Genomic DNA, 72089 nt, shown 5'->3' on the forward strand with positions numbered 1-72089 from the left:
TTCGGCAGGCCGTCCAATCAGACTGCACCTCTGGCTGTGCTGTGGTGAGCCCCTTGACAGTGGGAGGATGAAGCAGGCATGAGGCAACATTCCTGGGTTGCTCTGTAAATGATCTCAGCCATCTTTAAGCACAGTGAAACCCACATGCAGATCTTAGGCTTTTTACATCACAAACTGCCAGTTATGCCTGATTTAATATGTATAATTAACCATATGTGTGGTGATGCAGTAGTGATAAGAAACTAAAGCAAGTGTTAAAGTAAAGTGACTGGTGTTTAGCAGACACCTTAATCCAAAGCGACAGACTTGCAATGGCAGGTTTGGGGTTCAAACCCAGGTCGACCAATCGTTAGGTGTCGACACTACAGCTGCTCTGCCATGCTTGTCAAATACCTATGCCCATACGTATGCATAGACAATGTTTGTATGAAGTATGACATTACTCATAACAAGGGATTGTTTTCCAATTAGTAGCATTCCATTTATGTGACCTTTCTCTGCATCAAGTGAACTTTCTACACCATCAGTGAGTACTGTGTGCTAGAGGGTGACAATTTTCCGGGACTCCCGCGGGTCACGGTATTCCTGCGGGTTTCCCGCAGTACGGGAGTAAATTTCACTGTTGGTAACGTGATTGGGACGGGACAGGAAATAATAAACGGGAGCTGGCGGGAAGCCAGAGATTAACTTTAAAAAAAATGACGCTGCAATGCAGTGAGTGCGCCCAAAGACGTGAGACATTTCGATTTAGAAAAGAGAACCAATTACAACCCACAATACGTTTGTTGTTGATTGGTAGCCTATCAGAGCAAGACAAAGCAGCTGCTCTGTTCAAAATCAATCAGCTTCAGCCACTAGGCCCTAAAGCAAAATGGATGCAAAGAAACAGTTACAGGCGAAAGTGTCAGCAAAGGACAGCTCTATTCAATTGCACGGCGGAACACAAAAAATAGTTTTGTTTACCCATGCTTCGCTGGTTTAACGTGATGAGAACGGTGGAAACAGAGACGGTTGATAAAACTATAGAATCTTTGGTGCAAACTTAACTGATGGGATGAGATCTACAATTCTGACTATGAAATGATTTAAGCATAGCCTACAGCAAAGTCCTGTAAAATATGTAATTTTAATGTAGCCCAAAATGATCGGCTATTAAAGAAAAGTTAGACAAGGCTTTCTGCCCTACCAAAATGTATGGTCACCGCACGCACGCTACTGGGTAGCCTAACAGTCGGATAACTTTAGACATCAACATAGGGAGCGGGACCGGATTCGGGAGTCTTTTGCGGGACAACATTTTTTGGGGGGGGCTTTCACGCGATCGGGATATGACGGGAGTATTTGTGCGGCCTCGGGATGGGACGGGAGTGAAAATTGATTCCCGTGTCAACCTCTACTGTGTGCAGAAGGTGGGGGCAGGAGGGCAGCAGGGGGTGGCAGTCTTTGTGGGATGCAGCCTTGTTACTGTGGCTCTGTTACTTTTAATCACCTTGACATGTTTAATCAGTGTAATATATGTATTGACCGCCTTTCCTCAGGTCCCTGTCTTCAGCTAATTGAACTGATTCATAATAGGAATTACGCTCATGATTAAGCATAGCAGCCAGGGTACCACTTTCTATGTCCTCGCTTAACCCACCCCTTTCAAATTAGCCTACTTATAGCAAAAGAAAAACGTTGCATGGGCATCTGTACTAGTTTAGCGTGTATGAGTCCTGTGAGGGAGTCCCTTTAAGCCCCTAATATGGTCTTAATCAGAAGGGCTATTGGTGCAATGCCAATGCTACAATATTAGAATGTAATTTCCAGTGCACTTTATTTATCACGTATCTGCCATTAATTGTTAATGAATATCTCATTAAATGCTCTACTTATTGATTGGAAGAGTGGTGGGAGTGCATAACCGTGATTGAATTCCCATAAAAAGAACATTTAGAAATGTTGCAGCATACAGGGGGAATTTAATTTCAAAGATTTTTTTTTTTCTTCAAGTATGAGTACAAGTACAAACCACTGCCATGGAGGACAAGACATAATCATCTCAGAACAGACCAGAGCAGAGCAGATAGAGACTGAGAGCGGAGCAGACAAAAGAACAAGAGCAAAGCAGACAAAGGCAGGGCCACTACACCCCAGTGTAATTGGTGCTACTGTGACTTGGCGACCGTCATGAAAGCTAACTTGACACCACCACTCCGGCGCGCATTCACCGCATTCATAGATATTGGCTGACAAACAAAATCTCCATCAGCGGCTGAACCGAGGGGAGGAGAAGAGAGCAAGATGAAAGGGATACGAAGGCCACTTACATAGTCGACAGGGTTTAATTGCCTGTGTCAGCCATTTCAGAGGGAACCTAGTGCTCCTTGCCACAGTCGCACAGAGATCGACTAGACAACCAACGGCCCTCTACAGCAACAGAAAGCCACTTGCTCTACCACACGGATAAGGAGGGCACTGAGTGAGTGATGAGAAAAACAGAGATGTGGAAAGAGTGGTATTTGTTTCAGTAATTACAAATCCCTGACATGCACATCACACACACACACACATACACCCCTCCCACGACCTCAATATGTACCTAGTTGTGGAAACGGACAGATCATGCTACATCATCATTAAGCAGGGAGTTAGGCAGAAATAGGAGGAAGGTAGTGTGCTTTAGGGGCCAAACCACTACCCTCTTCATGGGCACTTGGGGAGGAAAGCAAAGTCTGGAGTGTTTTGTCTTTTGCACTTAATAATGGCTTTTCGTCTTGCCAGTCCAATTCTTCACACGCTTCCTCTCTTATTGCCCACTCTCAAAGGTTCTCATTATTCGGTTAGACTTGAGTGTTACTAAAAGTCCAGCTCTCCAATACCATGAGTGTGGCAGCCAATCCTTTCTTCAAATTAGCTGTTTGGGCCTTAGTGGAGTCTTGCTGGAATGCACTGCGCTTTAGAGTTATTGTCACTTGAACAGCAGCACACCATGGGGAACAGTTACACTACACAATTCATTAAGTAAGCTGCTCATAAAATGGCAACTTTGCATTAACCTGTGTGAGCACCCCTGTTGTTTAGCACAACCTAATAAACCCAATGCATTCAAAGTTTCACCTGAAGTTAAATAGTGGGCTTAATGCAGACATTCTCTGTTTTAATCCACAGGGTGACTTGCCAAGGCTACTTCCTAGGAGTGCCAGAGGACATGGTTGATAATGTCCCTCTTGAAACGACTGAGCTCTTGCTGAACCATTGTGACTCTCGCCCTTAATGCTTGTTCTGGCGAAAAACGGATCTCCCCTATCCTGATGTCCGTGTCTCTATGCCTAGAAAGGGAAGAAGGGAGCCAGAGACACTTAGTCTGGTAATGGAGCCATATAGGATGCAGCTCCACAGAGAGAAGAATCTACATGAGTACACATTAGGATGAATTGACAGTTCAATTAGCCAGGGTCCTCCTCGGGCTAGTCTCTGAGTCATGCTTTGGGACCTGGGTGAAGTAGTTGGTCTGCCAGTAATCAGAAAGAATTTTGATATTCTTAATGGGATTTTTGACATTTTGGGGAATATCATTTTAATGTAACTAGCTACACAACTTTGATAGACAGAATATCCAGGATAACCTACTCGTCTGTTGGTGGTAAATGGTGTCCATTTACAAATATGAGTCAGGTTTCTCTTATGGAGATTTGATGTTTTTACGGCATGTATAGTTCTTACAGAGGGTTATGTGAGTTTTCAGGGTAATTATAAGGATGATAGCCTGACCCACATGAAGATGTAGGGTCTGGGAACTCACCATTGGCAGTGCTCAATCCGAGGGGCGGGATAAACGGTTGTCTTTCAAATTCCCTCTGCACGCAATAGGACAGCGCTACAACTCATGAGCTAGTTGGCTAGTTGATCAAACGTTTGCCAACTTAAAAAAAGCTTAACTCGAGTCGCAATTCAGAGACCGCTGTTCAACAGCAGCAGCATCCATCTTCTTTGTTTTCAAGTAGCAGGGAATTCACGCGGAACCTTCGCAACTCTGCCGTCATTATGTTAAGCCCGCACACCGACTCTATACACGATGTGATTGGCCTGATCGAAGTTTGATTTTTCCAGCTCGCAAGCCAACGGAGTTTCTAGACTACCCTGGCTGCAAATTGCATTTGCTGCCGCTAGAGTGCGTCTAGATTTCTACGCTATAAGGATGCAGTATTATTGGTATAAAGCCAGGCATTTCCCCTCCCCAAGACACGAATATGCCTCAGGCATAGACATAAACTTAGACTAGCGCTAACTTCAAAGTGGCGCAGCAGGACAAGGATCAGGTCAGATCCATTCCAACTTCACGCTTTACTTTTTAAAATAGGTTCTTGTGTCGTTTCTTGGTCTGGCATGCTCTGGGATGTACCCTTCCTTACTAAAAATCCTCATACTGAATAATTCATAACTAACAGAAAACACTGGGGTGCAAGAAACATTTTGAGAACAAAGAGTCCTTCAAAGAGAGCTTGAGCATTGATGCTAGAGATATACCTGTTAGCACGTGATGGTCATTACTCGAAGAGCTGGTAAAGACAAGGGCTTTCAAAAGTGTTGTGGTGTTTTAATGAAAATGTGTTCCAAGTGTAACAAGATGTATGTTGTCTCCTTCTAAGATCTCCCTGCCACAGAGCTTACTAAGGATAGACTGAGGCTGATTTTATCAAAAATACAAAATTCAGTTTATTATACAAAAAGAATGCAAGTTTAAAATATTGAGGACCAGTCAATTACAACATACAACCAGAGACATGACCCAAGGAGGCCATAGCCAGTACAACACTGTAGAACAATACACCGCACCCTTTATAAGAAAGGCAAGACACAGCAACTGGTAATTGCACACTCTATAAGAAAGGTATATACAGCAACCAATAGCCACCACATACTTCTATAAGAAAGGCAAACACAGCAACTAGTGAAAATATGGAGCTCAGTCAGGGCTTGGCCTATCCTGAGTTCTGTAAGGAGTGCTGAATAAGGCTAGTCTCCCAATGCACAATTAAACAAAAGAAAATAATAAAAGAAAAGAAAACCATCAAATTTTCCTTGGAGGTGTGACCTTACTATGCTAAGTAACACTGGGGGAAAAGCGGCAATTATTTGCCCACTGGTTGTCTGTAGCAGCAATGCATAGCTGCCAACTCTCACGCATTGGCCGTGAGACACACGCATTTGATTAGTTTCACACACTCACACGCCACACCCACGATTTCTCACGCTGAAGTGTCAAGCCGGTCGGTCAGATGCCTGAAAAATGAGTTTAGCCTATAGATCTACCTGTTGAGCCACGGTTATGCTTTCAGAGACGGTGAGAGGGTTCAAGAGCACCCCCTGTCTGTGGAATTTTCTAAATTTTCTCTCATTTGCGATGCTACTTCAAAAGCCATCCCAGGCGCATTCCCCCGGCTTCAGGTAGGCCTATGCTTTGAGTATTTTTCACGCTGAAGTGTCAACGTGGTAGGTCAAATACCTGGCAGATGAGGTTCAACTAAACTAAACCTATACATGATATCACACATCATGTGAACGAGCGGAATCTAAGCTTTCCAATGATATTAGCGCCAAGTTGCTGTGATAAATGGTTCGCGAGAAAATTATCATTGAACCGACGTGCAATTTAGGCTAATCATATTTGCATTTTGCACACAGTGCACACCCATTACTCTCGGTTGTAATATCTCACTAACCCTTCACACAACATGTGGCAAACCTAATATCACAATAAACAGCAAACCGTACCGAATACGAGGATATAAAGCATGCCTCTGTTTTTGAAATTGCAACACATTTCTACATAGCCTCATTGGGGCGAAATTATAATGTATTCTAATGTAAACTATTGTCAGTAGGCCTACATACATTTTTGTAAATTGCTCAGTAGATTATCCCACTATCATGGTTCTTATATTGTCAGGTTCCAGCCAATCCCACTTACACAGATAAATTAATATATTTATATTGCCATGCTTTCTAGTGACATTAATGCAAAAATATAAAGAAAATCAAATAAGGAGACACAAATATTGATATAAAGCCTGACATAAGCCATATGCAAACATTCACATCATGCAGATATGGGTACATCCTGAAAAAGGAATAGCCTGTAGGCTATGGCCATTACAATGACCAATATATTATCTTAAATGAACTAGCTGAAAAACACAGGTGACCACTTCTGCATAATTTCATGGAGTGCTGAACATTTCTGAACTGTGAAATGGACCATATGTTTTTGTGGTTGTGAACTTATTGCAATATCACCATAACTATTCCACCTGTGTATGCATGGTTATAATTCTGAAGTGCAAAATAGCTTAGGCTACAGCACAAATATTTCCATAAAAATAAGCAAGTCTGACCTCTGAATTTATTTTTAAAAGTGCACCAGATTGATGCATTTAAAAGTTAAAATATACAAACATTTCTTAAATTCTTACAAAACACCCACCCACTTTTTAAAATTGTTAGTTTGGACCCCCCCCCCCCCCCACCCCACCCCACCCCACCCCACTATTGCCGTGCGAAATAACAGTGCTGTTTGTACGCCAAATAAATAATAACCTATAGGTTTATGTAAAACTCCCCATTAACAGCATCACGTCACTAACCACAGCTAGACTGCACAATGGTAGGCCTTCAAAAGCATGACATTTTCGCTTTAGTTTGATATTTAATTTACTTTATCCGCTTTCATGCGTTCATTGAACGTCCGCAGTGCTGTAATGGAAACCTTATGGCGTAGCCAAGTAGCCTATATATTCAGTTATTTTTAAATTATGCATGATTTACTTTTTATTAATTTCGTAGGCTGGCTTTATTTTGTTATATAGAAGTATCTAAATAACCTGGTAAAATGTACCAGAATTCAGGAAATTGCATCTAGTCCAACCCCCCCCCCCCCCCCCCTGAAATGTCCCACCCAATTTCAGAATGCCTCCATTGCCCATGGTCCTAGCATTAGGCTAGATCCCTTTGATACCAATGTTAATTTAACTCTGGGACCCTGGTCCCTACACCTGAGAACCAATGTACTTTTTTTTTACTGTACGGTATAATGCTGAACGAGCCAAACAAAAATTTCCGCAGCAAAATGTTGGTTGGCCCCACCAAATCTCACTCCAAGGTTTTTTGAAAAGTTGGCAGCCCTGCAATGTAACGCCGAGCTGATCACGGCCCCCTCATAAGACCCAAGGCGAGAGTAGACAAGTGTTGTAACACGGTTTTACCCGCTTGCCGCAGCCGATAATGTTACACGGTTTAACCCGCTTGCAGCAGCCGTCCCTTTAGGCTATTTAGTTTATTCGCTTCTGAGGTATCAAGACCTCCGCGGTTAGTTAAACAAACTTTCCTGCGAACTCAGCTCGACACAGTAATTGTACACGCTGTTTGGACAAAAGACTGGCGACTCACATACAGGTGGTTCCACTTGCTACCTTGCACTACTCTGATTAACAGAATCAATCAGCTTCCTCCCTTACCTACTCCAGTCCCTGAAGGGCTAAAGTCTATATCGGCTCCCTCTATAGGGATGGAGTAAATAACGCGTTCCCCCCTGCTACACCGTTACACAAGGATTCATCATAGCCTCCTAGCATCAGATAAAAGTGCATTTTACACAACACAATTTCTGCAGCTACACAGAGAATCCCAGTTCTCTGTTTGACCTTTAATGATGTTGTGGAGGGATTCTCAAGGTCTCTCTTCTGTAAATCTGGTATTTGTTATTTTGTCAAAAGGACAGAGTGTGAAAGTGAGTCCAATTAAGAGTGAAAGTGTTAAGGGGGAGGCAAGTATGCTCCATTGAAATCCAACAGCCTATTATCTCCACAGACACAACAAGAACAGCAAGTTGCCTCTTTAAAATAAACCTAAAACATTACTCTTCCAAGCTTGATATCTTTAGATCTTTCCTGGCAGGACCCAGAGCTTGAAGCAAGGAATAATTCTGTGCCTGAAGTCATTTTCAAATATCAAAACAGCCTGGCCCAAGCCTGAATTCAGGCACTGTGCCTGAAAACTTCAAGCCCTGTAGTACCTCATGTGGAATCTTATCAGGCCTTTTTAAGTAGCAGCCTCAGCCTTTTCCATGTCTATCTATATGCGTGTCTGTGTGTGCATAGTCTGCGTACGACTCACGAAATCCTACACACCACCTGATGATCCACCTGTAACACACTTACAGAGACTCAACATGCATTCATCTCAACCTCACATGGGTCATTTTCCCATACAGTTCCTCAAAACACTTAACTTGTGCTCATCAGAAATGTGTGTAGCTATTTCCTTTTCTACGGTTGTTGTAAAACTCATGTTCTCTTCTTCCCTCCCCTCATCTCTCCGTCTGGCTCGTATTCTTCTGTCCTCCTGTGAGCTGTTTTTATCTCCAGCTGCAGAAGAGCATCTATCATCCGTTTCAGAGAGCCGACTGGCTGAGAGGCCCTGCATGCTACCAAGAGGCTCCGAACCCCTATTGGCTCCCCAGATCAATTAGGGATGCATCTGGGTTTATCAGCGTGCTGGGGAATGTACTCTCTGCTATACATACACACCGATATCGAGTGATATGTGTTTATCTTACTCAGACGCATTTCAAACTCCGGTGTGAACATATGCAAACAACAGATATGCACACATTTATACTCCAAGCACATACACTTACAACACAATATTACTATCCATCAGCCCAACTTAAAAGTCTCATAAGACAACTTATAACAACAGAAGCTCTGAGCTTTATGCCAAGAAGCCAACAAAAGATAAACATGATCTTGATGTTATCTGCAATCAAATTTTTTTTTTAATGTGCAGATTTATGGGGGCGCCCATAAATCTGCGCTGTGGCGCAACTGGGTACAGTGCCCAATGCATACTACATTCAAGTCCCGGGTCATTTCCCGATCCCAGTCCAGCTTTTGTCAAACTATACCAGCCTCTCTCTATACTGTATTTTACCTCATGAGCAATGCAATACCCGTCTGCAATATCACTTAAATGTCAAATGATGCAAAATGGTATTTGGCTCTGATTTAAAAAGAAAAACTACTTCTGTAAGAATTATAATTCAGTCCCTAAGCCAGAGTGGGTCAAAGGGGTCTACTTACTTAGAGAAGTGGTGAGTTCTGCACAATACTGTATTTGACTGTGAGACCAAATTGCTGGGCTATTCACTGAGCTTGTGTATGCAAAGTGTTGCACAACTGAACAAAAATACTCAGACATGAATACATTTGGCAAACCTTTAACTTGTTCTTTGAGTCAGTAATGGTACAGCAACTTCAGTCGATGCGCTCTAGTTCTTTCTGTATCTTTGATTTTTAAACTTTCTTTGCAGTCCACTTGCACACATCATTGTTAGTCTAACAGTCAACATAAAGAAAATAATAGTCTAAAAGATTACTTTTGTTGCCAAGTGCATTTTTTCAGTGCAGAGAATGTCATGTTTTAAAGCTGTCTGGTACTAATTGGATATCTATTAATGGGCAAAGGTTATTGCTGCCACATGCCACACAATACAAAGGTCATTGTGTTAATGTGTTAATGGACTGATGCCTGTACTGGGCTATGATTGGTCGAAAACATAGATCCTAAGCAGAATTCCTCAGCCATGATATTGACTGCTTATTTCGCTCATTATACTGAATGTTTTGTTAATATTTTTTTAAAATATTCCTTTTGTTGATTAGATTGTAACCACTTCCTTTCAAAATCCTGTGTGAACCCACCATGCATTAGAGTGTTGTTGTGGTCTCAAAATTAAACACTCGGTCAGGGTTTTGTCCATATCCATCATAATTGTAAAACCAAATGGCTTTCCAGTATCTGCCTACAACAATGCCAGTGAAAGCACATCTGCTGACCATTGTGATGCTCGAAGATTCATAAAATGTCTTACAAAAATGTGTCTGTCTGTTTATAATTACTGCCTGTAGCCATATTTCCTAACCATACGTCTCCATTCTGTTAACACATTACACTAAACTAAGGAGAGTGGCCTACAAGAGAGAACACTTTTGTAGACTGGAGGCTGAATCTATTCTAGGAGCAGCAAATGATTCACTAGTGCTCGCGTCATTCTGAGGTACCCGCCTTTTCAGGAGGATTAGGAGTGAGCACAGTTTCATCATTATACCAGGTGTTACTGCCACCCTCACGGGCCGCTCACAGACTGAAACCGAGTTCAAATCCAGCCAGATGTTCAGATTCAATCAAATTTCACAGTTAGCCTGGGAGATGAAAGCGGCCTGTATATTGTTATTGTGTCCCACTTTGTCATACCAGATGGAAAGATCATCTCCGCGACCCTTGACCAGCTACCCTCCTGTTGTATTTGTAGGAAATATTGCCAGGCACACAGAGATCTTGAGGACATCAAGGAAGCAGAAAAACACTATTTTCTTGTGTCATTTCTTTCAGCACTTGAGCTGACAAATCAAACATATCTTTGTGGATACATCACTGTAGTCTGTGCTCTGAGGTTAACTGAAGTAGCACAATAATTTCATGGCAGAGCCTGTCCTGTGCTTCCTGTCCAAGAAAAATGAGTGAAAAAGATGCCAAGCAAGGCGCAATACATCATCTGTGCACAGTTATGCTTACACAGCCAAACTAATTAAATGGCAAATAAAGTCGCTCCTATTATATTAAATTAGGGTTTATTTTACACAAGCAATTAAGAGATAATTTAATCAGTTTCTTCTGGGGAAACCAGATTGCTTCACTCATGGCAAGCATGTTAACACAAGTGGCTGATTTTAAGATGAGGATAGCGTAGAATGTTGCTTTTACAGCATTAGAACAATGGGGTGGGACCAAATGAATAGCAAAAAGGTGGTAATTGCACACTTTTTATCAGCTTGGGATCATATTTTACATGTTTAAGTTACTTTTCAGTTACAATTTCCCTGATAACCTGAAAAATAGACAGATCTTTCTCTCCCAAATCACATACTTGTTACTTCAGGATGAGTTAGAGTACTTTGCATGTGTAACTAATTACTCCATTTGGTTGAATAAAACACATTTATTAGCATAATCTGTGTTTTGGGGAACTATGAAAGAACATGAACATGAACATGAGCAAATCTCATCTTTTACATATTCAATTACTGGCCTCTTATCACTGGGCCAACTGACCCCAAAACAACACTTATCATAAACTATTTCTTAAGATACTGCCAGGTCAACCAGTTTCCCTATCAATATGTTCTGACCTCACTCTTCCCTATACCACGCTCCCTAATAGACAGCTTGTGTAATTGCACACATTCTGACATCAAAAAAAACTATTTTTTCCAGCCATGTGTGGCATAGACTAGTAATTGTAAAGAGCTAGTGAACAGCTTGGGCTTCTGTTCTGCAGGGAGTGTGAAACATCTCTTTTAAGTGCGTTGGGAGTTTTCCCATGGGCCAGTGGGAATAACTTTAGAAAGCACTGATGCAGTATATGAGCTGTAGACAAGACACCCCTTGGTGAATCTTACTCAGAGAGCAGGAATGGCTCCCAGGCTGGGCAGCCCACTGGGCAGGGCATAGAGTGAGGTGGTGTTGGGTTTGGGGAGGGGGGGGGGGGGTAGTTGATAGATGCATTCAGGAAGAATGTGTTATGGGAACCTAGCCCAACTGGTATATGACACTGCACTGGGTGACAGTTGCCAACTGTAAAATAATAGCTGGTGCATGGCTTCAATTTCTGTATTTCTCTCATGTTAAGCAGCTATTAGTTATTCATAGCCAGCAGCCAGACCAATGGATACCTTGTCTTAGCTGAATTACTGAAGCTAAGCAGGTGTGGGCCTGGTTAGTACTTGGATGGGAGACCTCCTTGGAAAACTAGGTTGCTGCTGGAATTGGTGTTGGTGGGTGGCCAGTGGGTGGCACTCTTCCCTCTGGCCAAAAAAGATCGATCCCAATGCCCCAGTGCCGTGACGGGGACACTGCACTGTAGGAGATGCCGTCCTTCGGATGAGACGTTAAACCGAGGTCCTGACTCACTGTGGTCATTAAAGATCCCATGGCACTTATCGCAAAAAGTGGGGGGTTCCCTGGTGTCCTGGCTAAATTCCCAATCTGGCCCCCTAATCATCCTCCGCTGTAATTGGCTCGTTCACTCCCTCACTCTCCACCTCAAGCTGGTGTGTGGTGAGCGTTCTGGCGCATAATGGCTGCTGTGCATCACCCAGGTGGGTGTTACACATTGGTGGTGGTTACTAGTGAGGTCCCCCCATCCATGTGATGCGCTTTGAGCATCGAGAAAAGCGCTATATAAATGTAATGTGTTGTTGTTGTTGTTCATCTTAGAAAAAAAAGGATAGGCTACTGATAAAAATAAATGTTGTCTTCTTTGGCTTGCAAAGAGAATGTGTGTGTTTCTTGCCACAATGTTTTCTTGTCATACTGTATATTACGTATTTATATACATGCAGTAGGCAGTAGAATATATGTGTTGGCCTCATGGACCAATATTAACAAATAAAGTGATAAACCAATAAAGGCATTCATTTTCATTTAGATTATTCTGTCAATTAGGCTCTGGATTCTTGGGCAAATAAGAGAGATACTGTTCTTATTTTATTTATATATTTCTTGGGGGCTTTTTATGCCTTTAATTTGATAAGACAGTGGAGAATGACAGGAAGCGAGTGGGAGAGAGAGTCGGGGTGGGATCCGGAAAGGACCACGGGGCGGGAATCGAAACCCGAGTCACCGGCGTATGGTGCAGGTGCCCCAGCCAGCTGCCCCATGGCTGGGGCCAAGAGAGATACTGTTCTTAATCCAATACTCTGCCCCACGGACAGTGAACACTTTAGTTGCATCATTGATACATTTCCCTCACAGAGACAAGCAATATATTACAGAAATATCCCATTCTTTGTCCACAGGGACATAAAAATTAGCTCAAATGACATGGAAAAAAATATTTTTTGCTTTGTGAGCTCCCTTCAAAGAGTGATGGCCTGTCTCTGTGTATATAAATTAGTGAAAATGTGTTTGTGTATGTGTGTGTGTGTGTGTCTGTCCCTGTGCATGTCTGTGTATTCACATGTGCATTGTTGTGCAACATGTGCTTCTCTACATTAACATTCTTGCCCTCTCAACCCACCGGCACCACAGAGCCAGTGAGAGAAGAACATTATAATTCAGTGGGTGAGGTATCAACTGTGAGTTCCTCAGCTTCATCCCATGATCTATGAGTATGTCACTGTGCAGCATTCCACCGTCAAGCTTAATAAATAACAATCAACGTTCATCACATCCAACATCCTCTACATTTACTCAGCAGCATGCTGTAATTTATCAGCATAGCAACGTTTAATGAGTAGGGCTGTTTGTGTTTTGGATCTTGGCAAGACCAGCTGTTACAGAGGAGGCAAGTTAACAGGTTCTCTGGTTAAGCTCTCTGATGCTTCACTGTTTTCTTAAAAGAAAAGTCATTGAGTTTCCTCTTTCGAGGAATTGCCAAATCGTCACTGGGGGGCGGACTGTGGTGTGTCTGCTGCGAGGCGCTGAGATGAGCCCATAAGAAGTTATCATGAGCTGTGTTGGGAGAGTGAATTATTCATCCCGAGTTGATTGCTGTAAGGGAGGGATTTGTTTAAAAGCTGCAGTTGCGAGGCGGGAAAGGGAAGTCATAGCTCCTCCGGCATGAAAAATCGAAGAGATTTGGCTCCTTCATGAGCCAGGATTATATTTCAGTATGCATTTTGTAATTTGGAAGTCAACCAATAATTGTCAATTAATTAGGTTTGTAAAATTGGATTAATTCAGGATTCCAATATCACATGATCATATGTCATGTTACCCTCTGTCAAACTCTCCACTTTCTCCACTGTCTTTCTCACTGCCTCTCACACACATACTGACAAATACACTCAGTGACAAACAGACATACAATATTTACACACACACACACACACGCACACACACACACACACACACACCTTACAGACACTGCTCTTAAGACGCTGCCAGCAGTCTTCACTTATTTCACCAGCTCCTCATCTGTAGACCATGACTCTTGTATCCTAGCAACATGATGTGAGCACGGGAAAGACATCTTTGCAAAGAAAAACAAAGCAAGCAAGCAGTCTGGACATGCTAATCAACCACATGGTCGGAAAGATAGGGATGGGCAAATAAACACATAGATATATACATACATATATACAAATACATATATTTTTAGGGTAGAGAACCAACATATTAGAATCGAATAGAATCAAGAATAAGAAAGAACCAGAACCGATAAGCAAAACCGGAACCGATAAGCAAAACCGAAAACCAAAATTAAAAAATATCTGTTTGATAAATTCTATTTTTAAAAAATAATTTAAAAATTTGAATGAGACCCACTCCTATTTACAGTATTAGCCTTTGTTGCTTTCTGCAGTGGTCTCTGCCATTTCTTTTCACACCACCTGTAGATTTATGTTCTCTTTAGACCTTTTTAAAGATCTCTCCAAATAGAAATCTGCTATGCCGTGTTTGATATCTCATTCCTGTTAAATCAGTACTGAATCACAATCAAATCCAATTGAATCAAATTGTTAGCTTGTAGATCATAATTGAATCAAATCAGGGCATTTGTGTACCAAGCCCTTGTGAATGAGGTACTTGTCTTGTAATCCATCTGTTAACTTAACCCTCTCAATGATTGTTCCATTTTTTCCCATGGTAGCACTGTACAGAGTAACCCAAAGATCAGCTGTTGTTTTGCCCCAACGACTCACAGAACAGGGGGATGTAGATTGTGTTCTTCTAATCCATGGATTGTTATCACTTAGCCTTATCCACTTGAGAAACGGAATATTATTATTCAATCATTTTCACTGGCTTCACAAAAGCTATTTGGAAAAGCATGTGCAAACACTCAGGATGTTCATGTTGTTACTTCACACACAAATCTACACTCATCACAATTAGCTCCCGACTCCAATGGTGCAAACAACACATTTAATTGTTCGCACACAGCTAACAAGGTGGAAACACAAGGTGCGATAAGCAGCAGGAATGGCCAAGAAATGAATACACGAGAATTTGTACTCTGGCATTCTGTGGTGCAACGGATATACGTATAGGTGGAAAAAATGCAGAAATGAAGTGACAATGCAGAGAGTATGAACAAGTGAGAGGATGCATAATTTGCTAGAAATACTGAAATTATGTTTTTACTTTAAATGAAAAGACATAAAAGATGGACCGGAAATAAAAAGAGTACTCTATGTGAACATTTCACACTTCATATTCAGCTCGCAATTTTCATTGTCAGAAAACAAATTCATGTGAGGGAAAGTGTGTTTTTACTTGTCGATTTTACGATTTGACATGCCTCCTGTGAGATGCAGGGTTCAAGCTCACCTGAGCCCTTCGTGTAGACCCAGTGACAAGATGAGAAATGATTCACGGCAAGTACAAACAATGAAGATCACCAAGTGCTTGTTGGGATTGCCACTTTTATATGACTCATGATGGCAAGGCATGTCTACAGTAGTATTCAACTGAAAATATCTCTCTGAACATTTTTTGTCCCAAAACATCCTTTTGCCATGGCATGTGGTAGAAACAGGTGTGCCACAGTAGCTATAACATTAGATGAAACTGACACACTTGTGTTCATAATTTGTAAGAATGACTCACAGCAGCCATATGGTTGTTTTGGCAGAGGTAAAAGCACACCAGCTGCTGGTGCCAGACCACATTTTCAGAAGAACAACAGACCACCACAGTGCATATTTATCATGTTAACAATGTTTTTCAGAGGCCAATGATAACATAACGTTAAGGGTGAAGGTAACTTTTCAACAAGCTAACCCTGATGAGCATTTCATCTACTTTGAGATACAAGTCATCTGAAAGACCTCCATCTTCATGCCAGGTGGCTCCATATGACAGAATCTATTTATATATGTTGTGCCTCTAGGAATGTGTAACACAGAGGCATGATGTCTGTTTGTTTTCTTTTCCTGACATGCGATACGTTTGACGATTGGAGTGAATTCTCCAGTCCGTTTATTCCATCCCCACTGCAGCTCAGGAGAAGTTTTATTGTTTCACCCGCGCAGAGTAGAGACAAGTCAAACCAGCCCAGTTGAAGGGAGAACCCTCTTGAGGCTCCAGAAGAGGCCAGAGGGGGTAAAGCTTTGGAGACCTGCCAGAAGTGGATGTGGCAGAGAAGAGGGCATTTCCACAACTGTCTGACCAATCGTAAGGGAAAGCCTGCATACAGTATATGATAAGTGAGCTAAATGCTTTCTGATGGTGAATACTTGTTTTTTCCCCATTAATTATAATTTATTTATGCATAATGAACAGCTTTGGAAATGCTTCATGCCATGCACCACCTAAGCTTTTGCATAATTGAAATGGATTACTGTTGATGTTGCAGAGTGTCTGATACATGCACATTTTACACAAGACATATGAATGATTCATCAATACATTTTATTTTTTCATTGTTTGTGCCAGCACACCTCACAGCAGCAATGTTGCATGTACAGGTGACATCAGTTTCAGATTTTCACTCCTAACCCCTCACTGCTCCCCGAGCGCGAGTTCACGGATTGGGATAAATGCAGAGACCAAATTTCCCTCACGGGATCAAAAGAGTATATATACTTATACTTAGATAAAAGAAACTACAGGACAAAACGCTGAAACGGATGAAAGAGACTACAACAGAAAAACCAAAAAAAAAAACGAAAAAGAGCAAAGAGATCATCCCAACACCAAACATGCTTTCATTCGGCCCTGACTGCCTACATGAATGTTGGCACAGTGCTGGGTTTTGAAAATCAGTAAGAAACTTGGCCCTGTTCGTCATGGGCCTCGCCAGAGTTGGAAGATGAGGAAGACTCCGCACCTTTAATCGGCTCAGGAGCCAGGAGAGGCTGGCAATTAAGCCCGAAGCGGGGGCCCATTATCTTTATATCAGCACACCTGCTGCTGCAGCTCCCCCAGATCCATTAGAGAGGCCCTCAGCCCCACGCCTTGGTCCCTGCCTTTCAGTCTTCTCCATCACCAAGCCACTGGGGGGGTAATATACATAAGCTCTGATAATCGAGCTGGGAGGTCCTGTCTGTGTCTTTGTGTGTGTGTGTGTGTGTGTGTGTGTGTGGTTAGGGGCCAAGAGGCATTCAGGCTCTGGTCGTACTGATTAATGATGGCAGATAAGGGACAAAAGAGCTGCAGTGGGCTGCGTTTGGATAAGGATCAGCAGAGCCCTGCTCCATAATGACTGGGAAATGGGCAAACATCAGCATAGTTTAATGTGTCTGTGCACACAGTATAGGTGCACTGAGAGATGTCAGCAGTGGACGAGAGGTGTGTTGCGTGAGTGCTCTTTCTCTCTCTCTATGTATGAGTGTGTATATGTGTGTACTTTCCTTCACTGTTGTCTGCATGCAAACAAAGGGCAAAGTAAGCGTACATCACACTTCATAAATGTTTGCCGCTATTGCTATTCAATGATGCAAATGCATGAATAAGGCACAACAATATTCAAGGGCACCTAGTCAACACACACACATTGAATGTATGTGATATGAATTTTGCATTCATATGTGCTCTCTACACTGCACTGTAAATATGCCGTTGGCACGTGGTTGTTAACATTCACACCCACTCAGACCCATACAACCATCCATCAACAAAGGCAAACAAAAATGGTCCTTGTCAACGTCCCTGTTGCTCAATATTACTGAAATATTTTCCATGGCTGTACTGAGCCCAGACCCCACTTGAAGACTCCTCCCGCTGTGAGATAGTAATATCCGTCATATTCACAGAGACCCATTAGGAGCCGCTTGAAGTCAGCAAACCTCCTTCCCCGCAGGCTGCCTGAAGGAATTTCAGTTCTTCTTGGCAGCGGATATGGAAATGTGTCCTCTCGATTTCCCAGAGGCTCTCAAACCTCCCTCTCCCCACCTCCCCCCCAACTCTTCACACAAGGATCAAAAATCCATCCCGCGTTTCAGGTGAAGCCGTACGGGACTGAGACAGTCGCTAGATGAAGGCTGGGCATTAAATATATGGAAATTGCTCTCGCCCTTATATGAGTTAGGTGGTTCATATTTAAAGGTTTTCAGGGAGGGATCTGTGGGCCCCTCCCTGTGGACCGTGTCCAATTCCCAGTACCCCCTCCCCAGCCACACACAAACACGCCCCCATGCAACTCACCTGCGTCTCCATGGGAGACCATAATGCACGGATGTTTGGGGGGTGCGTGAGCTCACCTCTTCGCTCCACACTGTTAGCCCAGTGGGGTTAAAGGAAGGGAGAGGGGAGGAGGGGAGGCAGGGGGTTGGAGGACCCCGAGGGGGCCAGGAGGGTGGGGGTGGGGGGGGCTACGGAGCAGCAGCTATAGCACCCAGCCGAGTGCACTGGTAGTGGCTGGCAGGAGGGGAGCAACGGACATAAATATAGACTGAGTACAGAGCTATTTAAGCGCAACCAGTCGACAGGCGGAGGCCTGCCTTCGCGCTCCCCACTGTGAGTTACAGCGTGCTTGACTGACAGGTTCGTCCTAACCGTACAGCATGTTTGACTAACAGGTGTGTCAAAACTGTGGAGTTTCCACCCATTACGAGGTGAGCGAGCTCTCAATGGTGGCAAGGCAGAAAGGAAAGAGAACAAAGTGTTGTACCATGATGGTGGGAGAGGAAGAGGTTGAGAGAGACATAGAGCACAAGAGGAGGGCAAGGAGGAGGAGAGTGGCAGGGCAACAGTGAGAGAAATGCAGTGAGAATGTAGGGGGACAATGTGTTCCATCTAAAAGCAAACTCCGCGCGCGCATACACACACACACGCACGCCCACACACACACGCACGCACACACACACACACACACACACAGTGACATTCATCTGCAGCATGGGGCCCGGGGGCTGGAGAGCTGACTCAGCAGGGCGGTCTCAGCCCAGCGGGTGGTCAGACGAGGTTGCCCTCTGACTCCGAATCTACTCTCACTGCTTGCCCATGGCGGTGGGAAAGGAGAACACTGTGTGTGCACATATGACAAGGGGAGGTATATGAGCTCCCAGGAGCGAAATGCTCTGGCAGTAGGGTAAATACACAGATCTGTGATGTACCACGAAGAACACAGAAAGAGAGAGAGAGAGAGAAAGTCATTGTGTATGCATGTGAGGTTAGGAGGAGACCGAAAGTGTAAAAAGGAAGCCCTACTGTGAAGTCATTTCAGTTATAGACCTACAGTAAATCCCTGTCCTCATGCCATGGTCCAGGTCTTAGAAGGACATGCAGATATGGGATAAACTGATTGACTCCATGGCAGCGATTGCATTATCTACAGGAAGCACGAGGAAACTCTCGGCATACATAACCGGATCAGGTGAGGTCTGCTGCATACGTTTAATTAGATTGAGGCTCTGTAAACAAGGGGGTGTTAATAAGCAGCAAACGAAGCAGGACAGGGGAATACAACTATCACACAGCATCCTCCTCCGTTGTCACAAAGGAGTATACGTGCGCACCACAATTGCAAGACGCCGGGAACAATAACAATTATCTGGGATTTTTTTTTTAAACCTTGTCTGTGCCGAGGTGATGAAAGTAAAATAAAATGACCTCATCGAGTGCTGGGAGAGGCAGAGGGGACAAGGCATGGACAGAGCCAGACTTCAGTAAATTCCACCCAGACCTGTTCCAATAAGTATGCCGTTTGAATTATGCATCACCAGACGGTCTTCGTGAATCTCTCCAGAAACCCTGTGTATGACAAGTGAGGGTAATAGGACTGTTTGAAAGTGAGACAGCCCAAGGATTCAATCTCTGATGGAATACTCCAGGAGAAATATTGGATCTGCATAAACAGTATTTTTTTTGTGCAATTTTTATCTCTCTTTTCCCGCACACTAGAGCCTGTATTTTTTATGCTTTGCTCATGACCACACCCCCCACCCATGCAGTAAAAAGGCACATGGTCCCCTCGCATCTGGTAGTTAACTTTACACTCGCTGAGCTAGCAGATGATTTTTTATTGAAAGATCAGAGTGATTATGTGCCTGATGATAACAGTGATTATATTTAAGTATATGGGAGGAATAACCGTGGACATGGGTTAGTTGTTTCGTCATTAAAATTGACATTTCAAACTTTTTTCCCCTAGTTGGCATCAGAAACTTTTCCCGTTTTCCAAAGTCAATGACGCAAATTGCTACCACAGCCATATCAATGTCATGGACATGACACTTGATTCATTTTATGCATCACTGATCATGTTTTAATGGTGCTTTTACCTGCATCGCACCACACAATAGACAATAGGCGATTTCGATACGCATATCGTTACATCCCTAATGAGAACTCATGTGCAAGTTATACAAAACATTTTTTTTTCCAGAATATTGTCATCTAACCCAAAAGCGTTTGAAAAATAAAACTGCAAAGCAGAATCATTTAGACTATAGGCATGACTCCATATAGGCTCTATACATGACTCCATTTTGGATTCGCTTATACTGGCCGATCAACTTCCTGTTTATGTTGTACACAGTAGGCTATGACAGAAAATGACAGATTGCTGGCCTGTCAGTTTTAATATAGTAGGCTATTGCAAGTTGAACAAAATAGCTAAAGTTATCTAACCAGGTCAGTGGCATGCTTGATTAAGGTTAAGAACATGTTAAACCCTTTTCCTGTTTGCTGGAGGGAGTGGCACACAACATTTTCACAAAGTCGGTCTACATTACCATGAGACGAGGTCTTGAACACAATGATTATAGAAAAGAGCCATACCTGCTAATGTGTTAATTCAAACAGGAAGTTAATATGCCAGTATAAGTGAATCCAAGATGGAGTCGTGCATAGAGTGCATTCTTTATTTCAAATAAAGACATTACATGCCAGATTGACGTTGATGCTCTATTCAGCCCTATGACATTCAATTCAATTTCAATTCAATTCAATTTATTGTGCTTATAGAGCGCCAAAACATTACACATGTATCATGGCGCTTTACAGAATGTAGGCAATCAGAGAAAAAGGAAAGAAAGGAAGAAAAGAAAAGAAAGAGAGAGGCCCATGGGTAACAGGGGCGAGGAAAAACTCCCTAGAATTGGAGATACATATAGGAAGAAACCTCGAGCAGATCCACGACTCAAGGGCCTGACCCTTGATCTGCCTAGGGTCAATACAGGACAGTAAGGTCTGTATACATGACAAATGCATATGATAGTCAGATGTAGAGAATAAGACATGGTGTTAAAAGCACTTGAGCTGAAAGTTACAAGAGGTGGGGTGATTACGTATCTGGTTTGATAATTCATTATTCCTGATTTAGTGACAGAAAGTTCAAGTAGTCCAGCGTTGGATTTGTCCAGGGGAAGGAAGTTGTCATGGGGCATGTGGTGGGTCGGCAGACGGGCCAGGAATCTGGGCAGAATTGTCATAGGCAGGTGATGGGTCGCAAGGCTGTACGGGCCAGGAATCCAGATAGGGGGACAGTAATAGGGCAGTCGAGGATGGGACTTCAGGTGAGATAGGTGAGAAGAGGGCCAACACATGGATGGTTGATGACTGGTGACGATATACCTCACAAGTGAGGTACAGTAAGGGGAAAGAAAGAGAGATGTAGAGTGGGTTAGTATTACTGAAAATCAAAATGGTTAATGTCAATAAGTATAATCAGTGGTACTACATATTGTTACAGTATATCATAGTGAGAATAGGCAAGAGAGGGAGAGTTGAGAGAGAGAGAGAAGGGGAGAGAGGAGAGGGGGGTGGTTGTACGGCGTGACACATGAAAAGTCCATGACAGCACTATATAGCAGCATAACTAAGGCATGGTGAGGGGTAGTCGGCACCAGCGCAGGTATGGTCAGTGACCACCATCGCACGCGCGACTGGGGTGCCAGTCACATGAGGACTCAGCAGGGTGGTCCATTCCAAAAATCCCTGAGGTGGGTGAAGTTCCACACCGCACCATACCTAACTATGGGAGGCAGTAAAGAGCTATGTTTTAAGTCTAGACTTAAAAATAGGGAGGGTGTCTGCTTGACTTCTCTTTCTGCCTTTGGTGCCCTCATCTCTTTAAGGATCTTGGGCTGCATGATCATATACAAGATGCTTTATACTGACATGAGCTGTCAATGAACGCTCAAGCACCGTCTTTCCAACATAAATCAATGCGTCTATAAATGTTATGAATTCCCTCATGTCAAAACAGCATTGGCCAATATTCAATTTAATTTGTCATCTCGCAAACACTGACATAAATAAAATCTTCATAAATCCCCAAGCACTGATTTATAAATATGTTATTCCGTATTAATGAATGTATCATGACGTCCCGTTAGATACACTTAATGTAAAATGCTAACAATAAAAGGTGGACGAAGGACAGAGCCAGCAGCCTCAGATCCTCACTGTGCTCTAGCTCACCTTGCAGTGAGTAGGGCATCCATACCCACAGGACCAGTCAGGCTGAAGCACAGCAAATGAGCCAGGGGCCAGGGAGAGTGCACTGTGTACAGTGCACTTTATAATCCCCCACCACACGCCTCACCTCCACGTGGAACCACTGAGTGATACATCACATGCAAACAAGGGAATCGACCACTGATGTGTATGGCTGGCCATGCACACAAATGTATCAGACTCTCGGAAAAAATAAAACAAAAGCACACACACATACACACACATCCTTACACACACACACACACACACATCCATACACACACACACACACACACCTCACATCAGCACAGGTGAGTGCAAAAAAGGTCACTCTTAACCATATGCACTGACAGCCCTAAACAGTGAGTAAACACATTTAGGGCACGCCTAAGCTGCACATACCTGTTCTCGTCTTTTCTACTGTAATTAAATACACTAGAAAGTCGATGTCTGATAATAACCAATGGCAACTGCAGTGAATTCCCTATAAGGCAAACACCCTGACATGCACCACTGAACACTACAGGTTCAATATGACCACAGATCTACAGGTCTGGCTTGTTGCACTGTGAGTGTGAGTGACGGTGTTAAATTCCCCGTGGCCTGATACATGCTGCTCTATTGGTCAGTGCCTAAGGCAAGGTGTTCCTGTGAACCAAAAACTAGAGGACTGACTGTCACCTCTCACTGGACCACTGTCTGTGAGCACTCTCTTTTTTGCTTTAAAGGCCACGCGAAAAAGAAAATGTCGAACAAACCAGGACACAGACAATTAGAGCTTTTTTCTTTTGCATTACCTGCAGAGGACCAGCCGCCACTGATGACCTGATATGTGATTTTATTCCAATGGGTCTCGTAACTGCTGTGATCACTGCTGTGATGAAGTGCACTTAAGTGAACATAGAACCACAGAAGAGAATAAAACACAAGGACTGCAAATCAGAACTGCCATGGGCTCTGTCTACGCCACCAAAAACTTCACAAACTAACTATACAAATTGCACTTGAAAAACAGCAGCCAAACTTTCACAGTTCAAAGAAGCAGGAGAGAAACTTTATTTCCTCCCAGACAGGAGAGTGATTACACAGAAAACGTGCGTGTGGCTTCAAAAGCAGCTCCACACGGGCACCTCTCTTATAGCCACATCTGAAGTGGACTTTTAATTCATCCCACTGTTGTTTCAATTCGATTCTGGATATCTCGTTTGCGCTCCCAGTCCCTTTAATGAGGTTTTGAATCATTATTTTTTTTTCCCTTTCAATCTTGCTAATGAAAAGAGAGCAAGAAACACAAAAAATATTTTACTTCCAGTTGAATCTATGACAAAATAAAGAAACAATAAAGAGGGTAGCTGAACGTCTATTAACCCTTAAAGGTGTAGGTTTTTGAACATTCTAAGTTCCGCAACAATTGAAGGTTCTAAAATTCTATGTTGAATTCAATGAACCCAGATATTCTTTAGAATGTTAATTTCCCAACATTCCCGTCACACCGGTGTGACGGTACTCCTTTAAGGGCTAAAGATGATATTCATCTTATTTTCCAACTATGGGTGGTAGTAGCCTGGGTGTTCCCATGCTGCCTTGCACGCGATTTGATTCACGCTGCTAAGGCAGCCTGGAGACCATGGAGCAAATTTTCGCCTGAGATAGGGAACCAATCACAGAATAGGTGGGAAAGCAAGACGATGATGAGCTATGCACAGACGCATTTGATAGACATCCGTGGCACCCAATAAACGGATCTGGGCATTTTTTTCAAATACGAGAAAATGAACGTTTGGTTCCCAGACCACGTCTCATTGAGAAGTGGTGGCGCTAGCCAGGCTAGGGTGGTAGGCCATTTTAATTATTTCACAAGATATTTGCCATCCCAATAACAAAGAATGTCTGATAGTTCAAAGAGTACATTTACTGTGATATACTGTGAAATGTGTCCAAATGAGTGTGTGTGTGCGTGCACGCCTGTGCTTGTGTGTGCGAGAGAAAGAAAGACAGCTAGAGAGAGAGTGAGAAAGAGAGAGAGTGTACGTGTATTAAACATTACATCCAGGAAAGTTTCCTTAATGAGATTGTGGGCTGGAGCGTGATATGTACTATACCACCCAACTGTATAAGAAATAACACTCCCTTGACAGAGAGCGAAAACATAGCACACTATTTCTCTCCAGTTGATGTCAAGTATGATAATTAATTGCCTCTCTGTTGTGGTGGTGGTAGATGAGGTGAGCTGTTCTGCGAGCGGTTCTCACTGAAGGGTAAAAGTCAAGCGAGAGTCTTTCATGACTTTGCTCTTGGCTTAACAAACTGTTTCTGCAGCTCGTGTGCTCAGTGTGTGGACCTGCACAACAGGAAGAGAGCAGGTGGGCTGCGCTCGTAAAGCCTGTGGCACCAGCCTATTTTTACAACCCGGTGTGGATGTGGATGTGTTGTCTCTGCAGCTTTGAGCTGCTTTCCAGAAGCCAGGTGTTGGGGGGAGATGAGTGACGCATAAGCTCCCTGTTTTATGTATGTTTGGTGATATGTGCACGTGTGTGTGTGTGTGTGTGTGTGTGTGTGTGTGTGTGTGTGAGTGTGTGTGCCTGTGCGTGCCTGTGTGTGGAGCTGGAGTTGGGGGGAGCATACTAGAGGATTGTATCTGCATCCTTTTATATCCATGTCATAGCAAAGATAGGTATAGAGAATTATGAGAGAGAGAGAGAGAGAGAGAGAGAGAGTGGATCAGAGGCACTATCCAGTTCCGGTATGGCTGAGGGAGGATTCTTTAGATATGTTTGGCTGTTTGTAACATATATATTTATATATACTATGTCACAGGGGGAGGGTGATGGAGCGTTGTGGGGATTTGAGCCTTACTGGTGCTAATGGGGGGAGGGTGGGGGGCTGCTCCACTTTCCAACAAAACATCTCATAGGCCCTAGTGGAGGCTAGAAGGGGACAGGGAAATGTATGGATCTGTAAGTGACAGAAAGTTATTTAATGAAAACAATACATTTATTTTGAGTACATTAAATTACATGGAATATCCTAATATCGGACCAGTCAGTAATATTAAAGACAGGAGCAGAGGCAAAGTTGAATTTATTTTCAGGTCTAAACCAAACCAGGCTCAGAAGAACCATAATATATGAAATAGGGATAGCCACATAATATGAAGAAATAACACTTTTGACACAATGCCACTGTGCCCAGATATCCACTAAAGTTAGCATGCCAACTTGCCAGCACAGGGCCGTCTCTCTTGTAATACCACTTTGTATCTACAGTGGAATACAATGAAAGTCAACGGAAGAGTGCCGTCACTAATGCAATGGCACGTTCAATACAATTCGAGTTTCTGTTCCTGTCCAAGTTATGGTGGGGAACATGGCTCTTGTCTAAATACACAGGGTCCAGGAAATGAGTAACATGATTGATGAATCACAAAAATATAACATAAACCATTGAGTAGAAGATATCAACAATAGATATCACTGTAGTGTTATTGGTGTCTATCAAATATTTGTTAATTCTCTTCACTGTGTATATTGTTATTGTGCCTATAATTATGAAACTACCAAGTATCTGATCCTTTAAGTTGCTTTACTTTAGATTTCAACTACAGATGCACTGATATGGAACTTTAGGGCCGATAACGATAACCGATATTTATTGGTTTGTTGTGGCCGATACCGATACGATAACCGATAATATTACTCTATTACTAAAAAAATTGTGAAAAGTGATTTGGGGAAAGCATTTAATAAGCATAATTTTATTGCAGTAATTTTACCTACCACCAAATGATAGACAGAACTCATAATAGTCCTCAATAGTGTGGCAGTCAACAACATAACAGTAGCCTAGCCCTACAGTATGTGTGGCTCCTTTAAGTGAACCTGACGTCAGTGAATTGCGAGTGAGTGGCTAGAGAGTATGAATCGTTTTAATTTAGGACTAAACGCTCATAAACGGCTCAGCTGGGAATAAGCTACAGTATAGTGACAAAATCAGAGTTTGTGAGGGAAACTTATGTTTAGTTTCAACTGAATAAAGCTGCAACTCCTCAGACTGTATATTATGTCCATCTACTCTATTGCACACAACCTGCTGCAGCAGAAATGAAAGAGGTTAGCCCCGAAGGTTTTAATAACTTATTATGATGACCTGTCTGGAACTGAAGCAGGAATGGTTAGCATATTTCTAGGTAGTAATACAAAACCCAAGCTAACGTAATGCAAATATAATACTAAAACACAACTTAGAACTAGGCCTACTTATGTACTCGTCCCACAACAAGTTTGCTTATTTGTTTCCCCGATCAGCGCGGTAAAGTGCAAACACACCAGCACAAGACGGCGGTTAAGGTTAAATGGCGGATCATTCACGAGACGATTTTGAGATGCACAGATTCCCAAATGAACACATATCCACAGATTTTGTTAGAATGGTGAAATACATTCACACCGCTGACATTATATTGAGGAAAAAGTATAACCAAGCTCAAGTAGCTCAGTGTAGCCAGACGGATCTTACGTAGGCCTAAATTAGGACTTTAAAAAATATCAGCACAAATTATCGGCCAGAATTCTGTTATCGGACCGATAATATTATTTTCATTTTTTCACTTATCGGCCAATAATATATCGGCCGCCGATATATCGTGCATCCCTAATTTCAACCTATAAAGCTCAACATAGGGAACATATGTTACTTACAGAAGAGCGAGTAAAATGTGGTAGAATCCCCATGCTTTCTGTTCTCCACCACTTCACTCCTTTATCACTGGCCTCTTTTCCTCTGCCAGGCTATTGGAGAGTGACTACAGGACAAGCCTGGGCATAGGGCCAACTGCCGCACTTCCCCAGCTAAGGAGATGGCCTGTCATTCTGCTGAAAGACAGACTTTCTTCTTTCTCTCTCTCAGTTCCTCTCACTTTCATGATTTATCTTCTCACTCTTTCTCTTTGCTATAGTTCTCTTTTTTTTTTGCTTTATTCCGTCGTTGCTCCAGTGGACACACAACATGATTGGCACTCTTCTGCTGATCCTATAAAAGAATATTGCTTGCTGGATTATGAGAGGCCTCAGTAACCAGCTGCCACTATCGTGGACGAGGCGTCGTCATGAGACAAATCAATGTGTCTGGCCATAAATGTTAACCTCCGCACACCCGTGGCATTACTGCGGATGTCTCCTGCCAGGGGCATGTACACTGTATATCGGCTATGATAATAAGTGGCGAAGGGTGGCCGCACAGCACAAGGTCAGTAGTGTGTGAGTTTAGTCAGAGGATAGAGGGGGTAAACAGACAGTAAAGCTCTGGGGCTGTCTAGATGGCAAAGTTCTGAGCCTCGGTCTTGTTCTGTGCCGCCCATGGGGCTTTGGTCTTTGAGGCAGCCAGCCTGCCATAGTCTGCCAGTAGAATCCAGATGAGCTGAGGGGAGAATGTGTAAACAGTGTGGGTGTCTTTTCTTTCATTCTCTCTGTCTATCTCAGTTTCCCTCTTGCTCTCTCTCTGTCTTTTTTTTCTCCAAGAGTGCTTTGAACAGATGATGCCTGTGACTGTCTGCCACAGACAAGCGGCCTCTGACCCTGCGTGGGCTTGATGGTGGGCAGCGCGAGGGGCAGAGGATTAATGAGAACACGCGTGGCACAGGCTAAGCTTGGTTCTCCGGGGACTGCTAACACTAATTAGCCACTCTGGAGAGAAGGGAGGAAGCCGTAGGACAGAAAGGAATAGGGAAATAAAGGGAGAACCTCAGAGCACGAGTCTTTCTAAATGTGGAGCATGTGTGCTACATGGAGGTGGAAGAATGGTAACCCGGAGCGAGTGTCAGCCTTGTCGTCACCATGCCTACAGTGAGAGAGTGTGTGTGTTATGTGAGTAAGGGTGCATGTGTGTGTGTTGGACGGAGAATGGCTAGATTAGCATTTCTCTCTAGCCTGCCTCTGGCTGTTTTCTCCCTCCTCCCCCTCTTGTCTCCCTCGGTCTCTAACCCCCCCAGTCTTTGATTACCGTGAAGTCACTCTGGTGTGTTGCCTGCGTGTTATTTTTGGAAAAAAGGGAGGGGCCGATGGTAATCAGGCTCAATTTTCCTTGTTACCCAAAATAAGAGTGATTGTTCTCTGTGTGCCAACGATGGAAATTGCTTTTGATATCCCCTTGCAGAGTGTGCGAGGGCAGGCTGCCGAACTCATTTACCCGTCTGCCTGCCGGGCTGGATGCCATTGTCTGTGTCCACAGAGACAGGTGTGCTCCTTCAGGGGTCTCTGCTGCTCCTATAGTTGTCCAGTATATCTGTTCTCTCTTTGTCTGTCTCTCTCTCTCTCTCTCTCGGGCTCTGACTCTGACTGTTTCCATCGCTCACTCACTCTTTCAAGCTGTCTCTCTCTCTATCGTAATGCAGCATGACATTCCACACCCTTTCATGTGGAAATCCTTTTTTTCTACCAGAAGCCATGGTTGTCTTCCACCAGTCACCATATTCCTCCAGCTTTCCCTCAGTTGCTTTTTCTCTGCCCTGACCTCTCTCTCTCTCTCTCTCTCCCTCTCTCTCTCTCCTTCTCTCACCTTCTCCCATAGTCATTGAATCTCTTCTCAGCTTTCTGCTCAATTTGAATATGATGGGGATATTAACCCGGCCTTGGTTCTAAACATGCTTATTATTACTGTGCATACTTCCCTGAGGTGCACAGTGACATGTTTGAACAGAAAATATACCATTAAAGGTTTCAAGATTTTTTCCTTGTCCTGACCCTCACAAAGCTTGCCACCAAGTGTGAACAGTGGGCAGGTAATTTCCAATTTGCAACAGGGCAGATAACTGGAAAATCTAGTTTATCTAAAGGCTGGAAATAGTATCTTTAAATGTTGTAGATGTTGTAGAAAGCTAACAGTATCAACAAATTATGAAAGTCAGGGCAGCCTAATAGGATTGTAGAACTTCTACTTCCCCACCGGCATTCATCAACACTGCCTTCAGTTTTAGCTTTGCTTGCTGTTGGAGAAACTTGCTAATGAACATAAAGTTCCTGCCATGGTTATCTCAGTTTCCTGATCTGCACTCTGTAGAAAACCAGTAGGGTGAGTGCAAGAGGGGAATGCACAAGAGAGGACCTAGGAATCTTGACCATAGCTGTCAACCCTCCTGTTTTTTCCGGGTTTCACAAGTATTTTAGCTTTTTCCCCCGCTGCCATCCCGTTTTAATATTTTCCCATAAAATATCCCATATTTTAATACTCTTATATCATTAGCCCTACCACCAGACCCGTCAGTCTCTGTACTGTTGTGCTGTTGCTACCCCCTTGCCCTTCCAGCGAAACAGATGTTTTCAAAGCATCGTTTTCCTTGCTTGAAGAAAACCTTAGAGTGATGTTAGCCTGTTTACGATAACGCCGTGTTTGTTGTTAGAGCACAATTTGATGCCAATCAATAAGCAGTCACGTTAGACCTGCTGCAAACCTCATTTAGAAGTGCGGTTAGCAACAGAAAGACAATGTTAAAATGTTGCCGTATTTTGGGTGAGAACCCCGAGATATCTCTTTTTTCAATCCTCAAAGTTGACAACTATGATCTTGATGAAATGTTCTGAAAAGAGGAATGCTCTCAAATAGGTGCTAATATTGTGGCAAATGTCTATTCTTTTATGAGGATTGTTCTTTTCTTCTCAGGATAAATTTGCCTCCCTTCAAGATTGGATTTTCGGATTGAAAAAAAACTCTTTTACTCATCTTTGGGTACCAAAAAATGCAAAGGGCACTGTATGTTCAATAACTTTTGAATTTGAATCAAGTGCACTCATTCATATTACAATTATCAGGGAACAGTGAACATTGTGTTCATCATTTTCATTTTGGAACTATTTTATATAGAAAACTGAAAGGTTTACTGTGAAAGAAAATGAAAATGTTTGAAGGACAAGATTGTTATCAACTGTTTGGTTAATCACAGGTCAGTCACAAGACACCTTTACACACCCAAACCACAAAGGCTATAATACTAAAGCTGCATATGTTGACAGAACTCTCCTACACAAGGTCATCAGCCCTAGCCCTTGTGCTTTTGATACATTACACAAGCCGTGTAAAAGCTAGTAATGCACTAGAAAACAATTGTAATCATATTATGATCCATGACACATTTGAAATTTACGTTGTTTGTCAATCACAAGTGTCCAGAAAAATACACGCAAATATACTGTGGGCTTCATTTGATGTGCCCCTAACCCCTAAGCAAAGACAATTTCAATGGTGTCTCCACCCCAGTCTTCTCTTCATCCCTGGGCTCTGGCCCTGACTGAACTGCACAGTGGTGAAGACCTTCTGAAGTGGCACGCCCTTCAGCATGTCCTCTAAGCTCAGCCACTGTTCGTGCTTTGGCACCGACTACCCTCCAAGTCATCCATCACAGCCTTCCTTTTTAAACATTCTCAACATGATTGAAGAAATAAAAAAAGAGTGATATTATGCCTCTTTGGCAAAATGATAGGCATGGCCTTTATATAAAGCCAGTGGCTGTGTATTGATGCTGTGGACCGCTCACTGTGTGCTGTATGAGGGAGCTTCTGATGCATAGTGTCCTCTTGTGCCCTGCCTTGTTTTGGTGCAGTGAGACCGAGAGTGGTTTTATGGCTGATTAAGCTACGTATGACTCTTAGGCAAGAGGGGCGGATGTATCGGAAACAGAAGAAACAGAACGCCTTTTTATGGGAGCTGACTGTATTTCAGTTCTCACACTCTCCCTCGACAGAGGTGATTTTCATCCCAGGCCTACTGTGAAATGAAGTTAACCCACTCACAATTTTAGCCAAGTCAGGAAAAAATAATTTATGGAGAGGTGGAGAAAAAAAATATAACTGCTCATATTCACCCAAGTGCTCTGAACTCATTTCAAGGACACCCACTTCAGGGCATGCTGTGCCACTCTTTCAAAATAGAGTGAATGGGGGAAAAACCTGTCCATGAAGCTGGGGGCACCGTGAGGTTGGGCCATCCTTGGGTCGAGACTGTTATTGTTCTGAATGGGCTCCATGTGTCATATGTGCCCTCTGTAATTTGATCTATCACAAGCTCAGAGGGGCCTCAAAAGACATCTGGGGACATTATTATTTGATGGGCTGATCATGCTACAGCCACTGGCATCACCCCCTCTCCAGCACCCTGCAATATCATCACTTTGCTAAAGCCTACAGGCATGATTCAGCATTTCACTCAATTCCTTGAGTAATGGCTGTATCTGACCATGAATCTGTGTACTCTGACCATAAACCTGTGTGTGTTTGGGGGCTGGGATATGAGGGGAGGCTTGACATCATCCAAGTATACTGAGAGTCAAGAGGGAGACTGATTTAGCTGGGAGCACAAGGCAGTTGGATAAATGCTTCAGATGCTTTCTCAATAGCAGCATGCATTTGTAGCAGGTTAGGGGGGCTCAAATACAAAATTCCATTGCTGGTTGGAATTCAGTATGGCATACTGAGGTCATATCCGATGAGCGCAACAGACTGATAAAATAAACACAAATTTAGCAACAATATTAGCATGCCATTACAATTATCCTGCTATCACTGGGGATTCATTTTAGTTCCAAATGGTCTTGGGGTAAAACAGAAGGAAATTAATTAGGAAAGCCAGTGGACATCATCCTTGCTTGGATACTCTCCAGACATGTATGAGGCCTGAACTCATTGGAAGGGGCAAATCACCAGAACTGTTGGGGACAGAGTGAAATTAGACTCCAGTGTGAACTGGCCCACAAAGGCTAACAGCATTTCATTATGTCCAAATGAAAAGTGGAACCCTCAGAGGTGGCCAGAAATTGGCTGCTGGGCCAGTGACTGTTTTTCATGGCTTCAACATAAGTTCAAAACTCTGTTTTGTGTGGTGCAGGGCGAGCTGGCGATAAGAACCTTTGTCCTTGTCAAACGGACAGATCTTCCCCTGTCAGTTCAAAGGCAGCACAGTTCCTCTTCCCTCTCGTCCACTTCCTCTTTTGGTGCACTCCGATAGCTGGGATATCTTATTCCAACAACCTTTCTCAACTTAAAAACAGATGTTAAGTGTAATGACAGTGATGATGCAGCCTTAAACCAGCTTGAAGAACTCATTCTTCAATATGCTGTTAAGCCATTAATCTCAAGGCTCCAAAACTAAAAATGAAAAACGTATAGCTTAGTTTTACAATATGTAGCTCTTTTGGACTCAAATAGAATCTGCATATTACCACTCAGCTTCACCTGATTCAGCAATTAGTTCTGCTTTGTCAGAGCTTATCACTAGGTGGCCCGAAAATCAGCAATACTCATCTCTGTCCTCAGCTCCTTTCCCCTCACCTTCCAAAACCAATCAAGAAACCCATTCATGTCACTTAGCCATCATAACGTGCATACATGATGGCTGTTTAGTCACTGGATACAGCAGACATGATATCCATTTTGAGAGCAGACTATTCATCATAGTGAAGTGTTTGCAAGCAGACATGTTGGGAGGAAAAAAAAGAGTGAGAGATCTTGCTGCTGGCAAGGTCATCATGTCGGACAAGCTGTGCCGGGCCACCGCGAGAGAGGGGAGGGGGGATAAAAATGTCACCGCAGCTGTAAATAAAAACACAAATAATAATCATAGAGTTTACTTCCACTGAAAGCTGAAGGAGTCACTTTCTCGCCATGCCCTGCACTCTCCTGTGCTGCTGAGATTTTAATCTTACCCACTAAATCTCCTCGAATGCCCCCATTCATCTCTGGAGGCTGCATTTCTTAGGGAGGCTAGGTACTGGACTGTCAATGTTCACCTTCCTAATAGTGTGATCTTTGGGGCAGAAGATTTTAAAGAGTGTCCAAAAAGCTGAAAGCCAAAAAGCTGAGCTTGACCTCTGTTCTATAAGAGTTTAAATCACCTCATGTTGGAATGGAAATGGGAACTAGGGTTCTGGGGGGAAGCATATATTCATCCCTGGTAATAACACAAGAAGGAAGATGATTAGATAGATAGATAGATAGATAGATAGATAGATACTTTATTGATTCCCAAGGGGAAATTCAAAGAACATGTAGTATAATAGCCATTGGTTAAGTTAGATGGATGATCACAGAACACTTTTCAAATATTTTATCAGGGCTTAGGGACATGACGACAGAGGCAAAAGAGGAGTTCAAATGCTCCCCTCACACTGAGAACTTTTAGCTCACAGTGATTGGCTAAACACCCTAAAGTTAATTACAGATGCAAATGCATAAGCACCTTACATTCATCTTAACGCAAGACAAGAGCCGTGATGCTTCCATCACTCATTCTGTATTGGATTATTACAGACAATGGAATTAAGTATGCAAATGTATGAATATTATTGCGCTCAGGCAACATCAGGCCCCACAGCATCTCGACTGGCAGAAAACACTTCTATTAACCTCCCGCAGATAAGAAGACAGCGAGGGGCTTCACACTGACGAACATTTTTAGAGAGAGCAAAATAAAACAGGAAATATGGCATACGAAATCGCTGTACCCAGTCATCGCATTAGCACAATTCAATAGTTAATGGCTATAGCAGTCACTTTGAATTTTCCCAGCACAAACAGTTCTGTTGTAGTTCCACGTTTTCCCTCTTTCTTCATCCTCTGTCTTCTTACTAGCTTGCACTTTCTCTCCTTTTTATCTTTCTCCATAATTTTGCTCTTGCTCTAAATTCTGTCTTGAATGCACTGCGATAACCCCTCCCCATCCCTCCCTCTCTCTCTTTTTCCATCTTTCTCTGTCTCTCTCTCTCTCTCTCTCATCCTTCTGTAGCTGTGCTGAGTGGGCTATTGACGCTAAGATCGTCTTTCTGCAGAGTGAAGTCGGCGTCTGATGCATCACTGGCTTGGAGGCAGGCGTGTTGAAAGGAGAGGAGAGAGGAGCGGAGAGAGGGATCTTTCCACTAGGAGGGGGGTGGGGTGTGATGGGGGGAGTTCTGCAGCTTTCATCTCTGCTTCATAGATGGATGTGCCACTTTGGCCTTGCCTCCATCACCTGTGCCCACACGCCATCCACACAGTCCACATCAGCCACCAGAGAACCAGCCCTCAAAGATTTATTGAGTTTATTTATATTCCAGTGTGAGACGGTGCACAAGTGTTTCTCAGCCCATTTTAATGGACTTCAAGCTTACGCAAACTTGTGCTGTGCTAAAGCGTCAGATACTGTACACTGAACCACGTGTCCCATCTCTTACAAAAGCTGTCCTTTGAGAAATATGTGCTACACGTCCTATCAATCCCCAGTGACTTCGGTGGTCCCTGAAGTTCATTGCTGACGTCTCCCATTGCATTGTAGCTCTCCTGTTTTTCACAGCTTTTAGGAGCCATATCTGGTCCTCCTGGGAAATTCCATATCTTCTCTCCTTTTTCAGTGACTAATAAAGGCTACCCCACCCCCCTTGTTGTCCACTGGGGCAGTAAATGACTAGAGTCATTAGCAATGGAGTACTCTTCACACTCTTTCTTTGCCATGCTATGCAAAGTCATGCCATGAGGTTTTCTCTGCCTAGTTACTTTCCACTTACATTTCGAGTCTTCCTCATTTTCACAGAATCCACACAGACATCTGCTTTACAATGGAAAGACCATTGCGAGTAGTGGCACAGATCTATTGTGAGAGCGAAGTACCTTTCCTTCCGTCTTGTTCTATGATAAAGTTGTCAAAACAAGGTCACACAATGAGTCAAAACAACCTTCTAACCGACCATAGCAATCAACTTTGCTGCCATCCTTTGCCTACAATCACTACAATCTCTTGATTTGAACACCTCACACACATATTCAGCACAAACACACTTGCAAATGGTCCCTCAGAATGTTTTGCCATTTCAGAAAATTAATGACTGTTACAATTCACCCCCAACCAATTTGATGATCACTTGGCTTGCTATATTTGTCAGTAGATCACTCTCCTCATATCTTTTCTATACGACACTAAATCTTGGTCAAACCTGACAGTGCATTATGGGAGAAATGACTTCTGTTCCATTGGATCTAGAGATCTATGTTTTCTATTTGACTGCATGGGCAAATAATGTAATAAATTATGTTTATAAACACTTGCAGATAGCTGGGACTGCAACAGGCCATTACAAGGGGGTGAAAAATCACATGCACTTGACTTTCTCACCTCTACACAGCGGTACAATAAATACACATATCTTCCCTGCATCTGTGTAATTTGCTGATAAGCAGCATGGCAAGCATTTTGAAACCAATTCATTTGTTACAAAAAAGGAAATAGCCCACATTTAAAGGACACCTGGAGCAAGTAAAATGTCAAATGTTTCAAGAATTCCATAATTTCATGTTTGTGTGACTCACTGGAAGACACACATTGCCTTCATAATATTCCCAGGTGTAGGGCTCTATAAAGTTTTTTTTTTTTTTAGTTTGAGAATTCATCATTTAATTGTTTTCAAAAGTATGTTGAAGTGAAATAAAGTCTCTAAGGAGATAAGCTAATGTGCTCTACACTGCAATATAGTAGTATCAGGACTACTAGAAAAAATCACATTTGCATCACTTTCTGTCAGTCAAGTGCAGAGGTGGAAAGTAACGAAATACATTTAGGCCTACTCACGTTACTGTATTGAGTAGTTTTTCTGTGTATTTTGTATTTTTTAAGTAGTTTATAAAATCGGTATTTTAAATGTTACTTGATTACATTTTGAGTGAAGTATTGTAGGCCTACTTCGCTACATCAAAAATCCCATCCGTTACTTGAGTAAAAAAAAAAGACTAACGAAAACGGAAAGGGAGAGAAAAAAATCGGCCCTAAACCACTATCCGAAATGCATCAGATTAGCCTAACCTATGAAAGTGTATTTTCCGCTATTCCAATCGGTTGTCTCAGTTCGTTTTAGCACTAATGATTGCGGAGATATTTAAGCAAATACCATGGGATTTCGTGTTTTGACGTTTGTGCTCACCTTTCTTTGGAAAGAAGTTTATTAGCAGTTGTTTCCCCTCAATTTGATGTCTCTCTTTTTCCTGTTTTGGCCTTTGTTTTTAGTAACCTGACTTGGCTTTCTTGGAGAAAGACATTGCACCAGCAGCAAAACAATTAGCGGTCCATTACTAGCGCTCAACTAAATAAACAAAAGATAGACTACCTTATGAATCGTGCAGGCGGACTAAACCATTTAGCTCTTTAGCAAGGGAGAGTGAGAGTGACCTTACACAGTTTTCACTATGTTTTGTATACAAAATACAGTCAGTCAAACTTTAAATTTCGTCTGACATTCATTTTGACATTTAATTTGGAAGTTAAAATATTGTAGCGTCGGTGGATGTACATGTTTAACGTTGAATGAGTGTCTCCCAGAATGCAGTGCGAGTGAATGCTAGAATGTGTAATGTCGGTTATAATAGTTGTAGTTATGTTTAGCATGTTGTGTATTTGTTAGCGTGTTAGTCTCTTTGGTTGTACATCATGTGTTTATCCTCGTGTTGATGTGTGTGGTGAACCCTTATTGTATGTTACATGTGCGGCTGAGACTACCCCTGTGTTGCCCTATGTAGTTGTCTGATTGTGTCCGAGTCTTCCTGTTCCAGTGGATGGCCGTCCTGGCCAAAGCTGAATCTTGTCTGAGGGTGAGCTCGCTACATTGGTGTCAGAAGTGGGATGGGCCCCTCCCGGGGCGCGGGGATCTGCGCCGGATCGGGATGGAGAAGAGGGCCGAAGACCAGACCTGCAAGATGGCGGCGAACCTCAGCAGATATTCCAATGGTCCTTTTAAGGACTAGCCAGCTCGCTGAGCTCGCCACTGCGGAGGATGGAGGACCTTCCGGACCAGCCCTGCACAGCCGACGAGAGCTGCCAGCGCTGGAGGAAGCGGCCCCGGCTGATGTCGCGGAAGTGTCCGCGGCTGGCAAGGAGTTCCCGGCTCGACGCTGATGTCGATGCTGCCGTCATCTGAGGATCTCATCCATAGAGAGCGCGAACTCTCTGACGACCTTGGAACACGACCACAGCGGCCGGGTTTACACCGCCAGCTACGGAAGAACTTCCAGATCGTCAGCTGCCGGTCGAGAGTGTGATGGAGTCATAGCTGCTAGTTCGGGAGCTTGCGGTGCTCCAGCTAGTGACCAAGAGGGTAACGTCGACCTGTAGAGCCTTGGGAGCTATCGTTTTGTGGACTGTTTGAAGTTTGAAGTGCGCACGTTCGACACAAGTCTGCGCAATGTTTTTCACGTTTTGTGTGTGAGTTCCTGTGTGTCCCGAGCCTGCTGGGAGGGTCGGGGTCTCCATTTCCCGCCACAGTGGAGCATCGTTGTGCTCGAGAGACAGCCGACAAACGTTCTACAAGAGGGCAGCGCGAGGAGGGACCTCGACGTGGACTGCTGACCGCCTGGAGATCGGCACACTGTGGACAGGTGGCAACGGCCACGAGCTGTCACAGTAGCCAGAGGGGGCTACCGAACGTCCAGGGGTTCCAGCGTATCCGGGGGTTCGGCTTGCAGTGGGACTGTTTGCTGCTGTTTGAGGTAGCGCAGCTGCACGGCGGGAAACCGAGGGCCCAAGCGACACCACGACCCACGTCTGGCCGGTTCTGGTGCTTGTTCGGGGGAGAACTGACGTGACAGAGGCAGCCGAGAGCCCTTCCAGTCGGGAGGGGTTATCGTGCAGCCGGAGGCTTTCCGGTCACTTGGACTAAGCACTGGGACTGACACCGACGCAGCCGCGAGCGGTGAGCTGAGCTGTCATTGCCGGGGACGACAATGGCTCGGGAGGGGGTTATGTAGCGTCGGTGGATGTACATGTTTAACGTTGAATGAGTGTCTCCCAGAATGCAGTGCGAGTGAATGCTAGAATGTGTAATGTCGGTTATAATAGTTGTAGTTACGTTTAGCATGTTGTGTATTTGTTAGCGTGTTAGTCTCTTTGGTTGTACCTCATGTGTTTATCCTCGTGTTGATGTGTGTGGTGAACCCTTATTGTGTGTTACATGTGCGGCTGAGACTACCCCTGTGTTGCCCTATGTAGTTGTCTGATTGTGTCCGAGTCTTCCTGTTCCAGTGGATGGCCGTCCTGGCCAAAGCTGAATCTTGTCTGAGGGTGAGATCGCTACAATATTCAGGTAAAATAAATATATGGTGGAAATAAGTATTGAACGCTTATCTTTTTTCCCAGTAATTAAACTTCCAGTGAGTCTATTCGAAATTTTCACCACACATTATATTAACACATATATAAAAAATCCAAACATAAGAGTTTTGTGTATTAAAGTGGAATGACACAGGAAAAAAGTATTGAACGTGCCTACTGAAATTTGTTCAATACTTTGTCGAAAAGCCTTTGTTTGTAAAGACAGCTTCAAGACATTTCCTGTATGACAAAACGTATTGGTCGCAGTATCAGGTCTGATTTTGGTCCATTGTTCTAAACAGATTCCAGGGGTCCCTCTTGTGAATCCTGATCTTTAGTTACTTCCAGAACTATTTAATTGAATTGGCTGCCTTCAAGTCTTTCTGGAGCTTTCTCCGAGTGGTCCTTGGCTCTTGGAATTGACTATCCTTCTGACTCCCTGGTCAGAAATATTACGAGGAGATCCTGTGCATGGCTGGTTGATGATGCAGTGATGTTTCTTCCACTTGCAGATAATGGCTCCCATGCTGCTTACTGGAAGATTCTGATGTTTTGAAATGCATCTGTAACCAGTTTCATTGATATGTTTTGCAACAATAAGGTTGCAAAGGTCTTGGGAGAGCTTTTTGCTTTTATCCATCATGAAATGTTTCTTGTGTGACACCTTGGTAATGAAAAACCTTTTTATAGCCCATCAATATGTAGGCTACTAACCAAGCTTATATTAATTTGCACAGATAGAAAGGATAACTACTCTCTATACAGATTCCAGCTTGTTCCTTCCCTTTCCTTGCCTTAGTGCGTCTTTTTCTTAGCGTGTTTAATACTTTTCCCCTGTGTTATTCCACTTCATTACATGACTCTACTTATGGAGTTGTTTGGATTTTTTATGTGTGGATTACCTGAGTTATTACTAATGCCTGGTGAAAATGTTGTGCCCCCTGTATTCCACTTTTCACGGGCCCTCTCCTCCATTGGGGCCCTATACTTCCCACTTTCCCCCCCAGTACGACGCCCTTTAATCTGCTGAACCTTCTGCTCGTTTCCAAATATAAAAAAAACTCAATATGCAACTCAATATTGGCCTGCCTGCCTCAGCTGCCTGTGAGGGGCTTTTCAGTTGTGCTGGATTACTGTTCACTGCAAAGCGACCCAAGGATGAGTGCAACTAACTTTGAAAATCAACTACTGCTCAAACTTAAAGGAGAACTCCGGTGATTTTTCACATAGATCTCCATTTCTCAACGTCCTTTTCAGGCCTCCACTCGGCGGCCATATTGCAATACTTTTTGGGCACTTATCGTGCATCTATTTCAGCAGAAATGCGTGTGCGTAAGGCTTCACGACACCAATCTTGCTCCAGCAGCGAGATCACAACAGATGATTGGCACGATGTCTTCACAGCACACCACATGATTGGCTCAATGTATTTTACAACACACCACATGATTGGCTCAATGTATTCACATGTCGATGTTTTGCCGCGGAAGGGTTGTGATATGTGTAGACATATGATGTGTAGACAACTGCCATATTGCCGTTACAAACTATCCCCATGCATTACTATGGAGGATTTTTTGAGTGCTGTATCTCCTCATTAGAAAGTCTTTGGTAAAACTGGTTGTTCTGGTACCCCCCCCCCCCCCCCCCCCCAAAAAACAAACTTTAAGTAACTTTTACTTAAAGTACATTTTAAATGAACTACTTTTTACTTTTACTTGAGTACATTTTCAGATCGGTATTTTAACTTGTACTTGAGTAATATTTCATCAAGGTATTGGTATTTTTACTTGAGTACAATATTTTCGTACTTTTTCCACCTCTGGTCATGTGTATGATGTACCCCAACTCCTACCAATAGAGAGCTATTCTGTTAGGTATGGGAATGGACTATTCTGACTTGGCATCTCAGGGCCAGGCTGTCACTTGGCAGAAGAGGGGTGTCCGTCTGGAGCTTTACCAGACAGGACACCAGTGTGAGCCTGTGCACCAGGGTCCCATGCCACAAGTATGGACACAAGCATCACAGCAATCTCAGCTTCACCTAGGTTATTTGCCAGCCAAGCTGGTATGTTGGCTTCACAGCCAGCCAGCCAGCCAGAACCTAAACCATACCCAAAATCCAGAACACTTGAGGAAATTTGACATGTCTGTTTTTGGCAGCCATTATAAATAGATTTTGCGAATGTTTGCTATTTCTCAGATTTCAATTCATATAAGAGATACATTATATTTCTGCAAAGGCAGAGCCCCACTATTACACTGCACTGGTACCTTGGTACTGGTACCACATCCAGACACACATACTTACATTTACAAGAAAGAAAGGCACAGAGGGGGAACAAACAATACACCACGGTAAAATATCTGTAGTTAGATATGTCTAACTCAGCCAATCAAACAGGACCACACCAGTGACATGGAAAATGACCCACACAGGCAGGCTGCCTCATGAAGAAAGATCCTATACATTATGTATTGGATATCCAAACAAAAAACATTTTGTAAATATGCCAAGAAAGACTGTCTGAAAAGACAGAGAGGGGGATGGAAAGAGAGGGAGAGCAGATGTGTTACCCATGTGTCCACAGGCTCCTTGGGTTGTTTCATTAGCACTAACACTCCGGAGCGTTTCAGACAAGAGATGACATCTCCCCATGAGTCTGTCTGCCAGGTACCACAGGACAGTTACTAACACGCATCACACACCCAATGAGGTCACCACGGGTGAAGATCGTTGCCACATGGCCTGCCTCCCTGCTCCCCTCTGTGCCTTCCGGCTGGCTGTCCGCAGCGGGCATCAGCAAGAATGGGTATCGGCATGAGGAGGTTCGCTGTTTAGCTAGGACTGGGAGGTGGGAGAAAAACAAGCACCAAATGTTACCCCATATGCACTTGCAAATGTCTCCCTGGCACGGCAGGAGTCAGTCAGACTGCTAGCCAGCAGCATCTCTCAATTTTTCCCTCTCTCCTATCCAGTCTCTCTTCCAGTGTCCTTACTTGGGCCCTCTGTATTGCCTCCACAAAAACACACACACACACAAAATTTTATCCACAAATGAATCAAAACCAAATGGATTCCTAGAAATGGATGCAAAAACTGTTTCACTGTCGCAAATTGCCCAGAATAAATTATTGATGAATAAATCTATCACAGGGGATCATTAGTGGACCCTAAAACCACTCTGGCATTACAATATAAATTTATTAAGACTTAACACTGCCCAAAGCTCCCTGATCTGTTTGCCTGGAGGGATTAGGGCGATCAATGCGCTTCCTTCATCTAACACTTTAGATCAGCAACGACCACACAGAATCAATGATCACAGTGAGGGGGTGATTAATGTTTTGCAGCTATCATAATCTCATACTGTGTCACCACCATTGACCAATTTTTAAGTCTTTGCGTTATGCCAGAGTTGATTAAACAGTGTTGAAAAGATTACTTTTCATTCAATCAAGATTATCAGTATAAATCAAAAGCTGAATTGGATTAAAATCCCAACAGAATTCAAATGAACTGCCTGGGTGAAAAGGCTCTGAATCAGGGAATATTCATAGCGATATATTTCCTGATATGTGTAATATCAGGTAGTATATTGGTTAATATGCTCCTGATATTTTAGTGCCAATTCTCATATCAGGAGCATATCAAAAGTCCTGAATGGGACTGCGACGACATGCAAGATATCCAGACTTCATATTCTCACCTGATATGATCCATGTTTCAAGTATTAGCTACTTATATGACCCCGGACACCTCTTGTTCTTGTTCCCATATACCCCCTGATATGTCAAACATGGAACTACGCATATACTGCCAGGCACAGCTAATTTCACAGGCATTTATGTGTATGCCTTTATTTGCTTTTCCATAGGCTTTATGCCTTTATTACTTATATCATATATTTAATGTTTTTAAATTAATCATGTGATTTATGTAATGGTTTTAAACGTGAGATAGTCCTACATAACCAACACTGAGCTTATTGTGCAACTTTAACTTAAATAATATTTCATATTAATTTTACATACACTTAATTACATTATTTACTTTAAATTACACCTGCTAATTCCCAATGACTTATTTACCATGAAAATTCATATGCGACAGGCAATAAAATGTGTTACATGGCCTTTATTGTATTTATCAATCAATATTCAAATCAACATGGCTTTCTCGCCTGCAGTAGGGGGCTTACGCAGTGACACTCGCCCCCTCTCAATAACCTGCCTCAAGTGAGAACAGAGACTTCTGCTTGACCTCAATGGTTTAAACAGTCCGTGGTCTGGGCGTGAAATGTCCTTTAAAACATTTTGGGCCCTTGTCCGTACTCTTCTGGTATAGATGTCTGGCAGGGTAGGTAGAGGTGCTCTGATGGTCCCTTTGGCAGTAAAAATCAGGTGTCTAAAAAAAGAAAGAAAGCATATGTTACAATTGACCCTGTCCATGAATATAATTAACTCAGCTTGTGTGACAAATAAAAGCAAACCCACAATAGCAGCCTAGAAGTCAGGTGCAATAGTTAGAAGTAATAGAGATATGTATTACAGTTGTGCTCATAAGTTTACATAACCTTAGCATACACATACATTTAAAAATCATTTGATCTTAATGCCTTAATTAAAAAAAAACAAAATGAGGAAAAATCCAACCTTTAAGGAACACTTATTTATTTGCGATACATCATTCATTCACAAAAAAAATTGTTGTCCTTAAAAGCTGGATTTTTCCTCATTTTTTTAAAATAAGGCATTAAGATCAATTTCCAAAAGTATCATACCTAATTGCAACACTGTCTGCAGAAGCTCTTGCCTTCTTGCTTAAACCACCTTTCTGATGCCTAACATAGATCCTCCCCCATCTGACGTGCAGTGCCAGCCTCTGGCTCCAGGACTGGATGGAACCTAAAAAAATAAAACAACAATTGCTATACATTATGTTATTGTTGATTAAGATAAAAATCAAAGCATTAAAGAATAAGTTGGTAAGTCAATCAGGTGTACAAACAAAAATTTTGATTTGTGACTTTATTTGTGAGGGTTTCAGTTTCTGTCAATAGAAAATAAGATTTAACAAAATTATGATTATGATCAGTTTGGCAAAAAACACATTATTTACATTACCACCAACATAACGGTAAACATGGCTAAACTTCAAAATTCAAGACTATTATAAAAAGCTACAATAATGATGATTAGTGTCTGTATTAATGCATTACAGTGGGCAGTGCTTCGACTTGGCCAGCTTCACTCGCGGTCCGCGCGTGGGATCACGCGGTATCACGCGACTTTAATTTGTATTTTTCCAGTGAGACGCTGCAACAACCTAAACAACCGGTAGTCTCGTAAAAAGAAATGGAGCCTGGAAAACCCTACACAGACTTCACTACAGACTTTAGCAGACTGGTTTAGAAATAATTTAATAGCCAGATATATGCCTGCTCTGCCTTAATAAAGAAATATTTGGTTAACTGCGAGTGAATCCCGTTTGCAGTCGTAGAAGAAACGCAGGACAAATTAAACATTCTGGTTTTCTCCGAGTGCAACGATGATAGACAGACATCATTTGGACAAAATATAGAGCATATTAACCTCCGTTGCTCAGCCAAATGCCTTCCTGTTACGTCCTGTTATCACGGAGTTACAGGCGATAAACGATTTTTGATGGTCACAAGTTTACTTCATTAGCGGTTTATTTTTTTTTATTATTAAAGAGTGTTTTTCATTTAAAGGTTTGACTTTGTGCTTATTCAGTAGAGCATTTAGTGCTCTCCCCAATCCCAGACGTTCACATTGCATGTTTGTTTGTAATGGATGCAACCGCGAGATAGGCTATGCGTTTGACGGCAATGAGTTGTTAACAGACATGAACCAAGACATATAGCCCAGCAGCAATCTTCGTTATTTATTGAAGGGGCCACTGGAGGAATTTTGAGTGCTTCAGTTGCAAGTTGCATGACCCTCTCTTGCCTGCTAGAAATTGTTCAATGACCCTCCGACAGAATTGTTAAAAAAGACATGACCCTCCCCTGCCAATTGTCGCTGTCTTCCGCCCGCGCCACAGCCACACACTGTGATAACGTTCTTAAATCAATCTTTCCCGTGAGCTTGCATGCTACCAGTCCTTCCTTTTCAAATGTGTTACGCCTGTTTGCACAATTTCACAAATAATCATATGTGATTAATAATATGACAAATAATCCCTGTGCACGGGGACCGAAACAATGCATGCCAACTTTTTCCGTGTTTATCACGTATTTTAACTTTCCCCCGCTGTCTTGCCGTTTTAATGTTTTCCCGTAGAATATCCCATATTTTAATACTCTCATAACAGCCCTGCCATGGGGCCTGTCTCTGTGTTGCCCTGTTGCTACCCCTTGCCCTTCCAACGAAACAGATGTCTTCAAATCATCGTTTTCCTTGCTTGAAGGCGAACTTAGAGTGATGTTAACCTATTTAAGTTTAACTGCGTGATTGTCGTGAGAGCACGATTCATTGGCGCTTGCATGTTCGGCCTTATGTCTACGTGCGCACCTGAGGCTACTCAGCTACAAGAGAAAGAATTTCCCCTGTTTGTATGTTCACTGCATGTTGGCCTACCATAACTTACCAACTCTGCACTGTAGACCCTAACTGGCTATTTATATTTTTCTGTGAAATAAGCAAATGTATTTGTTCAACTTTATGACGCAGAATTACGCATAGGCTACTTGGAACATAATACATTTGACAAAGGACAGATGTATGTTGCTAGTGACAAAATATTAACTTTCAGTGTTTTATGATGTCTTTGTCATGGGGAAGTGATTTTCCCCATGCATTTATTCTAGGTTACTGTCAGTGACTGCCGTGAGAGAAGCGGGTTCTGTGTTTCGTTCATGTCAGTGACTGACGCGAGAGAAGCGGGGTCTGTGTTGTGTTGCGTTGCGTTAATTTATTTTCATTGGGCATACCGTGCCGTGCCGTCCACAGCTCTTCAGTTCTGACAAAGCCACAATTACTCCTTTTGAAACAATGAGTGCAGGAAGCGCGTTTGTATGGTTATATTGCTTGACGGGGGGATCCCAAGCAGCTTTCAGCCATAAGGCTACTTTGAGAACATTTCAATTCACCCGACACTAATATTCAAAATGTTGAAAACTATTTTGGCATAGCCTATAAAGCAGTTTAATTAAATGGAATGTTAGTTGTAAACAAACAAGCTACTTGGTGAGGCTTGGCCTCACAGATGCGCTCGTGTCCTAGATGGCAGGAAAAATCTTCACGATAGGCCTATTAACTAACCACCCGATTCACGTTGGCTGGGGGGAAGGGGGGCCATCAGACATTTGTGCCCAGTTAATCCGGCCCTGCCCCCAACAAATCACACCTTCCCACCTCTGACAGCTTAAAAGAAGTCAAGAGGACTCCTTACTCACAGACCTATTCACAAACCTGCGGCATTTTGCCGTATTTTGAAATCCTATGCAGCTACAGGAGCTTCCAATCGTGAGGAAGCAATTTTGCATTGTAGGCATAAATAACATGCAATAACGCCGCCAACAACAACCAAAACTAGGCTAATTATTGTCAACATGTAAATTAAATGTAACATTATTGTGAATCAAATTAAAATGTTCTCTTTAGAAAACGTAGGCATAGTAACAGAATAATTTAATAATGTTACAAAGATACTACATCAATCCATATGTTTCATTAGGCTATAGGCTATTTGTTTTGCCTTGATTAATTTAGGCTAGGCCTTTTTATTCAGGGGCCGTATTCACAAAGAATTTTAAGGCTAAAAGTAGCTCCTAACTGGCGAATTTAGGAGCAACTCCTAAAAATAATGGGCGTGTCACTCCTAACTTTAGGACTCCTAATTTTTTCACAAAAAGTAATTCACGAAGCATTTTACACCTAAAAGTAGCACCTAAGTCTGGGACAGCTTAAGTCGAGAGGACTCCTAACTCACTAAGACCTATTCATAAACAGCTTTTTTGTGGCATTTTACGTTGTGATGTTTTGAAATGCGTAGCCTATGCACAACAGGAGCTTCCAATCGCGAGGGAACAATTTTGCATTCATAAAAGGGATGCAATAACGCCACCAACAACAACCAAAACTACTCATTGTTAACATGTAAATGAAATGTAACGTTTCATTGTGAATCCAATTAAAATGTTCTCCTCTTTGCAAACGTAGCCTAGGCATATGGTGACCGATTAATTTAATAATGTTGCAAAGGTAGGCTACTGCATCAATCCATAGGCCTATGTTTCATTAGGCTACTAGGTTATTTGTTTTGCCTTACTCTTTATTCATTTAGGCTAGGCCTTTTTATTCAGTTATTAATCATCTTCCGTCCTTAGCACTACTTGTGTAGCGCACGCATTCTCCGACCTGTCACCTGTCACTCATCATCGGAAGAGAGGTGTTTGGAATTCCCGCGTTACAATCGTCAGCCAATCAAGGTGGTCACTTCAGTCAAGCTCGTGCATGAGTAATGACGTCATCCATAGCCACGAAGACTCACTCCTAGTTTAGGAGTTGTCTGAAAGGCTTTGTGAATAACTTTTAAGAGAAAACTCAAAGCTAAAATCTTTAAGTGCGATTTAGGAGTAGCCTACTCCTAGTAGTACGATAAAAGCCTTTGTGAATAGCCTACGGCCCCAGTTATTCATCATCTTCCGTAGTGTGGAATGTTCAAGTAATAACACAATCCAATGTGTGTCTCAATTGTCCCCCGCTGACCACCTCACACATTTCTCTAGATTTTGCAACGAATTTACATGACACAATGCCATAAAATATGCCAGTTTTAGGACACAGAATAATGTTTGTAATGATACCAGGTAGACTACGTTTAACAGTAACAAGTGTAATGAGCTATTCATTGTCGAAGGTGCATGGTGAAGTGAAATTCTTACTTTGGAAAACAAACATTTGCCGATATCATCGCCGATCATCAGAATATTGCAACAGATTCTGTGTTCTGGACTGCAGGTAACTTGTTAAGCCAGTGGTTCTCAAACTTTTATTTCATTCCCCACTTTGATCAAGGGGCATGACTGATGATAGTGGAGATAACGTGTTATCCCGAGGCTTTTGCAAGTCAGCATCTTCGACGGTAGTCTATTAAAAATATACGTTTTTGATGTCCCAAACGGAGAGCCATACTTTATTGTTTTTAACGATCTCTATGCTACTCACAAAAATGTAGGCATGGGGACATGATGAAGTAGGCTATCCAACTGTCGTGTGTTAAATTATTGTGATTACGAGCCAGTGGTTTTCAAACATTATGCGTGACTCGGACATCTAACTAAATGCAACATGCTCATATCGTCCTCGCATTCGCAAAATGAGGATCAGTGTTTTGTCAAATTGCATGTATGTAGTGCTTTTTGTATAGGCTACTATCTTAATCTTGGAATATGGGGAGGGAAGTGGCGCGTCTGCAGTCAGCCAAATATGAATGTAATTCTGCGGCATAAAGCAGATGTTTGTTTATTGTACAGAAAAAAAAAATGACATGTCAAGCAGTCAATTGACTACATTGCAGTCAAGAAGTAGGGCAAATTAAGACACTGTTTTGATTTGCGTAGTTGCGTTACCCCCAACACTGACAATAACATAGACAGCAAATTAAGATATTTTTTCGTTTTGTGGAGCGGCACCGGTAGGCTATCAAAAGCAGATTTCGATTTTCGCTACCACCGTGTAGTCAAGCCATAAGCCATACCCAAGTAGCCTTAATCGAGGTAATGTTTAATTACGATTTATTTTTCCCTAGGCTGGGATTCCTCTCGGTAACAATTACGTTTAAAGGTAGCCTAGCCTCCTGCTTTTTCAGAAGGGGCGGCAGTCAGGCTACTGACAGAGCGATGTACAGTGGCAGAGCGACGCACAGTGGCTGAAAGTGGTACTAAAGCTTCACGCCTCGTAATGCGCGACTGAAGTGGCCATTTAAAAGCGATGCCCACTGTACATTGCACATCTGTCAAACAAATTAGAGTGTGCACAGTGACATACCCCATAGCCCTTATTCAAAACACACAAACAAACACTTACAGCATGTTGAGGGCAGCAGCCATGGCTTCCAGACATAGTCAAGTAGCATGTAGTAGTAGCAGGACAGACTGACTTTGCCCTGGTCTGTTGATGGAGCCCACTACAGTCATAACAACAAACAGACACATGAAAAAAGGGGATAAACTAAACACAGTAACAGGCACAAACACATGCACACCTATTATAATGTTATTTGCTATTCTACGTGTGTGTGTGTGTGTGTGTGTGTGTGTGTGTGTGTGTCTGTCTGTCTCTACCTGGTGAGTGAACTCTCTTGCAGGATTGGAACTTCTTTTGTATGGAAGTGACACACATTTGGAATATTCCAGAATGCACTCAGTGTTCTCAGGGTAGCAGGGAACAGAGGGAAATTAAGATTAATAAATTGCAAAATACACATAACATGAAAAGACCATCACTGAAGCACTACTGGCCTCACATGCATCTTAAATATACACATGTCTTGGCACAAGCCAGGTACAACCAAATAAGGGCTATGAAATGAAGAATATTTTGCCTAATGCTACCCATACACTAGAATACTTTGACAAGATTTGGGTTTTTTAACTAATGCCCCCCATTCAAGCTTTACTCAAAAGACTACAATCTGTCAATAATCTTACCCACATCTGGTCAAGTCTTTTGGTGTAAGGATGGCTTAATGTAACACTATACATCACCCTTCACAAACTAAAGATCCCTTGACTTGTCGGCATCATATTGAGGTAGGTCGACCCCCTGTTCACGTTAGCCTGCATGGTCATTAGCAGCCACTATAAATGTAGGCTAAGTTATAGCTAGGTTAGCTAACATCAGAGAATGTCTAATAAGGGGAGAACTGCCACTCTCGGAAAACTTCCGGTTTCTGAACTGGTTGCAGTTCCTTCTGTGGTTCCACATGAGGGCGCTCGTCCACGAGTGCAGAATGCATGGAGGTCTATGGAGCTGTACCCCTCAAAATCCACTTTTCTCGGGATATAATTTTTTAAAAAGTAATTTGAGTAGTGTATTTGAAAGGGGAGGCAAAGAAAATACACTTGGTTGAGTATTATATTTTTTAAAGTCACTTAATTGTTCTAAAAAGCCTTTCAAATGTGTCAATGACATCATTCATTAGCACAATGCTAGCGTGTTATGTGCAACAACGACCCAACCTGTAAGAAATCAAAAGGACATAAATACTCGTTCATTCAACTTTTGACCTATAACCCATGTTGAAGCTATACAAACTACAATCAAATCTGAGATTTGTCAACGACAATCAGGTGAAAGAGACAAATTTAGCCGTCTAGCTCCATTGACTCCCATTCATTCTGCACTCAAGGCGATCGCCCCCAGTGGAACGCTGGTGGAACTGCATCCAAAATTCGGTACAATGGGACTTAATACGGAGTGGCAAGGCTCTCCGTAGACGGGCTCTGCTAACATACTCGTACTTGATAGAGCTGGTAAGTCCCGCCCATCCGCTAAACCCCCAGTGGACCTCTAGATTGAAAAATCGTCAATGCAAGTGAATGTGAGAAAATAATTATTTTATGGTCCCGTTTAAATTGTGCCATGAATGTGAACATATGTTGTCTGTGAATTTTTAATATAATTTTTCATGTTACGAGTTTGACAGTATATTATATGATTCTTCGGCTATCAGTTGTGGAAAAGACATAACGAGAAAGACTACATGTTGCCTGTGACGTGAGCTAGCTCTAATCGCTAACATTAACTGAAATGCTAATTTTTGTAACGGCAGGAATAAACCCACATGGTAACAAAAATATTCGAAACATGTCTAGCTTCACTCAATACATTAACACTATGATACAGTGTGATTGTAAAGTTGTATGGTTCACTGTGTTCAAAGTCGATCTTAATAACCCTCTACATCTCGACCAACTGATGGTTGTTATGGGAAACTAGTTAGGTGTCGTCTAGCGGAAAGTTGTAGTCCACAAAGTGCTCTCACACAAAGTTTAACCGCATCAAACTTCTACCCGCTCAATTGTAGCAATCTTTACACGAAAATAATTATTTTCTCACATTCACTTGCATTAACGATTTTTCAATCTAGAGGTCCAGCAGGGATAGCGGAAAGGGCGGGACTTACCAGCTCCATAGCCTTGGCCATTTCATTCAAACTAAAACTTTACCTCCATAACGAAATCTCAGACAGACTTATTGTTGGATATGACATTACTACCATTCCAGATATTCCACACAATGGTAAAGTTAGTTATTGGAAAAGTTAACATTAACAGCTAACGTTAGCGATGTTAGCTCGCTAGCTAGCAAACGTTAGCTAATTCTCGTTAGCTTAATTCTCGGTTAACAAACGGTTTTGGTTAACATTAATGCATATAAAAACAGTATTTTCCTAATTAATTAATTATAAATCCTAATTAATAGTTTTCAATTGGCATACAAAAGTACTGTAGTTCTTACCTTGGATATGATGACAGCAAAGTTTGTACAGCTTGCAGTCAGATGCATGACAGAAAAGTGACGGTTGAAGTCACCACCAGTGGCAGGAGTTGGTTGAAAAGTCAGTTGGCTGTGTGTGCGCATGTGCTTATCAAGAGGCAACATGAGAAATCGTGAAAATTATTAAGCCTGTTGGCATATTTTAGTTAGGCCTACATTAAAATGACTACCAAACTAATTTAGTAGAAGTGTCAAAACATAGTAGTCAAGTGGGCTATTACTACTATTCTGATTATTAACATTATTGGTTCTCATATAGTTTGACATCAATTTCATTTGAAGCCTTGTTTCTTAAATCAACATTGGTTTATCAGTCATTATATTGACCCACGTTTGATTGAATTATTGTTTATTATTGCTATTCTTCTTAATGTAGGCCTACTCTTACCAACTTTTTAAATTGTTTAGGCTACTGTTAAATTTAACTTTGTATTGTTGTTATGTGGCAACTCCAGCTAAACCAAATTCGTTTTGGCAGACAGCATTGGGGACGACGGGAAAGCAGATCATTTAAAATGTGGACTTTATTCCTTCAACAGATCTCATGCATATTATACATAAAAAGTATATTAGGCTAGATCTACAGAGTACAGCAACTATAAAATCTCAAAGATATCATTTAAAATTGAACCATAACCAAAATAATTAGAAGTAGGCCTAGGCTTGCCTTGGCCTGAACAAAGTAGTCTTTAAATAGTCTATTTTTGAATGTCCCGAAATTAGATAGAAATCAAACGGCAAATAGCCTATCAGTGATGTTTTGTGGTACGTTTTGGGGGTAGGGCATGCGTGACTGTTAATTAGGCAGATCTTGGGCCTAGGCTGATATCTAATATGATAGTCTATCCAAGGGTGAAGACCTACCCAAAGATATCCAGAAATGGTGTGTGTGACTTGTGATTTGGGTATACATACCCCTGATATCTCATTGGCAAATCAGGAGTCAAAATAAATCAATATTTTCACTGATTCTTAAAAACTCAGGATATGATCAAAGATGCTCCTGATATGCTGCATGTCAAAAAAAAAAAGGTAAGTATATCCCCTGATTCAGAGCCTTTTCACCCAGTAATGAGTGGGGAACTCCTCTCGGGAAGCCTACATAGATGACCTCCTGTTGTGCCATTCTCCATGACTATCACACTCTCCCCTTCGATGTTCATGTTCGGTGAGGCAGCCCTGGAAGCCCCTGGTCTCTCAGGAGGCAGCCGTGGGCGTGAGCCCTGTAGCTATAGCGTTACCTTTATTCGCATGTTAGTGGGGATTTCATATGTTATGTGCGCTAAGCTACACTAATAGCTTCGCCTTCTCTCTCTGACGGGAGCAGCTGCCGCAAAGAAACTGCTGACAATCGCAGGCTTCAAAGAAACCCTTTCAATCACTAAAAAGTGCCTTTCTGTACTTTCTTGAGAGAGGGAAGTGGTGGTAGGCGTGCTTTTCTCTCTGTCTCTCTTCTTTTAGATTCATTTTGAGTGGGGGTTGAATGATTGTGCTGTGAGTGTGCAAATGAGAACAACCATATTGGTAAAAGGTTATACAGTATGTCTAAATTTTTATTGGTATTGCATTGGTTTGTGTTTGTGCTAGAATGTTTTCACATGTTTGTGTATGAGCATGCTGTGTGTGTGTGGTTGTGTGTAGTTGTGTGCATGTATGGGCCTTGCGGGCAGAATGACCTCTCGCTTTAGTGGGAACGTCCAGAACCATTAGCACTGTCCTCTGGGATGTTGTTGCTGGGTATTTCATGGTGATGATTAGGATACTGAGGTGGCTACAGAGATTACACATCTTAAGAGCAGTGACTAGCCTTTCAAATGGGCCTCTTTGATCAATGGCTACTCTCTAGAGTCCTCAGAAGGCTGTGACTCACAGGGTAAGGCTATTCCTTTACAACCACCACTCCCCCATATCTCTCTCTCTCTCTCTTTCTTTCTCTCTCTCTCTTTCTTTCTTTCTCTCTCTCTCTCTCTTTCCACTCTGCACTGTGTCCTTTTGGAACAATCAAAACATAAACATCACCAGGAGGGTGAGTGCTGAATTTGATGTCCTCACACATTCACATCCATGATCCATCATACATTCCCACTCTCCCCAGAACGCGAGCCAACACCAGAGGCACTTGAAGGGCCAAGAGAAAACACTGCCCAGCGGCAGGTTTGTAATGTATTGCTGTGTTCTTTACAATAAAACCTCAAAACGGTCCTGTAGCTTTACACTGACACTTGGGCAAGCGCAAGCGAAGGCTGCAAAGTACAGACACAGAATATACACTGTCGCAATGTGAACGTGCAGCCTTTGACTGATTGTATTATCGCTATAATACGAGAGACACATTATGCATGTTCTAATTGCTTCTGTGTCCACTACAATCGTCATGTTGAATCTACTGCATATCTCCAGAGACAATCATAAATAAGAGCATAGCTGTAAATATATAAACAGCTGCATTCCTTGTTCAAGTTAATGCTGAAGAAAGGAAGCATTTCTGCTTACTGCAATTGATGGTTGAATGTGTGTTTTGACCCGAGTGTAGGTTTGGAATGGTGTCAAGGTTAAGGTTTGGCTCAGGGTTAATACATAGAGGCATTTCTATTATATTTTCAGTCTTAAGGTTTAGTGACCTTCCAAAGGTCTTGGATGAAGTCAGAGCAGATCGGAGTGTAAATCCAGCTTACGTTTACAAAATGCCAAGTGAACGTTTTTCACCCACGGTGTGTCCTAGCTGCTGGAGGTTGTTCTGCCAGAAAGCTACCAATCAGCAAATTATCAGGTGCTTAAATCACTGACCTGAGTGGTTTTAGACATGTAAACAAACTACTGATACAAAAACATAACATTCTCTTCAAGACAATCAGCAGTCTGTGCAACATTGATTTGTTCAAAGCCACAGTTGTTGGAAACAGCATTCAGCCTTTCAGCCAGTTCAAAGGACTTGGTTACCGTGAAGAGAGAATTCCTTCACCTCATTGTATCACAATGACAAGTGACATGATTTCCACCCTCAATGATAGCTCTTCCATCTGTAACTACATCTTCCACGGGCCTTCTCCCATTGTTAGCACAGCGGACCATGTGATAGCATTATGACTGACTGCTGCTGTGTCTTTCGGCTAGATGGACATGCTCCAGAAATAGGTCGTCAACTCTCCTCAGAAACCTCGACGGGCTCCCTACGAGTGGACGTGAGCTTTAGGAGGTGACTGGCCTTCCATAAATGGGATGGATGGATGATTCTATTTAAAGAGTCTCCTCTGTATCCCCTCTCCTCGCACCTCTTTGAAAACCACTCCGGTGTGTCGGACGCCGTAAAATAATACGGCTGATAAAAGAATATTGGAGATTAAACCTGTGGCTTTATCAGTCAAATTAGAGCGTTAATGGCTTCAAGGTCAGCGTTTTTCGGTGCCAGGCTTCTCTTTTACCACTCGCAGACTTGATCTCCTGTAAGGCGAGAGCTTTTAGAAAGCCACAGGAGAGCTATTCTTGATGCAAATAGTCAGCTGTGATGGGACTTGTGGCATTTGTGGTTGCACAAGTATCAGCTGAAGTCGTTCAAGAAAAAGGAGCGAAAGGACACGACGAAGTGTTTCGTTTACACTGCATTTCAGATAGTGCCACAGAAGTGTGTTAGTCCAACTAGTGGAACAATGATTATGCATTTATGTTATTATCTAGGTTGTGTCAAGTCCACTTTTCTATCACATGCACAGACCCACACACACATGCACACGTACACTCACACACACACACACACACGCACAGACCCACGCACACGCCTAAATACAAACGGTATAAAAACACGTAATCTTTGCTATGTTCTTGGCTCTCAGCACTTCAGTTACTGTATTTGGCCCTGCTTTTCTCTACTTGGCATCTGCTGGGTGCACTTATCATCTTGCAGTTGATGCAAGTTGTCATAAGTGTACACTTAGCAGCGGGACTGAAGAGTACCACAACACCTCACCTGCTTACAAACACTGCCACTCTAAACACACATGCAGTCACACACTGGACTCTGTCACCCGCATATTCTGCTCTATCACACACACACACATTCTCCTACACACACACACACATACACACACACACACAGGGTTCAGAATTTCAATTACGGGCCCTGCCTGGCCACGCTGTGGATGAAATGCCAGTCGGTGTGACGGGAGCAGGAGCTGGGAGGAAAATTATGCTCTCCGAGCCCGTGTGGTGACGTGAGCCGGGAGAGCGAAGGGAAATATTAACTGGGGAATAAAACGATGCTGACAGCAGAAAATGGCATTGCCAGCTCACTGCAGCACTTCTGGATTCATTTTCTGTCCTGGGAAAAATATAAGGTTTTGGGTGACAAGGGCCAGGGACATAGGGAACGATAGCAGGAAGGGACAGCATCACTCCTGGGGTCCATGACGATAGCATGTCACATTTTGCAGGAGTGGAGGCAGCAGGCGCTACGACACTGTGACACTGTGGCGTCCGAGTATTCGTCTCAGAGCGAAATGAGATCCTCGCTCTGCCTGAGTGTTTTTCCCCCGCGCTTCTACTTCACTGATGCTGCACTTCTGCAACAGGGCAGGCTGACAGTATCCAGTGGCTGCTAATTTGACACGGATTTTAATTAAGTTCTTTTAATTGAATCAATGAATCACAACAACAGGGGTGGTCCATCGGTTTGAAATGTAATTAAATATTACTCGTGGGTTTTGGTCTTCTCCCCTTCGACCACATATCTTCTCCTCTATATTGTTTTGTCCCTTCAAGCTTGGGTCATCACAGGGCAAAAACGAGTTAGCCTGAAAATGCTCCTAGATGAAATACTGTTCATCCCTTTGACGTTTTCAAAAACAGAAAAAAGAAAATACCCTTAGATTTAAACTAGGGCTGTCAAAATAACTGATTAATTTCAATTAATTAATTTGAGAAAAAATAACTGATTAAAAAAATTAGTGCAGATTAATCGATTCTGTATGACCTTTGACCCCGAGTTCTAGTCAGTAAAAATTAGACTGTAAAATGAAGGCGAGAGAAGAAAACGTGCTGCCTGGATCATTGATTGGAACATTTACTTTTTAAAAACGGCCTGATGGTGTTCATAAAAAATAAAGTGTTGAAAATAAAGTCCTCTGTAATGTCTGCAGCAAGGAATGTGCTCTATATATACATCAATGCAAAGAAATAAGTGTTGACATTGAGGGGAGTGTTAATTTATTTTCATTGTGTCCCCTAGGTCATATCTGTGGCCTGAAATGCCTTGTATGTGAAAAAAAAAACTTCTTACTGAAGCACTTTTGAATTTATTTCCTCAGCATATTAGGTCATATCATAGATTATTATGGCAATTATTTGAAGAGTGAAAATAATAATAAAAGAGTTTTTGAAGTTAATGTCACAAATGCTGATTATTCAATGATTCATTTGAATTTAAATATTTAAAATATTTTCACAGCAAAAATTATATATGCGATTAATTTAGATTAATTAATCACAGAGTATGTAATTAATTAGATTATTTTTTTTAATCGATTGACAGCCCTAATTTAAACTGATCCTGAGGTTCCTCTCTCTCTCTCACCCTCTCTTAGCCCATTCTTAGTTTTGGGGGCTGTCCAAGAGCTTTATGCCCTTATCCTTTCATCCCTGTCTTTTTCTCCTTGCTTTCTTTATTTCTTTCTATCTATCCTTCACTCACATTTTCGCCTCCCTTCACCGAAGACACCTAGCAGTGAGCTCTTTTGCTCTCAGATGGAGTAGAAGGCTTTTGGTCCTCAGTAAAAGGCAGTTTTGTAAAAACATCAGACAGTGAAGTTGAACAGGCAGGAGGGCGGTGAATGCATAAGAGAGTGAAGAGCAGAGAAACTTGCATCAAAGCCTCCCGTTCAGCAGGACACCTACTCTACCCTGTTTTTTTCCCCCTTCTTTAAGTGTCTTTTTTTTCTCCACTTCTCCTTCCTCGAAGAGGCAGACTGCTTGAGAGGTGTTTGCTAAGCTGCCAATATAGACCAATGTGCAACAAAAATACTGCCTATACATGCTCACTGCCAACACTGCAAACACATTGCCCACTTACATGGAACACAGAAAAAAATGTAATACTTTTGCATATGCCTACAAATAGCATATGCCTACTTATATGCAGACGCAAATGCAAAAGCCTCCTGGAATGATGTAAACACATTGCCATCTGCATAAGACACAAATGCCAGGGAGAGAGGGAGGGTACCTGAGTTTCCTCATGACAGGCCACCCTAACGCTACTGCACTCTTCCTTGCCGTTCAGTGGGATTGAGCACGGAGAGGGGAGCTCTAACGGTTCTCCCCGCACCCATCAGGGGTTGGGGGGAGGGGTAGAAGGGCGGGTGCACATGAAAGGCGTCAGACTCCCCTGCCATTAATTAGACACGAGGCAGATCTGAGGCATGGGGCTAATTTGGGTTAAAACAGCAATTTGTGTCATGCTCTCAAAGCCGAGTGCCATTTACTACCAACACGCGTCGGCCCGTTTTTGATCTTGCAGACACACCCGCTTTCTAGCGCAAACTACCTCCCACCCCACCCCACCCCACCCCAACCCAACCCAAACACATTTATTCAACTTCATTAAAGACGACACCTCTACTAGTTGTTTCGCACATCATGCTCTTCACTATCGTATACACTAATGCAGATGGGGGGGGGGGGGTGGTTATCACTTCCTATCAGACAAAGGCAATTTCAAGACCTGACATATTTTTTTTCACTGAAATAAATAGAGAGAGGGAAAGAAAGGAAACAGATGGCAGTATTGATTGGCATATTCAAAGTAAACCAAAAGCTTTGTCAAGAAACTTCAGCTGCTGCCTTTGCAATTGTTCTGATGATATGGCGATGGAAATTCTTATCATTGGGGACGATACATGACCTTGAAAGATACATGATCTCTTGAAAGAAGCCATCTGTAACAATCTGCACTATGTACAATAATCAGGTTTGTTTGCACTTCATTTTCCAGTCTGAGGTTAGGTTTAAAATTAACAATGAGAAAAACACAATGTCAACATTTATTTTGTCTACATCAATGATGGTGATTTGTTATTTCAAGCCTTCAGGAAATGCTTCTGTAGAAGGGTTGGAGTATTAGATTTTTGAAATCAATCCACAATTGAGTAATCTCACACTTTATGTGGCTATTGATCAGACTGCTCCATTCACAATTAAAAGTTTGAATGTGCCATTACATCTGTGTAAGCAGCACTCCTCTGTTTAATTAGATTGTTTCATTTAAATCTGTAGAGCTTTTTCTAACTGAATTAAAGTCAAATTCCTTTTTTATGGAAATGTTCAAAATGTCTGCATGGGCTTGTTTGGTCCCGATTAGAAAGGAGGTGTAGAGAGGTAGGCCTACCTGACAGCTGCTTTGCTAAATTTTATATTTATCCTCAGTCATAGAAAGCCTCATTATCTTCAAATCAATCAGTGTAAGGTGCTGAAATCTCACTGAAACTCATGTGGATTTATTACTCCCAAACCATAGGCATTTAATGCTCCTGACAACTGTATTTTAGTGTTCCCCGTCAACCCATTTGCTAGAGAAGCTCTTTTTAACTCCAATTCACTAGGACGATCTAGGGAAAATAAAGGGACACAAATGAAAACACAGAAGAGATAAAAGAGATTATACAACAAATGGGTTCTATGGAAATATTTATTTGTTTCTGATTGGCCGAGAGACGTTCCATGAGTTGGAATATCCCTGGACATTTCAACTCAGACTTTGCACAGCTAATAATAAATCACTCCGCGATACAATGCGAAGATTTGACAATGTTCTCATCCCAGCTCTCCACTATTTTAAGCAATGGGTTACTCCTTAGCAAACTATAACGAAACAGTGCTTCACCACATCTGTGGATTAAGCCACACAGTCAACTCAATGTAAGTAAGATAAACGAGGATGCTAATTGTTCTCAGCATTGCCAGCATTGTGTATAATATGATTGTCACTTGCAGGAGACTTGTAGATAACTAACGTTAGCATAGTTAGCTAACCGCTGCTAACATGCTAGCATAGTCACGTCAGGCTGTGCACAGTAGTGTAACATTTATTATGACTGCCGCGCAAAACGTTTTTCGTTTTGATCTGTGGCCCCCCCACTGGACTGGACCCCCCAAAAGGAGGGTAGGGCAGACACAGTTTTCTGTGAATATCTCGAGAACCGTAGGGTTTAGGAAGGACCATTTTTTTGTATGTTGATCTCAAGGGGCCATGTCAACCCATTCCATAACCACTCATTTCATGTATAGCGTCATGTATTAAACACAAAAAAGTAAAAATGAGGTGTTGTAATCGCAGGTATCTGTGACCTAACATAGTCAAAACTGCACGAAATTGGAAGTGTAGGATCATTATGACACCCTCTGAATGCACGCCAACTTTCGTGGAATTCCGTTCATGGGGGGCCACACAATAAATTAATTTATGTTACTATACACCAACTGGCCTTTAGGTGGCCGGAGACAGTTTTCTGTGAATATCTCGCGAACCGTAGGGCCTAGGAGGTCCACCTTTTTTTGTATGTTGGTCTTAAGGGGGCATGTCAACCCATCCCATTCCCATGTATAGCGCCACCTATTTAAAAATTAAAAAGCAAAAAATTAGCTGGCTGACATGGTCAAAACTGCACGAAATTGAAAGTGTAGGATCATTATGACACCTTCCGAATGCATGCCAAGTTTTGTGAACTTTCGTTCATGGGGGGGCCTTACAATAATAATAATTTATTATAATTTAAATAATTTATGTGTACATTTAGTGACCATACACCAACAAGGATTCCCGGGACACTGAAAGACTGGAGTACACGAAACTTGGTGGGCGTGTAACCCCACATGGATAGCATGGAACCGTCGTTTTTCGTTTTGATCTGTAGCTGGACTGGACCCCCCGAAAGGAGGGTAGGGCAGACACAGTTTTCTGTGAATATCTTGAGAGCCGTAGGGCCTAGGATGACCAATTTTTTCCGCATGCTTGCCTCCAGGGGTCATGTTAACCCATTCCATGTGCACACATGTGCATAAACAGATACACATGCACACACATACATTCACAGTAATCATACGTATGACACATACTCACACAGTAGACATATGTACGCATGCATGCATATGCACAACACACATACGCAGACAAACACACAAGCACGCACACACACAGACACACACACACACACACACACACATAAACATAAACGTGTGCACGCACACATGCACACAATTCAAGAATTTCTCAGAATTATGAACAGGCAAGATGGGGGTGGGGTTGTATAAAATGAATTTTACATGTGAAATCTATGAACTAATCATGTTTTGGTACTTGTTGTCTAGCAGATACCAGTGAGAATTGAGTGTGGATAATGCAATTTAGTGAGACAGTTAGAATCATATAGGCCTTTCACTGCACCAATTGATTTCAAATTGGTGCAGTTTTCAGCACAAAAACTAATTTTATTCTTTTGCTCTTTTGCATTGCTCTATGCTGTTCTATGGTGCTTTCTGCCTCTTGGTTGCGCACGCATGTTTTCGTGACGTTGCATAGAAATCCATGTATTGAAAAGGGAACTATTTCTTGATGCGTAAGAACGATGTCAAAATTAACATTTTTAAACAATAATGGGGTGTTTTCAGATTATTTCGTTTGTGGTAGAATTGTTGTATAAAAGCAATATAGCACGAGTGAGAGTGGGATTGGTCATGGGTATTCCCACGGCTGTTATTGCCTGCGCCACTCGGCCTCCGGCCTCGTGGCTACGGCCGAACAACACCCGTGGGAATATCCATGACCAATCCCACTCTCACTCGTGCTATATTGCTTAAGTGAGCAAGAAACAAAGCAAATAGATAAATAAACTGAAAGGACGCGAGGGACTTCATTATCAGCACAGGTCTGGACTAGGCAAAATGGGGTTGATTAATTAGACATGTGACAAAGCATAAATGATTCCATGACAGCAATGGCTGCTAAGTCATGAGGTGTCAATCACTCTCAGTGCCGGTACCGTCACAACCACAATCGCAGTGGACCAAGCTTCCACCTCCAGCAAGCGTGTCTGACGACAGCATGAGAAATATAATTTACTTAAGACACGTATATCATTTATGAAATTACCGTCAGAGAGAGTGTAAATCTTATCCGTCACGATCAGCCGAGGGAGACGGAGACGGAGGGCGAGAGGCGAACAGAGTGGGAACGCCTACGCATGAGGAATGCCTGTTTGAAATGGAGAGACCAAAATGGAACAAAGCAAGATTACCTTACATAATAAGACAGAAGACCTCACTAAATCTGGCTTGCTTTAATGGAATGTTCAGAAAAGTTGAATATACAGTATACATATTTCTTCCGATTGGGCCTCCATGTTGAAATCTATTAGTACTTGGTAACCCCTTATATAGTTTTTATAATATCAAAAATGTTTTGTGGGTGTGTTCCTTTTGACAGAAAGCGTCACCCCCATAACAGCATTATAGAAAAAGCAATAAGGAATTTCCAAGGATACATTGGTTGTATCTCTCATGATCTCGTACACTAGAAAAAAATAAAGGTGCTTTTCTGTGTTTTATTACCTGGCTATGTTAAGTTATGGGCCCAAAATACAATGCCGCAGGACCAAATCGATATTACTCTCCGCAGGGCCTCCAAAATTGTAGGGATACGATCATTGTCATCTCCCTTTACCCCATAACTGCAAATGGCACCTCCTCAGCCCTCCACTGTTTTCCCCATATAGAATCCTTTTTTATGAGATAGCAGCTCATATCCAGAGACTGTTCTTGCCCTCTATCCGGCACTCACAGGCAGGGCGCATCTCTACCCACCCCCCCCCCCATGCACACGTCCACCTCTTCCTCCCGTTGTGGCAGGGAATACAGATGTAATTTCTTGGCAGCAGGCCACTCTGCGATCCCATCTCTCTGCCCAGGTCCCTCTATCTCTCTCTCTACACCTTCTTCCGCATTTTCCTGTTATGAATCTGTAGCGGCCAGGTAAAACAGGACGTCTCCGGGCATACTTTGTCATGAGGAGACGGAGGTAGAGAGAGAGAGAGAGAGAGAGAGAGTCAGTCCATCTGGCCATCATTTCTGCTTCTGACATCCCGGGCAAGGACACCATACTGTGCTCCCTGGTCTGTGTTTCCAGCTGGCTGCATGAGCATCTTTTGACACCGAGTTGAAGAACAGCTCCTCTGGATGATGTCTTTGTGCTGCTCCTCCTCCCCTTCACCGTAGCATTGTAAACAGCCGTGCATTTTAAACACCTTGGCTTGCGCCATGGGCTTCGTAAATTCCCCTCTGTATGGTCACACACCATTATGCTCCAGATATTTATGTTTATCAGTATAATACAACTCATTCACAGCATGACCATCCATGTTAGGTTTAAGTGCTGCCCTCTACTGTTTTTGACTGAGATGTTAGTTAAAAATATAACCAGTGGTACCCAGAGTCGATACTAATCCATGCGACATTCCCTTAGGAGACATCTGCAAGTGTGTGTGTGAGAGAATGAGTCAGAGAGAGAATAAGAGAGGGGGAGAGAGAGAGAGAGAGAGAAAGAGAGACTGGGGTGAGTCAGGGGATCACTTAGTACACTGTCCACCATCAGAGAAATGGAATACTCCAGTCCTCTGTGCTCCCCAGAGCACTTACCATTCCTGCTTATCTTTTCATTAGGCTCCCTCCCTCCTGCACTTCAATTAAAACATGAGATGCCATTCAATGCACAGAACAGCATTGACCTCCAGAGGAAGGGGGGATCCTTTGACAGACAGGCTACGTGTTGCACATAAGGAAAGACCAGCATTTCAGATTCAGAACAGGCACCTAACACGAACAGAATTTCAGCCTCAAAATAGAAAAATTAATCTCTGTCATATTAATATGCAGTGTAAACGGCTAGTTATAAGTATTTCACCATAACAAGACGTTTACGTGAATCTAATGAACACACTGAATACACAGAGTATTTATAGCTTGTGGATCACTATATAACAACGGTACTTGCCTGAAGTTTCATTGAGTAACTCAAGTATTTCAGTCACATCAGAAAAAAATCCCTCAATGCCGCCGCACAAACACTCATTTCTTACACTTCGGGGCTAACTGATTGAGCGAGGCTGTGGGTTTGTAATCTGACTCTGGCAGATGGATAAAATGCTCTATTCACCGCCGAAAGAGAAAATGTCTTCAGGCTTTTTTCCCCCCATCTCTTCAATAACTCTCCTGGCATCAGTCTTCTAGATACCCACCACTGTTGCTTTGACCTCTCAAATAAATATGAGCTAAATAATAACCCTGCCTCAGAGATGAAGTCCCGTCCAGAGCACCGTTCCTGAATGCTTATCTAGCTTGTCCTGCGAGAATTACAACAGACTGTCTGGAATAACAAGGACTTAAAGTGTTATTCCTTTACCCGGTGAAATAAGTGCCCCAAGTTTCTATCTTCAAACCATTTTCAATGTCACAAAAGTTAAGCTGCTGTTTTGTTGTTGTTGTTGTTGTTGTTATGTTACCAGAACTTGTTAAACGGAATGAGGTGTGGGAAGTATCTCCACTGGCAGTTACTATTTCTTTCTGAACTTTCACAAAGGTGTCCTTTGCCTCTTATATTGCAACAGAACTTCAAACAATAAAATTAAAATAAATGTCATTATAAAATATGTTGTGCGGTTTGTACAGAGCGTTTCAGATAGTATCATAATTTATCATAATTTGATTCGAAATGCAGGGCCCAATGCCACCTAGATCGACTTCAAGAAGCGCCGTATTGTCGAGTCTGATTATCCCAGACACTTCAAAGCTCTGCCTTCTGTTCTGTTAGTGCTGAAGCCGTTCATTATGCTCATCACCTTCAGCCTCAGACGCACGAACCAGGCAGGGTGGGCGGTAGGGGTGTGTGTGTGTCTCCTTCATGGCCTGGACCGCCGCTCATCGCCTTGGCATTCAGCTCGCATGCATTATGGATGGCTCCACGTCGGGTCAGGCCAATCACAGACTTTCAAATTGAGGAGTGGAGGAGGCCACACCGTCCACCTCCTGGTGCATTGTTTACATGCGCTTCAATTTAAAAGGAAATTGAATGCGTAATTGGCAGTGCAGTTGGGGTTAGGGATAAATGACACATCATCAGTGAAATATTCTTCTTTTTTTTTACTTGCCCCCCACCCCCCCCCCATAAATGCACAAATAGGCTGACACCAGACATAATTTCACTGCATTTCTTACTTCCAGTAACTATATGCATGTGACAATAAACTTCCTTGTATCCTTGTATCCCCCCCCCCAATTTGGCTTTTTTATTTAATGGTAACAAACAGATGTGGACGCTGGCTGGAGAAGGGACGTGAATGTCTGATGTTTTAGTTTTCCTCCCCAGTGTTAAACTTACCACGGCTTTCACTCTCTGCCTCACATGGCAGATGAGGCAGATGAGTTTACCTCTCACAAGTTAGCTGTTGTGGGGGGTAATTAATGGCCTAATTAGCTGAACTCATTAGTGAGGATTGTAATTCTCTGACTTCATCTGTGCGGTAGTCAACGATGTTCATAATTAGTGGCATTAGGTAGAACACACATCTCAGGTCAGAGCATTTCCACTCGCAGATTTATGGCAATGCGCCTGCTATTAACTAGCTGGAGTTATCTGGCATCGATTGCAATTCAAACAGCCTATGCACAAAATAGGTTTTCAGCAGGGGTGGTCAGCATGATTTTGAGTGGCACTCTTGACCACTCCTGTCGGTTTACTTTTTGCGGTACAGTTGAATTATCCAGCACACACTTTGAAATCCTCCTTAACCCCCCTATGACTGCTTTTACAAGTCATTAGTGGTGAAGCCATTGTTAAAATGTCTGGCACATCACTTAAGGTGTACCACAGTCTCGCAGGCACCAAATGAATTCTAATTTCTCACTCAAAACCAGAGAACTCCACTTCACTGTCACACCAAGAACAATGGTCTTTTAATTTGAGTAATTTTTCATTTTTCACTGATAATCTTGTATTAAAAACCCACTTGCTAAGCTAATGGAGCCTTTGGAAATCCACCCGATATGAATTTATTTAATTCCTCTCTCATTATTCATGGTGAGCAAAAACAAAACACTAGTGCTGCCATTTATCAACATACAATCACAGAAGCGTGACATGTCATTTCTAGTGTTTATCGATTCTAACATTTGCACTTTCCCCAGTTTAGCGTAATTAGCTTCAGAGTGAGGCATCACAGTTAAAACAAGAGGAAAGCCTTGTGAAGAGGCAAGGGGTTGCTTTAATTATGGCGTGGACTATATGCGGTTGGTACTTGGCCTTACTGCCTGACTGATTTATGATGTCTGAGACTCACACTGTTTTAGTTTCAACATGAACTTGCCTGGGGAAACAGATTCATCTCTCTCATTGATTCATGCAACATTCCTTTCCTTCATCCTTCTGTGCATGGGGAGGAAATGGGAAATAACTCCCATTGAGAAGATCCTTTAATTAAGAGAACAGTAATGATGTTTGGCAAAATGAGAGCAGAGGCAGGGGAATAGCTGGAATGGTTTGCAGTAATCTAATTTAGTGGAATGTTTGCTTCTTTGTTGTGAACACTTTGTTGCCAATCTAGAATGCACTGGATATGTAGTTTAGATGCAGAGAGGAGATATAATGCATTTGTGTTGTATGTCAGGTCTAATTTTTTAGAGTCCACAAAAATCTCAACTATTAATATTTTAGGGACCAGGTAGACAGCACGTCAGTCTGTCTGTGGACGGCACAGCCGAGAGTAGAGGAAGAACAGGCATGGAGTGAGACTAAAAGAAGAGTCGAGAGTCGAGAAAATTCTTGGAGCCGAGTCGAGAGGGCAACAATATGAACAGCAACAGAAAGTTGGAGAAACTAGGGCATAAGGCCTGTGAGGGGAGGACTGACAAATAAAGTTTAAGTATCGAGAGGAAGGTAGCGGAGAAAAGAGAAACCGCGCACCAAGTTCCACTGTAATGAGAGGAGCAAAGAGCATGTCCAGAGAGAGAGAGAGAGAGTCTGGCTGTCTGGATGAGGAGGAGCCGAAGGAGAGCAGCAGAGATGAGTCTGAGCGAGTCGGAGGAGACACAGACGCTTCATGAAGAGGAACAGAGAACAAGCCTAGACCAGCCTTGGCTCTGGAGGATGGGGTGCAGTGCATTTGAACAACCAAGCATTGTGCGCCTCCTTTCGCCAAGCCCACTCTGGCTGCAGTGCCGTGTGGGCTGACACGCGCCGCCATCCCTTAATCAGCAACTCGGCTCGGGCGCCTTGCAGTCGGGGTGAAAAATGGCCCTGCCTTCACAGGTGGTGATTGGAAATCACCACTTTGCTTCCCGCAATGCTTCCCTCGAACAGGACCCGCAGGCACAAGCCCACCTCATCAGTCTAGGTGTGGAGGAAATGATCCACATTCCTCTCACAGAAGAACCACCAGACAATGAGGATGAAGAGAAGGAGGGAAGTCAGTCATGAAAGCAAAGCATTGGTACTCAAAGCAGGTGCATGCTACTTTCCCTTTTGCCCAGTGTGAAGAAATGCATCTCTGTGATCTTAGAGCCCAGGAAACCCTCTGATATCTGACTATTCAAGAAACAAGACCCACAAGCAAAAAGAGATTCAAGCAGGTATAATTGGATATACCTTGTGACTTGAACCCAGCATCGAGCACTAATTACAGGTCAAAAGGAGACCACTACTAATCTTATCAAACACATTTCCTTTTGAGGCATCAACTGCCCGACACAACAACATTGTTGTATAATGGCTTTTCTGAGGAGACTGCCAAATCCTCTCTGAGACAGTGTGCCTGACTTTCCAGGGCAATCTGTATACATTCTGGCAAAACGCCTTCTTGCCCACAATGACTCGATTTGTGACCATGACCTTTACTTGTACAATCCATTCTGGGGACTTCATTCAACTTTCTCCTGACTCTGTCTGTGTGTATCTTTCTTTTGTGTTCTTTTCTCTCTTTGTCTGTTTTATGCATGGCCCCCATTCTCTTATCTCGTTTGTGAGGCAAAGTAATTTGTTTTGTCCAAAGCCATTCTGTCTTTTTTCTTTAATAGTATTGTTGTTGCAGAGAGTCTGCCGGGCTGGCTGCCCTCCTCTGTGCTGCCTGAGCCCTGATAAGCAGCACTGTGGTTTTCTTTCACTGGCCAGCCCCTCCTTGTGCTCTCCCCAAAGCCCTCCGACCCTCCACCACACACAAACACACACTGGCACATCGGTGCATTATACATGAGGTGAGGGACAAGGACCTTTTAAAAATGAATGAGCCAAACATAACATGACTGGATGGGGGGGGGGGGGGGGGGGGGCAGTCTACAGTGGGCGGTGTTTCTGATGTCAGTCTCCCTCGACAGCCACCTGCTCTTATTCTACATACATTATTATTTTTTAGTTGTGTGTTTGTTTTTCTGTCTGTTTATTTGTGTGTGTGACTGGGTGTGTGTGTGTGTTCGCACATGCATGTGCCTGTACATCACTCACTACACTTAGTCTGTCAAAATGGCCTACGCATTATGATTTGCTTGATTTGTCAAGTTCACCCAATAAAGTAGGCTATTAATTCCCTATCCATTCTTCCACCCTTTTCAAATCTAACATTACAGCCAGTTTTACATCTTGACAGTAATGGATTTAATTTCAGAGTGACATGTTATTGAGGATGTGCAGATTTTCCTGTCCATTAAAAGTTTTAAGGTTTTAGAAACAATATGAGAATGTCAGTTTGCTAAACTATGAAACCCTCAGACCAAATTAGCTGTGGCAACCAGTTTTTTAGTTATTCAGCTACCTCATAATGGATACAAATCTAATATATCCATATTAATCATTTTATTTTAAACTCAACTTTAGAAACATTATGTGCCCAATGTGTATGTGCGGAAATTATCAACCTCTTTTGAGTCAGCATGGTCAGGAGCTTGTGGTGTTTTTTGTGGTCCATTTTCCATCTACAGTATACCTATTTTCAGGTTCTACAAATACAACCTGACTTTCACTAAACTGAGCTACAGAGGTCAATGGCTTACTGAGTTGGGAGTTTCAGCAGTTTGTCCACTATAAGAACATACTCTCTCTTGATCAGGACCTTGGGCCAGTTCCTCAAGAGCATGAGAGTTGATGTTGTAAAGATACTCAGCTGGGAAGTCCAGTGGGAACGTATGGAGCAGTTTATACTACATCTAAATGTGGCAGATGTAAAGCCTCTGACAAAGACAAATGTAAGATTCCATGACTTTTCCTTGACAAAAAAAACTGAATTCCCATGACCTACAATCAATGGTTTAATACAGGCTACTGACCAAAGATCTCAGGGCAGCCACATAGCATTAAACAATTGACTTTTTTTAGAGCAGAAGATGAATACATGAGCATTGAAAGAATAAACAAAGTTAGACTAATCACAACCACTCAAGCAAGCAGTACAACTAATAACCAGATACAGGTACACCAATTCTGCATGGAAATATATTTGTATTTTTGTAAATAGGCTAAATTATAAACTGCTATTGCAACTGATATTCCATGACTTCGCCCCCGAATAGGATAAAATGCATTGACTTTCCATGTCTGGACCAGCCTTCATCAAAATTCCATGATATTCCAGAAATACATTGATCCACCAGTGGAGCTTCAGCAAAAAACAAATGTGTGAGTCGACAGCAGTGTTACTGTAGCTAGTTCACTTGTGGTGTGTTCAACAAATATGTTAAACAAAGTTTCTGGGGTAGGCTATGTCAAATTTGAATCAATAGTCCCACCCATGGCTGCCTGCAGAGGGAAAAAAAACAGCACAACACACAGCTGGATGAGCACTCCTCCTCAGGCCAGATTTAAGCCTTTACCCAACGAATTAATCTGACGACCACCACCCCCCTTCACAACTAGATGTACCGCATAGCGGTACAAAATATGACAGCCGCTCAGTCCTGTACATCCATTCCGCGAAAATAAATCACACTTCAATTTGTCTCCATATTTTACTCCATCCCCCACTCTTGAAACTTTTGTGTGAAATGCGTCGCTAGACTGCTCATACACATTTTAACGGGCCAAAGTTGAAGAGCTTTTGTCCGTTATTGTTCGTGTAAATATAGGCTGATTCATGTTCCCTTGCATTGTGTAACTGAGGTCCATGGCTAGTCTGGCTTTCATCAGACCAAGCTCAATCTTTTAAGAAATCAAAAAATAAATAGCGGGCAGATCAGGCTGGGTTCACCCAGCCTAGTCCATAGGCACCCGATATTGTTTAATTTTCAGATTGAGATATACACACTCTATGCCATATCTTCATGTAGCCAAGTCAGTAGCATCAACATTAGTTTTAAGGTAATTTTTAAGATAAAAAGAACCACATTATTTTTATTTAACAACCTGTAGGTTTGGTAAAGGCAACTCTACTCCCACAACTCAGGTGCATAGGCCTACGTATTTCTCAGATTACTGTCTAACTTTTCTGTTAAGATCACACCAAAACGTCCCCCCCCCCCAACACCCCTCCAGACATGTCGGCTAGTCGACGTTGTGTGCTTGTGGTCTGACAAAAACAAGGCGCAGATTGTAGCCTAATTTTCAGTTTAACAGCAAAATGGATAGCCTACCTTCCATCAGCCTGCCTCCCATCTGAAGCTCTGTGTAGGAAACAAACAAAAATGCACCTTTCATCTCTCATGGTCTTTCCAACGTTGTTGCACTGGTCACACAAACAACTCATGTGAGTTTTCGATGTCTTTGTGGGTGAAGAAGTCTGGGTGAATCTGATGTCTTTGAGGGTGAAAGAAAACTATCATATTAGCACCTAGCTAATGTTATTTAGGCTAAACAACTAGCCACCTAAAAACATTGAGTTTTTAGAAAATAAATAGCCTACGATGAATATGAATTAAGCTTTTTTTTAGTCTAAATGTCTTAACTTTGCTTGATAAATAATAATCAAACAGCCTACCAAAGAAAGTAGATTAGATTTTGCAATTAGGCTACATTCCAGCGAATCACTTTAATCTTCCTAGACCTAGAGCATTCTGGGTAACTCCAAAATAGGAGCAAATAAACAGGTTGAACATATCTGCTTTCCTCAACTTCAGGGCTGGTCATCGTAGCCATATCCTACAAATGTTGCCCTCCTTGGACTGGCCATTTTATTCCTAATCCTAAACAGTAGTAACCTGACCCTCGCCAGATGAATTTCGCTCCGCCTAGCTCCACTCATCCATCTGGAACCGATCCATTGGAATGGTGTTTCAGAAGGCTGGGCCTAATCAAAAAATGCTTGCATATGATTGAATAAGCCACTTGTCCGTCATCTATTGACGTGCTACTTCAACCACTCACACCGAAGCTGACGCTGATAACAGTCTCACGGTCGCTTCTCCACTACATCACATCTATGAAACTCCCGCCCTGCGTCCTGATTGGCTGAACGATTAAGTCGGTTGCAGAAATCACTCTCAATGGAAGAGGTCCCAGATGGATGTGAGTGAAGCTAGGCGGAGCTAAGCGGAACGAAATTCATCTGGCGAGGGTCAAGTTAAAACAGTAGGCCTACACATACTTTAAGAGTCAGTCAGACTGTATAATACTACACCTTGGGAAAGTAAGATGAAAAGACTAGGCTACATATTAGCCTATATAAAAAAATTAAAAAATACAGGCACAATTTCTCTCAGGCTCGTTAAAAGGGTGCTGATTTCCAAGCTCCATGTAACTGATCACTCAGTTTCTTAATTCAGATTTAGGCATAACGGCACAATCAGACTGCATGCTGCATATATCAGAATTCCTATGATCAATGTTTACTGCTGATTTTTTTAAGCTACTCCTGTTATATTTTAAAGAAGTGTGACACATCTGCGACAAAAAGAGAATGCCAGGAGTTTGTGTCTTCCCCAGGCCCTGGCTTCATATCATGCATCATCAGTAAAGGGCAGCTTATTAATGCAAAGACTTCCATTCCAATCGATAAAGCAATCAACAAGAAAATGCATGAAGTGGCTGGGCACAAATGCAAAAGAAGCTTCAACCTCTTCTGCCAGGGAATGGCAGAAGCCTTTTTAGGGATTTTTGTGTGATCTGAACTGAGATGCTGTTTTCTGTGTCCTGCTGGTCAGAATGTCTTAGGGTACAGTGCCAGGCTTGGTGAATAATTAAAACAATGGCATTTCCTTCTCAATCTAATTAGAGTCAATTGCAATGTTGAGTGGCATGTCCATTGGAAAGATCTTATGGGAACTCTGCATGCAACAAGAGAAAGACAGATGTTTTTTCTTCTTTGAGAGAAGTCTGGGGATGATGCTGCAGTGCAAAGCTTATGGATTATTAAAAATTGGTGTGTGCAATAAAGTGACTGGAGGTACTTTGAAAAGATAAAGTTGGGGCAGGATTTGCATGATCATAGCTGCAGAGTTTCATTGCACCAAAAAAGAAGACCAATCTAAATGTATGCTTGCAGGGCAAAGATCATGTCTTTTTAATACTGCAGCTCACATAGAATCTGTGTTGATTTAATATACTTTTCATATTTTGAAAAATTTTAATATTTATCAAACTGACATTGGTGTGTGCTCTGTGACCTGCCATATTTGATATGCTCAATGTCTTTTCCAAAGCCTCCCTTTACTCAAAAGGATTGGGGATGATGGTTGTTTAAAAATAAGGGAAGCAAAAAAGATAGAACTCTGAACAACAGTGACAATTTTCATACTGCTTCAGGCCATTTTGTATTCATATTTTGCAGAAAAGCAGCTTGTTTATGGAATCGTATCACTGCAGGCTACACTGACAGCTTCAAGGCTGTTTTGGCCTTGGCATTTCTGTCCGAGTGCTGACGTCTCCACCTGGAGACATACAACCTGAGGCACAAGGGGAGTGTGTGTGTGTGTGTGTGTGTGTGGGTGTGTGTGCGTGCGTGCGTGCATGCGTGGTGTGTGTACGTACAAATGTGCTAGTGTCTATTGCAGGCACATATCTGTGTGTGAGACCTTTCCACTGAATACTGAAGACCTTT

General features: G+C 42.5%; 2 long non-coding RNA genes across 2 annotated transcripts; both read right to left on the reverse strand.

The window, feature by feature from the left end:
* Nucleotides 1–42634: 42634 nt before the first annotated feature.
* Nucleotides 42635–43411, reverse strand: LOC121697707. The gene is made up of 2 exons (XR_006026528.1): nt 43296–43411; nt 42635–42919 (listed from the first exon to the last, which is right to left on the reverse strand). It is a non-coding gene; the product is annotated as an uncharacterized LOC121697707 (long non-coding RNA).
* A 118-nt stretch (nt 43412–43529) lies between these two features.
* Nucleotides 43530–48918, reverse strand: LOC121697705. The gene is made up of 3 exons (XR_006026526.1): nt 48825–48918; nt 48568–48667; nt 43530–43564 (listed from the first exon to the last, which is right to left on the reverse strand). It is a non-coding gene; the product is annotated as an uncharacterized LOC121697705 (long non-coding RNA).
* Nucleotides 48919–72089: the final 23171 nt, after the last annotated feature.

Source organism: Alosa sapidissima, chromosome 22 (assembly GCF_018492685.1).
Source record: "Alosa sapidissima isolate fAloSap1 chromosome 22, fAloSap1.pri, whole genome shotgun sequence".
In the NCBI taxonomy this organism is placed as follows: Eukaryota; Metazoa; Chordata; class Actinopteri; order Clupeiformes; family Clupeidae; genus Alosa; species Alosa sapidissima.